The sequence below is a fragment of the Papio anubis genome, unplaced genomic scaffold (assembly GCF_008728515.1).
Source record: "Papio anubis isolate 15944 unplaced genomic scaffold, Panubis1.0 scaffold378, whole genome shotgun sequence".
NCBI classification, from domain to species: domain Eukaryota; kingdom Metazoa; phylum Chordata; class Mammalia; order Primates; family Cercopithecidae; genus Papio; species Papio anubis.
This window is the reverse complement of record NW_022163934.1, coordinates 1021-73109: the sequence shown is the minus strand read 5'-3', so window position 1 is coordinate 73109 and position 72089 is coordinate 1021. Positions and strand designations below refer to the sequence as shown.

Sequence of the window (72089 nt, the reverse complement as noted above, 5' to 3'; positions counted from 1 at the left end):
CAGGGAAATCCAGAAAACATGAGTGACTAAGTATCTGGGTACTGTAGTCCAGCCAGTGGGCACATGATATTAACCATCACAAGGTCATATGATTTTTTCTCAGCCACATGATCACAACTTTATTATTCCAATCAGTCAGATATTGCTAAGTTATTATTTGACAGTCATAGAAGGATAATTGAAAGTATAATTGAAGGTTTTTTTCTATTTCTGTACTGCTGTCTGAGAAATGAAACCTACAATAAGGTTACAGGTAGAAAAATGGAGAAGAGAAAGTTGACTTACCCAAGCGTGCACAGTGCCAGGAAGTCTCCCGCCTTCTGTTTGCTCAGCCTTAGGCTAGGTGACCAGATGTACATACAGCTGGTATCCTTCAGGATGGGATTTGAAGACTATAAAAATTGCCGCTATAAATAATGGCCCTGTTACAACCTTGGTAGCCCTACTATTAAAGCTTTATTACTTTGAACTAAATATCATCCTCTTCAAGCTACTCTTTAAAATACCTTAATAATATATTTTAAACCTGACATCTAAAATATAATCATTTCAACATATTCTTAAGATAAAATTGATCATGAGAGTTTTGCATTATTTTTGGCAACTTTTATTGTGGTAAACATATGTAAAATAAAATTTAACATTTTAAACATAAAATGTACAATTCAGTAACATTAAGCAAATTCATATTGTTGTACAACCCCCATAACCACTATCCATTTCCAGAACTTTTTTATTATCCCAAACGGAACCTCTGCACCCATAAACAATAACTCTCCATCCTCCCCTTCCCCAGTCCCTGGTAACCTGTATTCTACTTTCTTTCTTTATGAATTTGCCTATTCTAGATACTGTATGTAAGTGGAATCATATATGATTTGTCCTTTTGTCAGCTGGCTTATTTTATTTAGCATAATGTTTTCAAGTTTCATCTATGTTGTAGTGGGTGCCAGATTTTTAAGACTGAATAATATTCCACTGTATATATAAACCACATTCTGTTTATCCATTCATCTGTTGATGGACATTTGGGTTGTTTCCACCTTTCGGTGATTGTGGATAATGCTACCATGAACATTGGCACAGAAGTCTTTGGCCTATTTTGTTTTGTTTTTTTTTTTTTTTTTTTTTTTGAGAAGGAGTCTCGCTCTGTTGTCCAGGCTGGAGTGCAGTGGTGGAGATCTCGGCTCACTGCAACCTCCACCTCCCTGGTTCAAGTGATCCTCCTGCCTCAGTCTCCAGAGTATCTGGGATTACAGACACCCACCACCACACCTGGCTATTTTTTGTATTTTTAGTGGAGATGGAATTTTACCATATTGGCCACACTGGTCTCAAACTACTGGCCTCAGGTGATGCGCCTCCCTCAGCCTCCCACAGTGCTAGGAATACAGGCATGAACCACCATTCCCGGCCTGGGCTACTTTTAAAAGTTAAAAATCTTAGGACAGAGGGAAAGGGAGAGGAGGTGATAAGAGTATATAAACAACTTGGATCATAGTGGGAGACAGTAAGGGATTAGCTGTTCACAGAAGAGAGAGAAAGAAATCTACTACTCATTAAATTGTCAATATGGCTATGTTCTTAGGCATATGGAAGTAGGCTGGAGGATCTGAATTGAGGTAAAGGAGTGGACAGGAAGGTAGAAGAGGACTGAGGTTGTGGGGAGAGACATAGTAGAGTTTAACCTCGTAAAATGAGGCACATGACCTCATTATTTGAGGGTGGGGCCCAACACATGAATCTGCACTTTACAGAGAGCATGGGTACACTTTCATTTCTTTAGAGAAATCATCCATTTCTTCTATTGTGTTTCCTCCCTTTAGCCCTGGCCTATGTGCATTGATTAACTGCCTGACTTTGGAAGCCACTTTACTGCCTCTGAACAATGAAGCACCGTTGAATGCTCACAGATCTATATGCTGGCAGAGCCCGTCATCACTACACATCAAGTATCTGTGATTCCCTCCTCCTAAGAGAGAGCCTACAGTATAGAGTCTCCCTCATGGTTTATCTACCCAAGTCCTGCACCCAAGACTTGTTTAGTGAAGCTACGGAGGGAACATATAGGCCCAATGATTGTATTCAGATCTCAGCTGCTCACTGGATCTGCTCAACAGTACAGTGGGAATACCCTACATTGAAATAAGATGCATTCAGCATCCTTACTATTGTGTGAACCATTCCAGTCAGGATTCCTGCACTGGTGAGAAAGAAGACTAGGGAATCTCTCACATCTCCAACTCTGATTTATAGGATTCTATAAATGTAAAATCAATAGGCATAACACTCAGCAAAATTTAAAATAAAATTTTATTTTATCTTATACTTAAGTTCAGGCAATAGCATGTGGTGTACATTCAAAATTTTTGACAGGTACAGAGCACATTAAAAATGAAGACATGATCAAGGAGATGTAAGAGACAAATAGACAACAACATTCTCCCTGAATCTGGAAAGAAGCAAGCAATAAGACCATGAAAGGTGGCTGTAAAACAGGAAGAGTATTCTGCATGTGTTGCCCACAACTAGGGCAGGATTATCTCTCATCACATGTTCAAAGCCATTGATGTTAGCGTGTAACAGAAAGAAAACAGAGGATTTGTACAGCTGAGGAAATAAATGGCAGATGTTACCCAGGAAGCAATATAACGTGGTAGTTAAGTAACTGTATTCAACTGTCGAATTTAATTTTAAATCTTGGTGCAGTGCCCACAAGCTGTGTGACTTTAGTCCCCTTGATAATATAAACTTCATTTCTCTCACTTATAATAAAGAGACACAAATGGTACCTACTCCACCAAGTTATGAAGAACACATGAAACCTGTAAAGCACTTACAATAGTGCCAGAACATTGTGAGCACACGTGATATGTTGGTTGGCATTATTATTAACGGCTTATATAAATTCCCAGGTAATGCATAATAACAATAGAGACTGTGACAAGCCCTGGCTTACATAAATGGTCAGCTTCGTTTTCCCTATTTCATTTGACATGTTATTCCATTGTATGCTTTGAGATAGGGTCTTGCTCTGTTGCCCAGGCTGGAGTGTAGTGGTGTGATCATGGGTCACTGAACCTCAAACTCCTGGACTCGAGCGATTCTCCCACCTCAGCCTTCCGGGTAGTGGGGGCTACAGGTGCATACCACCATGCCCAGCTATCATATTCCCTATTTAAAAAGTTGTACACGGGCCGGGCGCCGTGGCTCACACCTGTAATCCCAGCACTTTGGGAGGCCGAGGCAGGTGGATCACGAGGTGATGATCAGGAGATCGAGATCATCCTGGCCAACATGGTGAAACCTCGTCTCTACTGAAACATACAAAAAATTAGCCAGGTGTGGTGGCACGTGCCTGTAGTCCCAGCTACTCAGGAGGCTGAGGCAGAAGAATTGCTTGAACCCAGGATGCGGAGGTTGCAGTGAGCCGAGATCATGCCACTTCACTCCAGCCTGGTGACAGAGCAAGACCCCATCTAAAAAATAAAAAAAAAAAAAAGTTGTACATGACAGTTAACCAATACCGCCATAATAATAATAATGATAATAATAATAATAAAAAGAAAGTAGGGACAACACTAAATCATTAGCAATTTGAGCACATTTCCTCCAAGGCATATGCTATTTTTCAACTTGGCTTCAATCATGTATCTTTATGTTTGGTTTTATTGTAGTCTTTAATTCACATAATACTTCATTAGTATGTATTATTCCACATAATAGTCCTTTAAGTAGATGGACCATACTTTAGTTTATTATTCCAGCCAGAGAAAAGCACTGATGTGCTTATGGGCAACTGGAAATAAGCTAGTGTTGGAAATAATTATGTTTATCAAGCCAATAAAGATAAGGAGAAGTGTAGTGTTAAGGGTCACTTGCCTCCCACAGCCTGAAAGTCCTTGTCACAGCTGATCTTGAACATAGCCAGCACCCTTGTTCTGATCTGTTTGGTTTTGGCACCATAGATGATGGGATTGATGACAGGAGGCAGCAGCAGGTAGATGTCACCCATGACAACACGCACAATGGGATGAAGGCTGTTTCCAAAGCGGTGTACCACTGAGAGGCCAATAAGTGGCACATAGAAGGCAAGTACCACACCAATATGTGACACACAGGTTCCAAAGGCCTTGGCCCGCTCTGACTTAGAAGGCAGTTGCAGCACCGTTCGTATTATCAGAAAATAAGACAAGGAGATGAACATTACATCCACTCCCATGACCAGCAGAATGGCAGTAAGACCATATACCACATTGGGCAAAGTGTCTGCATAGGCCAACTTCATCACATCCTGGTGGACACAATAGGAGTGTGAGAGTACATTGGAGTGGCAGAAGGCCAGTCGCTTGATCAGCAGAGGCAGTGGGAAAAAAAAGAGGGACCCGCGGACCACAGCCACGATGCCAATCTGGGCTGTTACTGTATTGTTGAGCACAGCAGCATGGCGCAGTGGGTGGCAGATGGCCACATAACGGTCAAAGGCCATGGCCAGCAGGATGGTGGATTCAATGGCCGAGAGGGCATGAATAAAGAACATCTGGGTAAGGCAGGCCTCAAAGCTAATCTCTCGGGAATCAAACCAGAAAAGTGCAAGGATCTTAGGCATGGTGGATGTGGATAAGGCCAGGTCAATGGCTGCCAGCATGCAGAGAAAGAGGTACATCGGAGAGTGCAGGTTGCGTTCCGTCCTTACGATGAAGACCACGATGCAGTTTCCAAACACTGCCACTACATACATGGAAAGGAGGGGGAAGCCAACCCAGAAATGGGCTTTCTCCAGTCCTGGGATACCAATAAGCACAAAGGTGGCATGTGTGAAGTTGCAGGAACTCATAGCTGGAACTGAGGAGGGGTGACTGGAGAGGGTGAGGTCACACTGGCAGTCTGCAGGGACATAGAGCACAATCAGAGAATGCCCTGGAAACTTGAAACTGACATCCCACCCCTTTTGTCTCCTCCCACCTCCACTTAGGGTCTTTTATAAGCTCTAAGGCCCTCTTCCAAAGGGGGAACTGTGACAGCTCAAATTCATTTATGCATCACTACTCTCAAGGTTTATTTAAATTTTTAAAAGGGAACCCTGGGAGAGCAATGCTTTTTCCAAAATGTAGCCTTTCCAAATTCCCTCAGATTCTTCCTACTGATCCATACCTTCATTGTCTGGATATTTGGTGACCCTTTTTTTCTGATATGTGTTAAGAGATACACTTTTGGGAGCTCCTTCCAGATAAGGCTGCCTTTCTTATTTTACTTTCCCTGCTTCCCTCCCCCCACTTTCTTTCTTTCGATTATTCCTTCATTCCAGAAGCATTACTAGCATAATGTATGCATTTAATTCATGCGAAAGAGAGAGGCATGATCACAGAAGAATCTTCCTGTTTAGACTTGAAACATGAGTAGAAATTAGACAGAGAGTGGAATAATGGGTGTTCCAAGGCAGTGAGGATAGGAGATAACTTTGCAAATTTTCAGGATTCCCGGTCCTCAATTCTGAAGTCAGCCAGAGGAATAAGAAGCACAGCAATGACATTTTTTTAAAGCTTAAAAGAACATAAATAAACAAAACCTAAGAAAAAAAAAAATGCCAAAAGCCAATCTCTTTCAGATTAAAGGAAACTCATCTGTGGTCATAAAATCAAAGGTAGTGGCTCCCTCTGATGACTTCTTTAGAGATGAAGGTGCTGTCAGGACACTGGTGAGTACCTCCACATCTGAAAGCTTCTTCCAAGGCCACTTTAATTGCATCCAAGGATAGTTTGAGTTGAGTCCTTACTTTGGAGAAGTATTATTAATTTTACAATGATATTTTTAGAGCTTTGTCTTTCCTGAAACTTGTGCCAACAAGTCATTCATCTCAGGGGAGACATTTCTTTTTTAGAAGCCCAGTGTTTCTTTGCCCCAACTCCCTACCCTCACCCAAACACCTGGGTTCTGACTTCACAAAACTTCTTTTCTGCTAGTTTGCCTAGGTGCCTTGGTCTTTAGAGCTAATTTTCTCTAGAACGCCAAAGCCTTGGCTGCAAGGCCTAACTTTTGGAAACAAATGATGCAGGTGTCTTCATTGATTATCTGTTTCATTGAAACAGGTTAGCCTGCTTATATTGCACTCCCCTAACCCCAGAATTTTTCACTCATCATCTGAGTTCTTCCTGCAGCTGGGAGATGCCCTTCAATTTGGTCTTAATGTAGAGGGGTTAGATACCAGTGATCTTAAATTACAATATGATAACATTAATACAAAGAGATTAGAACTGGATTCTCCCCATTTTGGATAAGCAAGGAAGGACAGATTCGGGGTTCAAAGGTTACAAACCCATACTTCTGCCTCTATTTTCTCTTCTCCACCTTCAGAACTTGTGCAGACAAAATAGCTAAGCTCCTTGACAAATATTAAATACCATATTTGGCTCCCAGTTGCTATCAGAACATGAAAAGCCCTTTTCAAAGGCAGATGATTGCATCCTTTAGTGAGATACAAGGTAGTTTACATCTTGCATCCATCCATCCATTTCTGTATCCATCATAGCTTGGGGAAGGGGATACAGAAATTTAAACAAATCATGCTGTAATGTGTGGGGCAGAACTAAGGAACCTTCCCTGAAGAGAGGCCAGATCACTAGACCACTGTGTTCCAGCGAAATGGGACCCAGGGTGAAGAAAAGAGCAGGCATGGAGGGAGACCAAGGGGAGCACAGTGACGTATATTTTCTTTCTTAATGCCTTTTGCTATGCTACCACATGCAGTGCTGATAGATATGCAGCGCTGATAGATAACAAGATTCTTTATTGGCCCCAGAGCTGGTTACTTTCTTAAACCCTCTCTCTGCAGAGCATATTTTCTGCCTTGCTGGTACCTGCACATGCTCACTAGAGTATAAGACTTTGGGCCATCATCTCATCTCCCAAAATACCTATCCTGAAAGACCTCACGTCACCCTCCCATGTTGCCTGGCATCCTGCCTAAAGTAGACTCCCTGCTAAACCCAATTTCAGCTTCTCTTTGGGTCGAATGTGGCTGTTGCATTCATTCTCACTTGCCTTTCCTGATTGTTGCTAAGACTCTGGGATATCTCTTCCCAGTCCATAAAGTTGTGGATGGGATGCAAGGACTTCTCCCTGCCCTGACTTGAACCAGTATGTGGGGTCTTCAAGGTCCCTTAGGATGGCAGGAGCTAAGGCTGCCTGACCCCAGGTGAGGGTGCACTTACCTGAGAATGGTACAGTCCTACTTAGAAAGAGCAACTGGAACTGGTTTTGCTTTCTGGTTCAGGCCTTTTTTATAATGTCCCTCAGAAAGCCCATGGGAACAGGCTGTGGAGTATGAACTGAGGCCCCAGGGACTTGGCAGACAGAGGAAAAATATCTCCATGTCCACTTGTGTGCCATTCCCACGGGCTTCCCACTATTCCTGTCCAGGGAGAACAACCTCAAAGCACCCACTGCCTCTGCAATCACTCCCACACTCACATATACAGGGCTTTCGACAATCTGCTCCCACTCCTCCAAGCTAACCTAAGCACACAGAGTCAGCCACAGGATGAGCGAGTTTCTTCATGTGCCACTCTGCTAGACACAACAGACAACATGTGTGACTAGGCATGGTCCTTAGGCTTTAGGAGTTTGCATCCTCTCTAAAACTACAAAAGTTTAGTTCCATAATTCAAAATAGGGACATGCAATTCTCCATATCTTTCCCTAGCCTTTCTTCTGGTTGACAAAACAGCCCTTAATGTATCAAAGCCACTCTTCATTGCTCCTGGATTATAGATAAAGCCTAGATGAGATGACAGCTTTTTGTCCTAGGTCGTATAGTTAATTAGTGATAATATTGGTTAGAGAACCAGGTATTCTGACTCTTTGTTTATTCACATTAAACAAATGTTTGTCAAAGGATTACAAAGTTATAAGCAAAATAGATAAAAAAAACCCACCCCAACCACCTTCTCCAGGATATTGAGGTATCCTCAGTACCTCAGGATGCTTGATGGCTCTCTTCCAGTGACGTGTCCCCTACGTCATACCCAGCAGAGTTACCTTCATACTTTATTAATATTTAACACTAACCTGTTCTATCTGCCATCCTTTCTAAGTATGCCTCACACATGAGTCTTACCTTGTCATCATCACCGTAATCTTTGAACACAGAAACAGAATTACTTTCTTATCAATCAGCCATTAAGTATTTATTGGTCACCTATATCTGGCAATGGAGTTAATTAATTCATTCATTGTGTAATAAGCACATTCTCAATGCTGGTTTGGTGCAGGTACTGTGCTGAGTTTAGGGTGGCAGAGGTGAATAAGACAAAGTCCTTGCCTTCAAAGTATTCACAGACACCTACCCAAAGAAACCTGAAATAATATGAAAGAGCAGTGAATGCCACAGATTTTTATGGGAACTTGAGAGGGGTATTTATTTAGTCATTGGGTGGGTCCAAAAAGAGCGTATTTCAGCAGACAGAAAATCATGAAAGAAACAGAATTTTCTATAGAGGAATTATGAACAATTGTAGCTTGGCTGAAGCATAGAATCAACCAAAAAGGAAAGAGAAATTGAAGAGGTCAATGGATGTGAACTGATGATAGGCTGTGAACTCAAGGACTTCATCCTGTAGGAATTGGGAGGTGAATAAATGGTTTTAAGCAGGGACATCACAAATAGACATGTGTTTCAGATTGCTATTCCAGAAGCTGTTGGGAGGGTGAATTTTAGGAGGATGAAGTGGATGTGCTTATGAATTTAGTTATGTGAGACAAAACTTAAGATACATAGCATTTCCTCATCCTTCACAATCAGTTATTCAACCGATCTTGTCTATTTTTCCTTCTAAAAATCTTTTGCATGTTTCCTCTTATTTCCATCTTCACTACCACTACCATGTTCAAGTAGCTACAACAGTGGCCATGTGACTACTAGTGCTCTGGCTTTTAGGAAAGTCCCCAACTCATTGTGAGCTTATGCATCTTGGTCAGAGCATGACATTTGTTCTGCAACCCACCCAATCTCGGTATCTACATTATCAATTTCCTATAGATAGAAGCTTATAAGCTGCCAGGATTGTTGGACAGGAGGACTATCCACAGGTTAGCATTTGTGAGGTGAGGTGGGGGAAGAGAATCTGCAGAAGTTGTGCGAACATCTCAGTTGTCCTTGAGGTTGATGTTCCTTTTTCTCCTTTCTATTTTTAGGACTCTGAGTATCTCCATCCTTTTCCTTCAGCTCTATTTGCTATCTTCTGTAATAGTAGTGTATGGAAACAAATAAACATAACCCTAGTCTGTAGGCCTGTATCATCTGAGCTTTTCCATCTTTCCACTTCAGATCTGCCTGTAGCTTCTCTGGATTTTTGTTTTTGCTTCATTGTGAGTTACAGATATGTAAAGATGATCAGTGGGGGTACATATTAGGGAATAGAAGGGGAAAGAAATATGTAGAAATAAACTGGAAGTTTATTCAAAATATAAATCACCTCTTTAAAGTGGCCTCCTAAGTTTTACTATTACCTACATTCATTCACTAGACAAAGCAAGTTTTATGTTGGAAAGTGGGAATAAGGCTTCACAAGATTAGGATCAGTGTATACTAGATCATATGAAAAAGAGCGAACTTTTTATACCAAATAGCAGTACTTGGCATGGTATTCTCTAAAATGTGAAATTTCACAAAAATATATTTGTAGATACGAAGAACTTTCTGGTATAGGAGAACTTTGTTATCTTCTTGTATGCCATCAAAATCCTTACGCATCAAAGACACTATTAATTCATTAATTCAATGAAGAGTAAAAGTTACAATGGAGCAGACACTATAGATAGAAATGTGGAAACAACAGTGAATAGACCCAGTCCCTGACCCCAAGAAGTGAGCTCAGAGTTTGTTGTGGGGAGAATGGTGACAAGAGAGTTTGGAAGGAGTTGTCTTGAGAGAGAAGAACAAGGTGCTGCAGGAGCACCTGGAAAGGGCACCAGACAGACCAGAGAGGTCAGGAAAAGTCCCTGAAGGAGAGCCCCTTCTATTCTAAGTCAGGAGAAGGAACAGAGTGAGAATGCTCTAGGTGGAGGTAGGCTTAAAAGGGACAGGACATTCTTTACTGGGACTTAGGACATGCAGGTTGTTTGTTGTCTCTGGGGCATTGTACAGAGGGGAAGCAATGAAGCTTAAGAGGTAAACAGAGCCATATCATTAAGACATTCTACTATTTTTACTATGTGGCAGGCCCTATTTTAGGGCTGGGAGATAGCATAAATGGACCAATTCTTTATTCTCAAAAACATTATGTTGTGGTAATGAAACCAGAAAATAAATAACATTTATGTAATATACTGGGGTATAAAAATGCTAAAAATTAAAAGTAAGGCAGATAAAGATGAGAGTGAATACAGGCAGGAATTGAGGGAGAGGTGTTGCTGTTGTTATTATAACATCAAGGGCCCTGTAATAGGGTGCACTTGAGCAGAGATCTATATAAAGTGAAGTGTAAGTCATGTGGGTCTCTGGAGGACGAACATTCCAGGTAGTGAGAATAGCATGTGTAAACTGATGTTGAAGCATGCTTGATGAGTTTAAGAAAATATTTGGAAGCTAGTGTGGGTGACATAGAGTGAATCACTGGCAGAGCAGTAGAAGATAATATTGGGCTGATGGAGGGAATATAGATCATATAGATCTTTACATGTTTTTACAGTGACTGTGAATTTTTCCTAGGTAAGACAGGATGCCATTGAGGTATATTGAACTTGATCTACCTTGTGTATTAAACTGATTAGTTTAATCAGTCTAACTTCACTATGGGAGAAAATAGACTGTAAAGCAAATGTGGATGAAGGAAGACCCACCAGAAGGCTGTTATAATAATTTAGGTCCAAGATGATGGCTTGCATCACAGTGGTAGCAGTAGAAGTGGTATAAAGTGACTTGATTTTAGACATCAATATCTGAGATATCTAGAAGAAAGGGTTGCCAGAACATGCAGATGTAGCATAGGAGTGATAGAAAGGCATCAGGGATAACTACAAGTGCTTTGTCTCAACAAACTGGAAGGTAGAGTTACTGAGTTAGGGAAGACTGTGGGTGAGCATGCTTTTTCCTTGATGGGAATATTAGTGTATATTAGATGTTGATTTTAAGATGATTATGAGACATTCAAGTAATGATACTGATACATAGGCAGTGGGATGAGTCTGAACTACAAATATTAATTTGGATTTTGTCAGCATAGAGATGGTACTTAAAGACATAATACTGAACGGGATGACCAAGGAAGGGATTATGACAAAGCATAAAGGTCTGAGAACAAAGTCTCAGGACATGCCAACATATAAAGATGAAGACTAACAATAATTGAAACTGAAATGTTGTGATCAAACAGGCTGAGGATTTGACATAATTCTTACAGTACTATAAGTACTATAGTCATTTAATAAATTCCCTATAGGGAATGATGAGGAAACCAGAAAAGAAACAGCCTATATGTAATACGTTGGGGAATAAAAATGCTAAAAATTAAAAATAAGGCAGGTAAGGATGAGAGTGAATATAGGAAGAAATTGAGGGAAAGGTATTACTATTATTATTATTATAACATCAAAGGCCCTGTAATAAGGTGCAGTTGGCAGAGATCTGCATAAAGTGTGGGGGGAAGCCTGTAGATATGAATGATTACTTCTACTTCATTTCTGGATCTATAAAGCCCATCTTAAATTAGTGATATTAGTGTGGCATTGAAATACATGCTTTAAAAATTTTGAGAATTAATGGACATACCCAGGGTGGAACTAATTCTCTTTCTGGATTAAGCCATTACATGACTATTATGACACAAATTTAAAAATGCATAAGTAAATGACCATAATTCATTTGTAGTCACTTTCCATTTCTGTTGGGGCAGATTGTTGATGGAGGGCTGAGAGAAATACTGAAATATGCTTGAGTCAGGAAAGATCATCAAGTAGAAATATATTTGTAAGGTTTGAAGATTTGATTTGAGCTTTTTCTCCCTAATTTGACTGAAAATTTCTAGAGGTTAGAGTGGTGGTTTTTAAAAATTAATTGTTTTACTTCTTTATGTTTCCTAGTAAAAATTACCTGAACTTCTCTCTATATTTAGATTTATAAATATAAATATAATTTATATATATAAGCATATAATTTATAAATATAAGTTTATATAGATATTCATATAATTTTTGGAAATATAAATTATATAAAAATTATATACCTATATATTATATTATAGGTAGCAATATAGCATTAAAGTTAAGAGTGTGGGGGACTCTGGAGTCAGTCTGCATGGATGTGCTCTGCCATCAGCAACACCAGTTACTAGCTGTTTAAGCAAGCTACTTAACATTTCATGCTTCAATTTTCTTATTGATAATAAAAGTGATTATCTTATAACATTGTTTTAGATATAAAATGTGTTAATACACATAAAAAACACTTAGAACCATGACTTGTCAGAGAAACTAATAAATGGCAATCGAAATTACTAGAACAGTTGGAAAATACTACCTATTTCTCACACAGGAGTGACTTTTCTATAATGTGTCATTCTAACTGCTATGAAGTAGATGAGATAATAATAGAAAGGCTGTCGGCAGGGACAGAAGGCAACAACAGTTTGGACCCAACAGTGGTGTGAGAAGGAGAATTTTTAGATGTAAGGCTAATTTTAGGCTGTTCATCTCTTCCATTCCATGTCTTCACCTCCTCATCTGGGAAATAAAGTAGTCAAACTAGCTGATGTTCTAGATGCATTCCAGCTTTAACTTTAAATGATTATATGCTTAGCTTCAATGGGCACCAGTTCTTTGGTTGTTTTTGTTTTTAATTGGTAACATGACCTGAAGTATACCATCTTGAGGGGTCCATCTAGTGCTGGAATTCTACAATTTTATGTTTCTTTGGAATGCAGAATTTTTATCACAGCTCTACATATGTTTGGTTTTCACACTGTAGATGATGGGGTTCGTTACAGGGGGAATCAGCAGGTAGGTGTTAGCAATCATAGTATGTACATAGGCTGGGGCTTGTTTCCCAAATCTGTGAACAAAGGACAGGCTGATCAATGGAATGTAATCTATAGCAACAGCCACAATGTGGGAGACACATGTGCTGAAGATTTTCTTCCTCTCTTCTGGGGAAGCAATGCTAAGGACAGTCCTAATGATCAAAACATAAGAAAGGAGGAGGAGAACTGAGTCTACACCAACAGTAGGGAACATGGCAGTCAACCCAACTGCACTGTTGATTCTGGTGTCTGTGCATGAGAGCTTCATCACGTCAGGGTGGTAGCAGTAGGAGTGGTGGAGTACGTGGCTGTAGCAGTAGGAAAGTCTTATAAGAAGTGCTACCATTGGTGTCAGCATTAGGATCCCCCTGATGACACTTGCCACTCCAATTTGAGCTATTCTGGAGTCAGTTAAAATTATGGCATACCTAAGGGGATTAGAGATGGCCATAAAACGATCAAAAGCCATGTACAACAGCACCGAGGATTCCATGACAGTGAAGAATTTAATAAAGAACATCTGGGACAGGCAGGCATTAAAGCTGATTTCCCTCACATTGAACCAGAATATACCCAGCATGGTGACCAGAGTGGATATGGATAGGCCAAGGCCAGTGGTAGACAGCATGGAGAGGAAATAGTACATGGGTTCATGGAGGCTGGGCTGAGTGATGATAGCGAAGAGGATCAGGCTGTTTCCCAAAAGAGCAGTTACATAGAGGAAGCAGAAGGGAATGGAGATCCAGGTGTGGAAGGCTTCCAGCCCAGGAACACCAGTGAGCAGGAAAATGATGGAAGTGGAGGTGATAGTCTGCAAAGCTGACATGCTGAATTAAAAGTACAGAACAAGGTGAGAGCTTAAAACAAAAAAAAAGCTACGTTCGTTTGTGTATTGATCGAATTAAAATAATTTTATTGTACAGAAAACTGACATGAGTATTTATATAATATGAAACTATGAATGACTCATTTAAATTGATTAAAAAATGTCAGATTTCAACTGCTGTAGTGGATACTTTGCTTTGTCTTTGAATTTGCCTCAGTGTACAATCTTTCTTCTCTAGGGCACTTTGCTGGCAGCTGTGTTTATATCATGTGACCAGTCCTCTGATCATTCCAGCCATAGATAACCGAACTAATAATAAACACTTTACCCCAAATTTGCCAATCATATTTCATTCTTTCTGGCATGTTGAAATTGTGCTAAAGAGGTAGTGCGTTATTTTTCCTCTATGGTTGTTGCCAGAGAAAAATTCACTGGGGCTGTGGAACAGCAATATTACATTGGTCGTAAGTGTGAAAAACAGAGAAGCTTACAGACAATTTGGGAAGCCAGAAAATATGAAGAAAGAGATCATTATAATACAAAGTCACACATAGGAAGTGACAAATAAATGGCTTCAGCATCTAACTATTAAATAAACCCTTACAATGTGATACCTGGCGTCACATTTGGAAGAGATGGTGAATTAGAATACAGACCTCCCACCAGGCTTAGGAAGACAGGAGGCGGCCCCCACCTGATAGAGTGTGCTGCCACCTTCCAACACAGTTCTCTCTTCAGTCCGCTTGAAGACTAGTTCTCCAGAACGGAATCTCTCTATTTTGTTAAGACATACTTCTTAGGAGATAACTAATGGAATGTTACTGTTTTGTTTCGGGAGGGAAAAGTATAACTTTATTGCAAACATCACATTTCTTTTTTCATTGAGTACGGAATTGCAGAAAGGTAGATGGGTATGGGTGAGTTGAAGATGGGGGTCAAGGGAAAATCAGAGATTAGGGCTTTGGCTGCAGAGGGCTCAATTAATGAGAGATAGCTAGTTGCAGGGTAACTATTCTTCGGGGGAAAAGAAAGGGTGCTGGGTGGCTGACAGTAAGTGTTGATAAAAGAGAGGATGGAGAGGAACCTCAACGTATCCAGACTCACACATTCACCCTGATGAAGTGCCACCTCAAGGATCACCGAAAGAAGTCTTAGTGAAAAAAAGGGTAGGGATTTAACTAAAATTAACAGAAAACTAGAGGAACAATAAGAAATTTTAGGTTACATGATTTGGCCAAATAATGAAACTATAGCTTTAGATTCTGGAATAACGTGTCATCGGGAGAGTGATGAAAATATCTAAAATGTATGATCAAACCTCTTAGAGAAATAAGACTTATAGTTAATGTATAGTATATTTCCAAGAAAACAAAAAGAGAGAATTTTAAATGTTCTCACCACAAAGAAATGATAAATATTTGAGGTGATGGATATGATAATTAGCCTGATTTGATCATTCCTCAATGCATACATGTATTACAACATCACATTTTACCCCACAAATATATACCATATTATTTGTCAACTAGAAATACGATAAAATAATTTTTACAAACCAAAACACACTAAAACGGAATTAACAGAAAGAGAGCATTCAGTGGTTTGTCGAATTTGGAGAAGGCTTTCTAGAAAAACCAGTGCTTGAAAGATTTCTGCGTTTTATATAAGTTGAGATGAAGAATTCCCAGGCTTTCAGAATGGCCTGTGTAGAAGTGTTGAGCAGTAATGCACTTGTAACACTTCTTCTCTTGATCTTGTTTTACTCTCTCAGGGACATTAACTGAGTATCTGGATCTTACATAGTGCTATGTTAGAAGCTAAAGGACAACACAAATAAAACCCCTCTTACAGAGTTTATAATCCAGTGAGAGAGAGAGAGAGCAGAACCATTGTTCAGTAACTTCAATATCTCATATACATTGATGAATAATACAAATGGTTATGAAAGTACAGAGGGGCTTCATTTATGTCAATTAATTCAGGCTTTCATGATTTTTAATTCCCATGCAATGTCTGAGTTGTAATTTTTGTCATTGTGTTGTAGGAAATTTTATGTAACCACTTTAAAAAATTAAATTGCTATTTGAATAATTTCTCTTTCATCCTAACTTCTTCACGGTTCCCATTACTTCATTTCAACAATTTATTCATTGCCTATTTTCATTCTTCTTGGCAGTTTTTTCCTCCTTCTTGCTGAGAGATCATAAACAAAACAAAAGAAAACCATAGTGTATATAGTTTGACCTGATCTGTGTTGGGCCCAGCAAAAAAGAAATGATTTCTCTCCTTTCCATCACTCTACAACCATATCTTCTTGCACCCTTCCTACATTCACTCTGGGCTCAGAGACAAGAGGGTACCTTATTCTTTTCCACAGCCAATAACTCCACTTTAGCTCCTGACTATCAACCATGAACACTTGGTTCAGTTCAAACTGAACTGAACTATATGTATACATATACAGGGAGCCGAGTTTGCTGTGTCAAGAGTCTAGGGACTCTTACTGAAAATAAAAAATGACTAATTTTAAATATCCACTACATGCCAGACAGTGTATATCAGCAGTGTCAGAGACAAACAGACAAACAGATAAATGCTACTAGTTGTAGAGTGTATAAGGATAGGTTGTATCTAACAGATAAGACAGAAGAGATAATAGTGTGGAGTGGCAGATTTGGAGTGTGTGCATACATGAATGTGTCTGTTTGTGTCAAGAAGAGCCAGTTCCAAGAATTTTAACAGACTGTACGACTTATAACTGTGTGAAGTTTTGATGGGTAGATGTGAGTTTATAAAGATGAAAAACAGGAGAAGTGTGCTTTTGCAGTGCCATTGATAACATGAGGAGAGACATGAATGAAAGAATAACATAAGGCAGTTTGTTGGATAACTACAAGAGAAGGGGTGTATCGAAGTCTTAAATGTGAGGCTAAATGAAGCTAGAGAAAGCACCAGAGGTCAAATCATGAAAATCTTGAATTTCGTGGAAAGTGTAATGAACTTAAATTTTTGCAGAGCATCAAGAGCCAGACATTTCTAAACATTTTATTCACCTTTTATTGACCACTGGAAGCAAGGAGCTTTGCTTTTAATAAATAAATCATTTTCCATCTCTTCTCATTTAATGCCAACAAAATTCCTTTCCCTCTTTAGTATCTTGTTTAGTACCATTGGTTGCTTTTTTGCAGTCTGCAATACTCAAGTTTTACTCTAACTCAACAATAAAAGCTTCCCACAGTTTTATATAGATATTTCCAAACCATTCATTTCAACCAGGATATATTGAATAGTTTTCATAATTAGCCTTGTGCTTTGATAGTGATAGTGAGGGATACAAGACATAAACCCTGTTTCTTTCTCAATTTCCTGCTGTATCTTTTATAAGGATAAAAATTCCTTTGGAGAACAATCCGCTTTTGTTTATTATTCCTTCACCTTCAGTAACAATCTGAATTCTTTCCCTAATGACTCTGAAAATCCTCCAAATGATGTCACCCGTGATTTTCTACATGCCAAGTCCAAAAGTTTAATCTCAGATTTGTTTTTCTCTCCCTCATCTCAACTTTCGGCAATGTTTACCTCCTCCTCCTTGAAACTTTCTCCTTCATTAGCTTCAATGATGGTTATTCTGTGAGGTGTTTTTTTTTTCTTTTTTTCTGTTTGTCAAACAATGGTTTTGTTCTCTACCTTATAAATTGTGGGATTCTAGAGGAGTCTGCTTTTCTCCCAAGAAGTATCTCTTCTTTCCTTGCTTTTCTTATGCTCTCCTTGAGATATCTTGGTTATTCTCATGGCTTTAAATAGCACTTATATCCAGAAGACTCATAAATCTGCAATCTAATTATGGCATCTCCAGAGTTCTATGTTTTAAAAGTTAGCAGAATCTTTAATGCTGTGGCAAAGTTTCTGGTTTTAAGTGTAAAGGTAGTAATGAAATGTGAAAATATAGTGAAGCAATCAAACCTGTAATTTAGAAACATAATTGATAGCACTTTGGAGAACAAAGCTCCATGCTTCACGTGGTGAATAAAAGGTAAATAAAATACTATGGCAACCCCTGAGGGACATCTTCACCCATCATCACTCAGTTACTTCAACCTCTGTATGAGACAAATAGAACTCATTCTCTCCTCCCTTCCAAACTTGGCTCTTCCTCCTGCTTCATTTATCAGCAAATGGCATCGAACTCTAGCAAATCACTGAATTAAAATTACTACCCACCATATGCACACACATGTGTGCACACACACACCCTCGTCTTTCTCTCTCTCATCCCTTACATATAAAGATTAGTTTTTAATTGATTCTACTCCTGAAATGCAAAAAATGAGAACCTCGGGAGGTCTATATAAGAAGGCCAAGCAATTGTTAGTAGTGGGTATTTGAAGCTATTATTTCATTGTGTTTTTCTTACATTGAAAAAATCTTAAGCGTTTATATCCAAGACTAGAGGGGGACTAATGAATATTCTTAGAAGGAGGCACTAAATTTCTCCCAAGCTTCTCTTTTGTGCTGCTTTCACTCTCAAATCTTTCCGACCCATCCTCTGCAATTCATACATACCTTCATTTTCTCTCTTCAGAAATAAGGTATATTCTCTCAACTAACTTTCCTGCCTACTCAGATTATGATGATACTCTTCTTTCACTGCACTATTATAAGCTATAGCTTGTGGCTCTCTTAATCTGCTGAACTAGACCGTATAGTGTCATCAGTATTCTCCATGCTATTGGCAATGGTATGGCTATCGTGTGTAACTGACCTGGGTTCAGATTCTAGCTCAAACACTAACTAGTTTTGAGACCATCTACACCATTAATAAAAATATTGCTCAAACACTAACTAGTTTTGAGACCATCTACACCATTAATAAAAATATTACTCATAGAAATAGCTACCATTTACTGGACACTTGTTTTGTGAACATTATTGTCCTCAGTGCTTTATAAGCATTATTTTAATTCTTACTATATCGTCATGCGACAAGTATTATTAGATTCACTTTAAATTAATTTTTCTGGTAAAGACACTGAGTATCAGAAGTTCTGAAACATATTTGAAATCACACACAACTAGTGAAAGTCAGAGCTGAATTTTTAACCCAGGTGTTTTTAATTCCAAAGCTCATGCTCTCAAAAACAATTGTTTTACTGAAATCTACAAATAATACAAACTTTCTGTGATCCAGTTTCTTCATCTATAAGACAGGGTATGCACTGTGTCTAATACCAGTAGCTGGCATGCAACGTGCTCGAAATTGGTAATTTTTCATTTTTAGTAATAGCTATTGGGCATAGAAATGAGATTCACTGACTGTGATAAATATATTAGCACACTAATTAAACCATTTGACGAAAAACAAGTTATCCAACCTGTATCAGGCAGAACAAAATACCCATTCTCTACCTATTTCCTGAGAATAAATAATTCTGCAAATTCTACCATCCTCCTCAGCCCACCATCCCAACATCTAATCTAATTCTGCACATTGTGAAGAAATTATTCCCTGTGGGTGAGAAAGTCCAATTCATCTAGAGTCAAGCATTTTCATTGAACAAAACAGTTTTACTTACAGAGCCCATACAGCAGTCCGGCCTGTTCCTTTCAGGCTGACTCAGAAGGCTGAGAGGCTTTAGATTCCAGGGGAGGGCCAAGCTTTCAAATATGAGGAGACTTATTCCAGCCTGATTGGAGACAGGCACAGAGCTGAGAGGCCAGTTCCTGGTGGTGGTGCTACTAACTCACTGTGTCTTCAGGGTGTGGAGATTCCCAGAAGACTTCTTTTGCCTCATATAGTCCTTTTATATCCGTTTCATTATGCAATTACTTATGGTGGCTATGTGCTTTATGGGCTGATGTAACTTTTTGTTCATGTGTCATTTACTCAAAAGCTTTTTTATTTAACAGCTTTATTGATATATAATTCACATACTATAAAATTCACCCATTTATAGTGTATGATTCAATTGTTTTTAGTAAAGTCACAGAACTGTGCAAAAAACATCATTGCAATTCAATTTTAGAACATTTTCATTACCCTTAAAAGGAACCTCATAATCACTAGCAGTCACTCTGAAGGAGATTTTAAAAGACAAAATATTGTATCAAATTGCTAAATGGCATCTCCTATTATGAGTGAGAGTCCAACTCCAGCCCTTAACTCCTCAGTATCTATTATTATTCACAGCAGCATGGTTTCATTAGTCTGCTTGTGGTTCTTTGCAGCAGCAGTCTTTCTCTTATAGATAAAAAATAATTCATTTACTCATCCATACATATATCCAGTAAATATTTCATAAGAATGTCCCATATTCTAAACATTATGCTCAGTGATAGAGTTTTTTTTAAGAATACACCATAATTCTTACTGTTTAGGATTTTAGTGTAGAAGATAGGTTAACCAATAATTACATGTTAACCAATGATAAGGTTATCCTAGAGGCATGAACCAAATGTTTGGTGAATACGGTAGGTAAAAGTCTTAGTTCACAACTTAGTTGTGCATAAAATACAGTTTCATTTATTTTTTGTAATTTTGACCTGTTTTATATTTTGAAGTCCCAACCTACCAGGTTGAAGAGAATTAGTCACAATAATTTGGGGTTCTCCCTACTTGTAGTCAAATTTTGAAAATCTTGTATTATATCAAGAAAAATTGTGGGTAGATGGGTGATTGATGTCACCTTCTGTCAGGTTACTATTGCTCTCATTAGTCTTTAATAAATAGAATGCATAGATTGCTATAAGTTGTCCATCTTGTCTACTTAATGGCCTCTTTAAATCCTTAGATATTCCCACTAATTTTGGACCACTCTTTGGGCATGTGGGGCTTGGATTCATTCTCGGTTTCTGTCTCTTACATCCTGCATTTAATCCATCAGTAAATTTTGTCAATCTCTTTGAAAAATACAACCAGAAATTGATCACTCTTTATCATCTCCAGAAATGTCACCTTTATTTAAGTCACAATTATCTCTCACTTGAGTAATTTCAGTAGTTTCCTAACCATTCTCCCTGCTTCCGATATTATATCCTCCCCACTATCAAGTCTGTTTCACTACTGAAAATGTGATAGCCTGAGTGATTTTCTTCTTCATAGTGTAATAAAAACAATAAATAACAAGAACAATAATATTTTATTATGCATTCTACATCCACGATACTATGCCAAGTGTTTGCGATAGGCAGGATAATGGCCCCCAAAGATATCTATGTCTCAATGCCTGGAATCTGTGAATATGTCACCTTACATTGTAAAGGGACTTTGCAGATGTGATTAAAGTTAAATAACTTGAGATGGCGAGATTAGATGGATTAGCTGGGTGGACCCAATATATTCACGAGTCTTTAAAAGTGGAGAATGAAAGAGATGGCAGCATGAGAAGGATTTGATCCACTGTTGCTGGCTTCGAAGATGGCAGAAGGAGGCCACAAGCCAAGGAATGTGGGAAGCCTCCAAAAGGAGAAAATAAGATAATTGTTGTTTCCCTATCCCCTCTATAAAGAAATGCAGCCTGATGATTCCTTGATTTTAGCTCAGTGAGATCCATGTCAACTTTTGACTTACACAACTCTGCAATAATAAATTCGGTAGAAGAATCCATTATTAGTTTGATTTATGTCTTAAACTATGTTTAAACCAAAAGTTAGAGTTTAAGTAACTTAGTTAGGTTTCTCAGTCATAAATGGCACAACCAGTATTCAAAGCCTGGGCTATCTGACACCCTTTCAGTTTTCAAAACTCAAGCCTTCACATGACCATCCATCCACCACTACTTTCAATTTGAGTCGTCTACACCCAAAAGCCTTCATGCATGCTGATGCGCCAAACCGAATGTTAACAGGTTGTCACTTGTGCATGCTTATACCTTGCACATAAAGGTTTTTTATTGTTGTGTTTCCTCACAGTAAATTTCTTGAGACCTTTGAAAACACTTTGCCTACCAAGTTGGGCAAATTCTAGGGCTGTGACTCTTTTCCCATTAGTCTCAGAAACTGTTTTGGAATAGTCACATATTTTTATTCTTATGGTTGAAAGAATGTTACTCTTATAAGAAAAATAAAGTTACTATAGTGGTATCATGTAAATTTTGTGCCAGAGCTTAGTACATGAAAATGAAACTAGTGTGCATACTGGTCAAAGCACCAATACACACACTGGTACACATACTTCAAAATATGACTCTTCTCACTGCCCTATTCTCATGCCAGCCTAGCAGAACAGTAGTTGGTAATTTAATTAAACTTTCTGAAAATTCCAGTTCAATGTTCCTCCATGAAATTACATAGCAACACACCTTGTTGGTACATTAATATTAACACCATTGAATCCAGGAAACATATCATAGTCTGTGATGTCATTTGACTTCATACTAATGTTTCTGAAACTTGGTAATCCAAATGGGAAGTACCAAATTGGAGACAGGAAAACTCTGCACTAGGAACTTGAAATAAGTCTCATTTATTGACTGTCAACATTTTACTACAGTAAACAGTAAAATATTCTTGCCTATCAAATCAGCAAATGTTTTTTAAAACACATAATACACAGTGTTGTGTTGCTGTGTTACAGTGGACTAGGCATTGTTTTACAATGTTTGCATGAACTTTCTGGAAGCAGATTTTCCAGTATATTTTATTGTCCTAAAATGTCCATAATATTCCATTTCTAAAACTTTATTGAAAGGAAGATATCAGAAATGCACGTATTTTATGTACAGGAAAATTTATTGCCCCATTATTTACAGTGGTAAAAATATAGATAAAAATTCTCAATGATGCAGAATATATAAAGCATTTATACCCAGTCCTGGGATGTTATGCAACCTTTAAAATTTGTGCATATAGCAGCTCAAGTGGATGGTCATGCTTGATCAGGAAATAGAAAAACAAGTTTCAGGGCTAAGACTAGTACAAGGAGCAAACAGTTTAGGATATAAAAGAAACAGAATTTGATACAGGAGCAAGAGGTCAGAGGCAAACCAGGTAATACAAGGTTAATGTATTGAAATTGTAGAAATAAACTTAAAAGAGAACAAACGATAACAACAGCAACAAAAACGGGTTGCTGCATGTTACTGTTTGAATATGTGTCCCATGTTGGAAATTTAATTCCCAAATTCATATCTTGATTAGATATGAAACCTTTGGGAGATAAGTAGGATTAGATAAGGTCATCATGATGGGACTGGTGGATTTATAACAAGAAAAAGAGATCTGGGCTGACACACATGCCCTTGCCCTTTTGCCATGTGATGCCCTCCACTATGTAATGACAGCACAAAACCTCTCTCCAGATGCTGGCACCGTGCTTTTGAATTTCCTAGCCTCCAGAACTGTGAGCTAAATATACTTCTTTCCTTCATAAATTACCTAGTATTTGGTATTGTGTTAGAGCACGAGGAAATAGATTAAGACACTATGTCAAAAACCATTTTGTTTATACTGCTGTTTAGAAAAGTTATTAAAACTCCATATCACCTACTAGCCCTCCACGGTCTGATAAAAGTCTCATTCACGTCTTTTCCTGGATCCAGCCACGTTGGATTTAGCAGTTTTCCTACCATGTTTATATGGCCAACACTCACCATTCAATTTTGGTGTGTATAGAAATGTCACTCACCCTTACCTCTCCCTGTGAACTTCTGGCTATTCCTAATATTCCTATTTATTCCATTCCTCTCTGCTCCCACTATATCTTGTTGCACATGCCTTCATTATAGTTCTTAATTCATTTATTAAAAGAAATATCGTATAATCTACATATATCTGGCATTGAACAAGATCCTGAGGGTGTAACAGTGAACACAATAGATATCACCCCAAATATTACACAGTTTGAAGTCTAGTGGGGGATACAAATAAGTAAATGGGAAATTAAAATACTGTGTTATAATTACTCTATAAGTGGTATTCACAGAGATCTTTGCTATTGAAGGACCAATAATGTTAGCATCGCCTGGAAACTTGTTGGAAATGAAAAGAAAATTAGATCTTCTGAATTAGAACCTGCACTTTTGCAAGATACCTAGAGCATTAATGTGCTGTTCATATTTGTGAAGTGCTGGTATAGATCACCTAGGTGCTGGGACAATTTAGCCCGTGTGATCAAGGGAGGCTAACCAAATGTAATCGATAATATGAGATCTGAGTGAGTGAAAAGGGTTTTGTCAGGGGAGCTAGTAATGAGGGCAGGAGAGTAGAGTAGGGTGAGGGGATGACAGAAGGTTAAGGAAATATTCCAGGCACAGTCAACAGCTGTGGTGTTTCATCTGCTTGGCGGACTGAGGACCAAATTAGGGCACTGCAAAGTAGGGAAACTAAAAAGAAAAATTAAAAAAGGATAAAAAACGCTACAGAGTTAAGCTTCCATTAGTTTATCCACGATCTGCAAATCAGAAAATCTAGGATAAAAAGCTATTTTAATTTTAATATAAATAAAAAATAAAACTGTTTTGAATTATATTTGAAACAGAGTTGAGGAATCAGTAAACATCATAATACTGCCTCAGAGAATAGAATGAAAGAAGGCTCAGACCTGAGCCAAACCATGCCATGTTTAGGAAACTGAAAATGAGTTCTGTGTGACTGAAGGAGAAAGAGTAGAAATGAATGTTTCTCCACCTCAAGGGGTCGCAAGGCCAGATTTCTGAGGACCTGGGAAGCCAAAGAATTGAAAGCAGGGTAATGTCCTGACCAGATTTGTGTTATAATGGTTGTCTATCTATCTGTCATATATATGAGTTCCTTGAGAGTAGATACTACACCTTTTCATCTCAACATTGGAACACAGTATCTGACACATACTAGGCGCTAAATGATAATTTAATAAAATTGCCATTTTAATGAAAACTAGTAATCATAAATAATAAAAATAAATAATTATAATGATTAATAACACATTTTGAGTGAGTGAGTGCAAAGTGTACTGTGCTAAGACCTTTTTATGGATCAATACTGGGTTACCTTATTTTACAAAATAGACTTATAAAGCAGTATAACTATTTTCTCCAAACTGAAAGCCAAAAACAGAGGTGATGTAGTTACACAGTTAGCCTAAGGTCACACGATTGGTGACAGAACTGAGCTTTGGTCCAAGGTTGTCTTGTTCCAAATACTTTCAGTTGAACCAATGCTATGTTGACTCTTTTTTTTTTTATTTTAATTTTTTTTTTTTTTTTTTTTGAGATGGAGTCTCGCTCTGTCGCCCAGGCTGGAGTACAGTGGTGCGATCTCGGCTCACTGCAAGCTCCACCTCCCGGATTCATGCCCTTCTTCTGCCTCAGCCTGTTTAGTAGCTGGGACTACAGGCACCCGCCACCACGCCTGGCTAATTTTTTTGTATTTTTTTTAGTAGAGATGGGGTTTCACTGTGTTAGCCAGGATGGTCATGATCTATATTGACTCTTAATGGACAGGTGGGTGTAGGCAAGTGTTTAACATACTTAAGTCCTGGGACAGTACAATTAGAATATACAACTAGTCAAAATGAATGTTGATCATTATGCCCTTCTTGTAACCACTGATTGTTAGGCCATGGCTGGTGAATGGTTTAAATGTCTGGAGTTTGCACTAAAAAAGAGCCTGAAGTTCTTCTGTGTCCCATTTTCTGCAGCTGTGTGTAGAAGATCAGCCTGCACATGTGTCTGTGAGCATGAACCAGTGCTCCTCAGACTGGAATTCCTAGCATGGATAGTAAAATTTTCACATTTATTTCCCTGTAACAGCCTGGACATCTGTTTTTGCTTCTGTATCTTGAAAGCTTCTATTTAAATTGTGCATTTTTTCCCACGGAGTCTCACACATTATGTTGCACATTTATCTGGGACTGTTAAGATTTCTCCCCAACCCGCTGAAGTATTTCTGGGGGAAGATTGTGTTTCAATTAGTCCAGAAGATACCTAAAAAGAGAGCATATTTTCTCAGGTTCTTTGTGAACTTCTGGGAAAAAATGCGTCTTTCCAGATTTTCCTAGAGATCTAGCATCTTGTAACATAAGAAGAAGAAAAAAATTAAACAGGTATCTGCTCTGTAGCAACTCTAATGGGAATAGTTACCACGTCCTCTTCTTCCATATAGCAGGCCTTTGCAAGGTAATGTCCTCTTGATACAGCCTCTTATACCAAGAAACATGTTTAAATAGTTGTCCTTGAAACTTACCAACCTTCCAAGCTCACCATTAATTGTGAAACACTATATTAATGAAAAAGCTGAAAGTCATTTATGAGCGTTCACGGCTTAAATAGAAGCTGTCTGTCAAACATGGTTAATTCTCCACCACAGTGGTAAACATACTGGTAGCAGTTTTAGGACAGTTAGAGCAGCCTAGTATCTCTGTAAGCTAGCAAGGGACACACAAGGGACTCATAAAGTTTTGTAGTCTTCCTTTAGTCACTTCCTCTTAAGTTGTCATTTTCTGTGACTATGCACAGGTTAGCAACAACTCCCAGGAAATTCAGGGGAGGGCTTGGGCCCTCAATCAGAAAACCACTGCACTACCTTCAGTGAATGTAGTAACTCAGCAACCCCTTTCCTATTTGGGTTCCATGTCTTATGATTGCTGTGAAATTGGCAAATGGCAGCTGAGCAAACTCAGCTGTTAATGATCCGTTAACACCACCACTTCTTTACTCTGGCTCTATGTACACTGGTCCCACAGCTATTTAGGGTTCAAATTGCTCTTGAATGAGACCTGAAATTGCAGTTCATCTGTAGAATTATCTTTTGGGGAAGAAAGAGTGAAGACAGACTGAAAATATGTTGCCTTTTACAATTTGTTATTTGGAGCACAAAGGGTTAGCAGAACACAGCTCTATGGGGTTCTCACCTAGGAATTTGTTTTTCTGTTGGGTAAATGACTCTCACCAGGTGACTTCTAGGCTCCTTATAAAGGCTCTTTCTCTCAAATCTGGTAGTTCTCCTATTCCTGAATTTTCTCCCTATGTTTTCTCCTGGCAGAAGAGGACCTCTTTGTCAAGGGGCAGGGCTGATCAGGGGCTGATTCTGCAGCTGTAGTAGTACAGAACCTTTCTGCAAGTTAGTGATGTTGAGACAACTCTCACTTGCTTTGTGTTAATAGATTCTCTGCTGTGTGGGATGATCCTTCAAATAGCAGGGGGCAGGATCAAATAACCTCACCTTCCAGACCCCAGAATTCTTCTGCACACAAGGTCAGTGTTGTGGTGCACTGAAGACATTTATAAGTAGATCAGGTACTGTATAACCTTCAGATAGTATATGAAGTCAACACAGAAGTGTTCAGAGTAAATTAGTGAGCATGAACTCAGTAGTATATTTTCATACATTATGTCAACTCAAAAATATTGTTGTAGCATTCAAAATAGTTATTCCAAATATAGAGTACAGTCATCAGCATGTGTTTGTTCATTCCACAGTAAAAAAAAAAAAAAAATACGAAAAAAAAAAAAAAAATTAAATAAAGAGTTTGCGAGAGCATGGCGTTTGGAGTAAGAACAGAGCTCAATTCCTGAATCTGCCATTGGCTTGTTGGATGAATTTGAGAACGTCATATGGTTCCTCTGAGACTCGATTATCTCATCTTACCCTGCTTTCTCATCCATAAAAGGGAGTTATTAATACCCAATAATGGTGTTGTGATAGTAATGAATGTGAAGCATTGTCATGAGGGCTATTTCGATGTTCCTGGTAGTCTGGTGACAGGGATGTTTAAGTTATAGGCCCTGTCATGGAAGAATTCTCAGTAGGGGAGAAAGAGACACTTAAAGAGATCTGTTTAAGAAGAGTTTAATATTTGCTTGTTAGTTTTAGTGCAGGACAACTCAAGACTGGTTTAAGAATCATAGAATTTTTTTAAAAAGCTATTCTTGGCTGGGCGCAGTGGCTCACACCTGTAATCCCAACACTTTGGGAGGCTGAGGTGGGCGGATCATGAGGTCAGGAGATCGAGACCATCCTGGCCAACATGGTGAAACCCCCGTCTCTACTAAAATACAAAAAATTAGCTGCGTGTGGTGATGGGCGCCTGTAGTCCCAGCTACTCGGGAGGCTGAGGCAGGAGAATCGCTTGAACCTGGGAGGAGGAGGTGATTGTGCCATTGCACTCCAGCCTAGAGACAGAGCAAGACTCTGTCTAAAAAAAAAAAAAAAAGAAAAAAGAAAAAAGAAAAAAAAAGCTGTTCTTGGACCCATGTTTGCTAATAGAGTTCCCTCTGTTACAAGAATCCTATTATGTTTCCCTTTGATTGTAGGAGTTGAAGAAAGATGCTATGAGCTGTGTGCAGTGGAAAGAGGGACTCAGAGATTCAGCGAAGTAAATTATTTGGCACTTAGGAGACATTAAATACATTACCACTAATTTTATTAGAAATATAGCTGAGTACTTACTCTGTTGGGTTTTTCTTTTATGTTTTATTTTTGCTGTTTACAATATAGCTATTCTATTTATTTTTATTGTGATAAAATCACACTTGTAATCCCAGCACTTTGGAGGCCAAGGCAGGTGTATTCCTTGAGTTCAATAGTTCAAGACCAGCCTGGGCAACATGGTGAAACCCCATCTCTACAAAAAATTTAAAAAAAATTATCCAGGCATGATGGTGTGTGCCTGTAGTCTCAGCTACTTTACAGGTACTTTACTTGGCAGGCTGAGGTGGAAGGATCACTGGAGCCTGAAAGTTTGAGGCTGCAGTGAGCAGTGATTGCACCACTGTACTCCACCCTGGGCAACAGAGCAAGACCCTGTAAAAAAAAAAGAAAGAAAAGAAAAAAAAGAACACTTAACATGAGATTTACTCAAACTTTTAATCACACAATACAGTATTGTTAACTATAAGTAAAATGTTGTATATCAGATCTCTGGAACTAATTCTTCTTTAGTAACTGAAACTTTACACCTGTTTAACAGCATCTCCCCCATTTTTCCCTCTCCCTGTGTCTGTTGCAATCACTATTCGACTTTCTGTTTCTATGAGTTTGGTTAAGGGATACTTCCAATATAAGTGGAATCATGAAGTATTTCATTTCAGGTTCATCCATGTTGTAGCATGTGTCAGAATATTACTACTTTTAAGGTTGAATAGTATTCTATGACATGCATGTCTTGTGCTTTCTTTATCCATTCATTTGTTGATGGATATTTAGGTTGTTTCCATGTGTTGGCTATTGTAATTAATTCTGCAATGAACATGGAAGTGCAGATATCTCTTTGACTATTTATTTCCTTTGGATATATACACAGAGTGGATGTGCTGTTTTTCACAGTGGTTGCATGATTTTACATTCTCACCAACTGTGTACAATAGGTCCAGTTTCTTCTCATTCTTGTCAACACTTGACATCTTTTTATATTTTATATTTGTTGGCCATTTGTATGTTTTCTTTGGAGAAATCTCTATTCAAGTCCTTTGTCCTTTTTTTTTTTTGAGACGGAGTCTCCCTCTCTCCCAGGCTGGAGTGCAGTGGGCTATCTTGGCTCACTGCAAGCTCCGCCTCCCGGGTTCACGCCATTCTCCTGCCTCAGCCTCCCAAGTAGCTGGGACTACAGGCGCCCGCCACCACGCCTGGCTAATTTTTTGTATTTTTAGTAGAGACGGGGTTTCACCATGTTAGCCAGATGGTCTCGATCTCCTGACCTCGTAATCCGCCCGCCTCGGCCTCCCAAAGTGTTGGGATTACAGGCATGAGCCACCGTGCCCGGCCTTTGTCCATTTTTAAATTGAGTTATTTGTGTTTTTGCTACTGAGTTGTAGGAGTTCCTTATATATTTTGAATATTAACCCCTAATCAGATATATGGTTTGCAAATTGGGCTTATTTACTATAATAAAAAGAACATTAAATTGAGAGGTTGCTTCCTCATTTTTAAAATAAAGAGTGTATGATCTTAAGGTCATTACTTGCTCTCTACTTCAACTGGGAAAATAAATGTTTTTATCACTAGGTTCAAATTTGAGCAAAGTCCTTGTCTCAAAGATAAATATCAGATTATTGAGAAAACTGTTTGTTTTCCTCCAATGTTAAAATATGTTCTTATGGTTGCATGAATTTAACTTATAATTTGAGGGGGCCACATATCAGAAATCACACATATGTGGAAATATTAAGTGCTGGGGTTTATCACTATTTTCAGAAGCAGTTCATTCATTTATTCAACAGGTACTTTTAGATGCTGTTGTGCTAGCCATTTTTTCTGGCTCTAAGATCATAGGTCTGAGGAAAAATGGTCCTTGTATTTTCCTGGGAGTTATTTTTACCTTAGTGGCCATGCCTCCTCAATATCGTTAGAGGATGCTTCTTCTGGTCTTTTCTTTAAATACTGCTGTTCCCCAGCACTCTGTCCTCAGACTTCATTTCTTTAGATTTATTACCCTACGATATTTGTCACTGATCCTGTGACTTCAACCATAGACATTAGTTTCACAACTCTCAGGCTCCATTATCAGGGCACGAGTCATTTTCCCTAGGATGTGGAAGTTGGTTCATGTCTCGATTCTTGTATGTAAAGTCGCAGGTGAAAAAGTGAAGCTTATCTTCTAACTGAGATCCAAGGGTTGACTCAAAAATCCATATATTTTGTTTTGTCTTGCATTGCCTCTCAATTCAGAATTTCCAGCATATATATATATTTTAGTGAGAACTCAAAGAGCCTTCCTGTATTGAACATTTTTCCTTCTTCTCAAATACCTAGAGAAATGCCCTCTTGAACGCACTTTCTGTAACCAATTCTTCTTACTGATGTCTAAGTTCCTGTCTATTCATTCAGGGGATTGCAATGAAGATAACCAAGTTAACTTACACTCAAATATTTTCCTTCTCAGAGTCATGTACAGACCTTCTTAAAGTAGCAAGTCTGATTCTAATGCACACACTAACACTGTAGGTATTTAATTTTTTTTGAGTAAATACATGCATGAGTGAGTGAAAGGGGAACATAGATATGTTAAAAACCAAGCATTCTTTCTGTAGATAAAAAACAGTGTCAGAAAACTTAAGACAAGAAGCAATATACAGAAACGTTTTCAATCCTACAGATTTATGGATCTAGGTGAGCAAACACTTAGATCTCCAGAGAAAACCTCTTTCCCCCAGCCAATCTATTCTCAATACCCTTTTGCAGAAATGGAAAATCAAGAAACTTGCTCAGGTAAATACTCCAGTTATTATCCATGACTTTCCAATGAGTTCCTTTGTTCTTGTTAAGGTTATTTAAGCCATCTTTTTTTTTCAGGCAGAATTTCATTTGAACATAATCAACTTCTCAATTATTACCTGTATAAACAAACCTTTTTTCTATTATCACCCACTGTGGTCCATTTAGATTTAATTGTTTCTTTCCTGGTACTTAGTTTTATGTATTTGTTTTTTCACTCAGCAGCTGTTGTGTATTTATTTGATCAGGAGTTTTTTACTAGAAAATGTTTAATATTATCTTGTCATCTTACTTTCATTGGGTCACATGGACTTATAAACTTTAATGCACCTTAGGGTTTTTGCCTCAGAAACTGAGAAGTGAAGAAAAGCAGGGTGAATTTCCTGTTGTGCTTCTTATGGTTGCCCAGAAATATCCTGTCTGCCCATGTACATACAGTCATAGAACTGAAAATATTTTCTATTATTGAATCTAATCTCCTGTTTTATATATGTATATATAAATATCCTGAAGCCTAGATGGAGTATAATGGGAATCTTGCTAAAAACCAGGTTTCTTTGCACAGTTTAGTGTCTGTGTCCTCTCCTAGTTCATTCAAGAACACATCTAAGAAAACAGTAAGTGGCTATGCATTTTCAATGAAGAATAGGATGTGGTTCTCTAGTGATCGTAAATTGTATGGTATATAGAAGAGAGTGAAAATACTTTTCTTCTCCATTATTACAGGACTTGGTTCTTTTCCTCGAAGACATCTGCTTCTTCACTCATCATGCCATCCTTCAACCAGAGCATTTTCCACTCTGCAGTCTTCTTCCTTACTGGCATCCCTGGCCTTGAAACCCCTCAGACCTGGACCTCCATCCCATTCTGTTGTCTCTATGTCATTGTTATCTCTGGAAATGGCATGATCCTGTTTGTCATCATCACTGAGTCGAGCCTCCATGAACCCATGTACTATTTTCTCTCCATGCTATCCTTCATGGACCTAGATCTGTGTCTTTCTACATTGATCACCATGCTGGGTATTTTCTGGTTCAATGCTCGAGAAATCAGTTTTGATGCCTGCATTGGCCAAATGGCTTCACATTCATGGAGTCCTCAGTACTTTTGGCAATGGCCTTTGACCGCTTCATTGCCATCTGTAACCCACTGAGATATGCCACAATCTTAACCAATTCATGGATTATTAAAGTGGGCTTTGCAATTGTTTTTAGGGGGACAACAGCTCTAGTGCCTCTACTCCTGCTCCTTAAATGCCTCTCCTTCTGCCGTAGTCATGTGCTCCACCATTCCTACTGCTTCCACCCTGATGTGATGAAGCTCTCATGCACAGACACATCGATCAACAGTGCGTTTGGCCTGGCCATTGTTATCTCTACTGCTGGCTTGGACTCCGTCTTGATCCTCCTCTCCTATGCTCTGATCATCCACTCTGTGCTCTGAATTGCCTCCCCAGAGGAGCGGAAAAAGGCTTTTGGTACCTGTGTCTCTCACATCAGTGCAGTTACCATCTTCTACATCCCCATGATCAGTTTGTCACTAGTGTACAGATTTGGAAAGCATGCCCCTCCTCTTGTGCACACGCTCATTGACAATGTTTATCTGCTTATCCCTCCTGTAATGAATCCCATAATCTACAGTATAAAGACAAAGCAAATTCGCAAGACTGTGCTCAAAGTATTTCTCTCTAAGCTAATTTAGGGAAGTTTGAGTGTACTCCTTCTTTACCAAGACTTCCCTGACCCATGTTTGATCATTCAGTACTGTGAGTTACTGTTGTTTATTGAAAAAGCTGGTTTCAACATGCTTTCTCTCTATTCTGACGATCCATTAACTTACTATTTACACAGTTCTAAATGGTGGGTTATTTGAGGGCAGAGATTATGCCGGTACATCTGATCCTGTCATGAATACTGAACCTAGCACAGTATAGGACCACAGTTAAAACATGTCTGAAAGCATGCACAAGTAAAGTCATACTTGGAGTTTAGGCAGTCTCACCACCTCTAGAGTATGTAGCTATGCAAGGTAGGTCTCACATAACATAGATCAGTAGGCAAAGTCTAGTCTAGGTTTTAGTAATTCTTACAGTTTATTTGTAATGATTCATTATTCCACCAGACAGATTGTAAATGGCTGAAGAATATGAATAAGAACAATAAGCAAGAAGTATGAATAAAAGGACTACTTTCCTAATTCTTAAAAGAGTATTTGAGGTCACTTTGGTAAATGCATTTGTATTTTAATAGTAAAAGATCTGGGGGTCCATTGTTTAAATATATGTCTAAAGAAGAAAAATGGGCAAGGATGTAAAGATATATTGTGATGTTAAACACATCATTCATTATACATTGCAATGAAAATATGGAAACTGCTTAAACAATTACTTTAGGGTATTGACTAAATAAAATATAAAATACAATGCAACAAGTTAAATACCAATACAAATATAAATTACATTTTGTTAAAAAAAGATAGGTTAGTATACAAAGTACTTACTATTGTGTATATATTTCATGTGAATATGTGTACATGTATATTAAAAAGTATAAATAAACATATCCCAAACATTGAAACAGCTTATATTTGATAGCTGGATATTGTTTTGTTGACATATTCTTTATACTTTCCTGCATTTTATAAATGTTCAATAATGAGGGTTTCTTTTTCTTTTTAGATAATGAAGTAATTTCCACTTAACACCTTTCCACAAAACAAAACTTTTTTAGTTCTTCATCTTCCATAAGATCTTCATTCCAATGGGTCTTCACAGATCTGGCCTCATACAACCCACTGAATACACTCATTAGATGACATCCACTTTCTACTTGCATCTATCTGTTTTCTCAATGTGGTCCAGCATCTGTGCATCCAAACCACTTGACACTTGTTTTTAAGGTGCAGATTCCTCAATTCTGCTCCAGAACTAATTAAACAGAAGTGCTTGAGATGGAGCCCACAAATTTGCACTTTAACAAGACATTTATGGAATATCATGTATGACAGAGTAACAGTTTTCTGGGGTCTATCCACTTTGATGAATTATGTATATTCCTGAAAAACACCAGGAATATATTGCCTCTCAGTCTTTGATTATTTTGCTCTCTCTGACTGAAATACCCACATCCTTCTTTTCCTGATTGTTCCATTTATTATTCTTTCAGGTGCTGTTAATAAATCTTTGTCTTATAGTTAGTCAGATTTCTCTTCCCCTACTGACCTGAAGCTTTTTGAAAATGGGCATTGGACTTTGGGGATTGATGTATCTTGCACAGATACAAGCACTGTGCTTTATTAATAATAGCTACTTAATGCACGCTTATTGAATTAAATTTATTTTTATATAACTTCACATATATACTTACATATTTTGAGCATCTTCATTTTGGCAAACACTGTGGAAGGGAGGTACTAGGGATAAAACAGTGAACAGGGAAGGCACAGGCTTCATTCTTAAGGTGTTTAAATCTGACTAAACATATCTAAATTAAAACAATATTTTAATGAGTTGTTACTTACAAACTGTGTACAAAACATTATACCATATACTAAGAGTAGTCATAGATGGCGGTCTCTCTTTCTCCCAGTAGGAGCCTGAACCAGTGGAAAAACAAGCAGCTTAGGAAATACTTGACTTGATAAGAAAAATATAGCTCCTAGAAATTTACTGTTTAATAGAGAAAATATAATATGCATTCATTTCTAAGCAATACAAGCACAAACATAAATTATTTAAATTTCATATGGATAGGAAAAGTTTTGAAAAGTAATTTTGAAGTTGGGGCAACCACATTTTTGGGTGCATCTTAAAATAAATGTACTAAGAATGTTACTGTGAAAGCAACGATTTTGATTCATGCTTTAATAATGTAATTTATGAGGTGTCAATTACAGATAATCTTGCATAGTATAGTTATATGTACCTTAATAAAATCCACTTTGAAGTATATTTATTTTCTCTCTTGTAATACTTTATATTTTTTCTTATTTCTAAGTTTTTTTTCTTTCAGTATTAAAGCTTATACTTCTTATTTTTCCCCGCTATCTATGTTATACTCTAAATTCAACAACATCCGATACTATGGTCTATACATTTTGCTTTTATTTATAGTCCATCTGAAAAAATGGTTGTTTAAAACTGTCAGAACTAATGCTGAAAATAGTAGTCTGGTTAATCTGAGGTAGACTTGGAAAGAGTGGGCGATGGGGTATTGAGGTTCTGTTTGAGAATGTCTTCTAAATTGACATTTCTGTAAACTGATATATCAGAGTTTACAAGGAAAATGTGATATCTGTACCATTCAGGTTGATATTGAAACCAAGCAGAGCGCTGCAATATATTAGGGATTCTCAAATTAGGTGCCCAACTTCCTCAGCTGCTTCATGTGGAGCTGTAAAAATGACGAGTTAACGGGTGCAGCTCACCAAGATGACAGTTGTATACATATGTAACAAACCTGCACGTTGTGCACAGGTACCCTAGAACTTAAAATATAATAAAAATAACAGTAAAATAAATAAATAACAAGAATAAAATGAGTTTTTCTAGGGAAGAGAAAAGATTAAGTTCCATGCTGAGTAATTTGTATTATGTTATTTAGACTCAAATGACTTAGGATGCCTAAAAGATCTTCATGCCTAACATAGATCCTGTCTCCCTATTTAGCTTCATCTCTCCACTACACTGGCACCGGGAGTTCCAAGCGAGCTGAGTCTGCTATTAGTCACCTTCTGTTCTTCCTACGCTCTGTGCTCCATGTCTCCTGACAGACCTGGTTCTGAGTTTCCTGCAGCATAAACACAACTCTTCTGTGCTGTCATCATAAATATCCCTTATTGTAATCACCGAGTTTTATGTCTGTTTCCACAAGGGGTTCCCTCCAAGGAGCTCTGGAGGGAAAAGACTCTGTTTTATTCTCTGTATTACCAGTATGAAGTCCTAGAATATGAAAGATACTTCAAATGTTCCATGAAAGAATAAATGAAGATTTTTTGGGGGGATGGAGTGAAGCACAAGCAGAGGGGTTTCTAAAAATATACAAAATTCACCTAAATAATATAGGAGGAAGATAAGTTTATCAGTTGGGTGTGGGAGTGGTGTGAAGATGAGGGGTGATCTTGTGGGGTTTTTTTGGAGGGTGTGGTTACTCACAAATTTACTTTTAAGAAAATTTTACATATACATAAGATCAAAGACCTGTAACAGCAGTCCCTTCATGGAAACTATAAAAGTACATGAAGTAGAAGGAGAAGGAAGCCATGAAGTAGAATGAACCCTTAGGAAGCTTCAGACTCGGGGGGATGCAGAAATCTTCACCAGGAGCTTATTAAGAGCTTTCAGGCATCCTGAGATATGGCTTCTTATATATGCTACCTATTTCCGGGTAGAACACATCCCCAGCTCCTCAGGCCCCTTTATGGAGAACAGTGTGGGAAAGAACATATCCTTATACTTTGTAAGTAAAACTGCTGCATTCAAGAAAAACATTAGACTTTACATGCCTGGTTTCTTTTAAGAATGAGGGAGACTTTATTAACTGCAGAAAGCTCTCGTGGGTGCCTAAGGAAAATTGTGGAAATCTATTTTCTGATATCTGTATTTTCTAGGAACATTCTATTCTGACTGAGGAGGTTTGATTGGTCTATGAGCCATTTGTTTTGCTGCTTAGAGCAGGCTGTTAATGTGTCCATGCAATTTTAAGTCTCCTGGTTAGTTGTGTCACATTTTATAACTGCCACTCAAAGTCCTAAGGTCAACGGCCACTACCACCATCACACACTGCCACTGCCATTCTTATCCTCATCCTCATGTTCATTTACCAATATCAAGTGACTTCCACGTCCTGCACACTGGTCAACATATTATATGTTTTACAATGTTATCTCATTTAATCCTTTTAATCCTTATGAAGTAGTGCCAATGGTGAACTACCAGTTTCACATTAGTGGAATCTGATGTAAAGTGCTTATTTGGAAAACTCTGGCTAGCTCTAGATGGCAGAGACGAAATTTGAACCTAGGTTTGTATGACTGTATAACAATATCACTTACTCTGTAATCAGAGAAAAGAGATAAGTCAAGGTAGCCCAGGACAGAACTTGCAACACATTCTTACAATGGGTCTGGAGTGTTATCTTGATATAGTAGGAAGAGAATTACTGTCAACAAATGAGAGGGCACATAAAAGTTAACCCTCCAATACTAGGACAGAGTCTTCCATCAGTAAAACCCCAAACCTCTTTCTCTCTCTCTCTCTCTCTCTCTCTCTCACACACACACACACACACACACACACATTACTCAGTTTGTGAGAACACTGGAGAGCTCTGTGCGATTCTTCCAGAAGCCACATATATAATTTTAGGCAACACAGCATGTTTTAAATAGACAAAATTGAATGTGTTGAAGTCCTGAGATATGTTCAGAATCTTAGTTAACAACTCTTGGATTGAATTTACATCAACATGTATATATTGTATGCCCACACTTCTCAAAATATATTTCAAGGTATTGGGAATATAATGATGAAAAAACAATGATCTACCTTCCAGTAACTTAATTTTGTTAGAGAGGCAATTTTCAAATAACCCATGATCATACAATGGAATAAACACTATTCTAGATGCATAAATAGAAAATAATATAACTCCAGAGGAAGAAGTAAGTTCTTCTGACTTAGAATAGGTGATGCCACCAAATGCTTCCTGAAATAAATTCATGTTTAATTTACACATGGTTCAGTGGATCAAATAATGGATCTAAAAATTTTTGTCTTATTCAAAAAAGAGAGAACTACATGAATTAAGCGAGCACATTAGTGTGAAAGAACTTGCTATATTTGGTAGTTTGGTGAAGTAAGGAAAAGCCCAGGTAGAGTATATAAAAAGATTTCTGAGGGTAGGAAGAAAGGTCACTGATAAAACTAGAAGATAAATATGGTCAATCAAGAGACTTTTCAGAAGTTGAACCTATAAAGATTTGGAGACTGGATAGTCTTGACAGGTGGGGTTAGTAGGATTCTAAAAGGGCCCTAAAGATTTTTGTCCATCCTGGCGTACTTGTTTTGAGCAATACCCATGTCTTGGGTGTGTGACTAGGGCCTGTGAATGTGATGGGATATCACTCCCATGATTACATTACATTATATGGCAAAAGGGTTTAACAGATGTAACTAAGGTCCCTGATTACTTGACTTTGAGTTAATTAAAAGCAAGATTATCCTGCTAGGGCTTACCTAATCATAGAAGTCTTTAAAAGAGACAAGAATCTCGAAGGAGGTTCTCCTGCTGGATTTGAAGACCTAAGATGTCATGTTGTGAGAAGAACACATGACTGGGACTGAGAGTAGCCTCTAGAAGCTAAAAGCCCAGCAAGAAATTGGAGACCTCAACCATATACCAAAAGGAACTAAATTCCTACAGCAATCTGAGTGAGGATTTTAAGGACCCTCCTCTCCAATTAAGAACATGGTACTGGATGGAACTTTAATTTCAATCTTGTGAGATCCTGAGTAGTGCATCTAGTTTTGCTGTGCTCAGACATCTGACTTACAGAACTGTGAGGTAATATATGTGTTTTGTTTAAAGCCGCTGAATTTTTACTAATTTCTTATGCAGTTATAGACAACTAATGCAACAAAGTATGCTTTGGTCAAAAACAAAACCAGATTTCAAATATAGGTATGAACCATGAGGTACAGAAATGAGGATAGGCAAATCATTTTATGAGTTGTTGGTGTAGAAAAAGAGATACACATAGCAGGGATGCAGGCTAAGAAGAACGAAGAATGTTGTTCATCTGCATGTTTATATAGATTGTATGAATAGCACAAATCTCTTACCCTTTTGAAGTGAAGATGATAATTCCATACTTGAACTCTCTTAAGAGCTTTCTTTTTTTTTTTTTTTTTGAGATGGAGTTTCGTTCTTGTTGCCCAGGCTGGAGTGTAATGGTGCGATCTCAGCTCACTGCAATCTCCGCCTCCCAGGTTCAAGCGATTCTCCTGCCTCAGCCTCCTGAGTAGCTGGGGTTGCAGGTATGCGCCACCACGCCTGGCTAATGTTTTGTATTTTTAGTAGAGATGGGGTTTCACCATGTTGGCCAGGCTGCTCTCGAACTCTTGACCTCAGGTGATCCATCTGCCTTGGCCTCCCAAAGTGCTGGGATTACAGGCATGAGCCACCATACCTGGCCTTCTCTTACCTCTTACACACTACCTTTTGGTACACTGTATTTCACACTTTAGTGGCATTTCTAAAATATCTGAAACTCCATCGCCTTTGAATATGCTTAGAATTTCTTTCATGATGATTTTCACTTATCAGCCTCTGCTCAACAATTCTTTGCTTACTCAGAGAAGCTGTTTGACTCCATCCCCTCCAACTATCTAATATATATACCTCTGTATTTTAAATACAGTCTTATCATTTGTTTACACATTTGTTTTCTGAACTATCCTATTATTTCCTAATGATCCTCAGGGCAAGTGCAATACTTCACTTGGCTCTGTATGTCGACAGTCTGGATTGCAGCTTGCACTCAGTAATGTTTGATGTTAAACTAAACTAACATCCAAGATAGATTGAGACTAGGTAATGGGGCTTGTCTGGAAAGCAGTAAGTGCACTTCTTTTTAACCTGGAAAGATGAAGAAAGGATGAGAAAAACATAGTTGTAGAGGAATTAACCAGCGGATATTATCTAAATTAGACTTAGAATATTTCCATTTTTTTTTTTTTTTTTGTTCTCAGCTACCAGATAAAGAGAAAAGTAGATAAGTGAGGGTAGGGATTGGGGATAGATGTTGGAAAACAATGTGTGTATACATTTTTAACTTTAATTTTTCTATTTAATGATAATAACTAACATTTGGTAAGTTTTTACCATAGTGAGATGCTCTGCTCAGATTTTCACATACATTAATTTAATCTTTACAACAGTCCTGTGGATATGCACACCATAGTTACTTTAGAGATGGAGAAAATGAGGCACATACAGTTTAGTAACTCATCATGTGGTAACCCAGCTGATAAATGTCAGAGTAATTTAACCCAGTTAAAATTTATAACACGGAGCTGTAAGAAACGTCGACTTGGGATGCAGGATAAAAATTCATAACATCAAACTATCCATAATACTTTCATATTGGATGCCCCATATACTCTAATTATGGTTTATACATAAGTATATGTTTTTATATCTAACTCACACTCGTTATGTGGTATGAAAATTTCTTAGGTACAGTTTAAGTTTTGATATCTCAAATAGACTGTATGCTTATCCAGGGTATTATCAACTGCAGATAGCAGGGGATCAACAAATGTTGGCTATTTGTTGGATGTATTGGATTTGATTCTGATTGAAAGAAAATAGCAGGAGATAAAGAGAGGATTTTTTGGATGGGCCTCTAAAAGCTAGTGTAATTCAGTTATGTATCAGACTCACTGCATATATTGTTTACTATTTGTCTAAAATATCACACAACCCTTTGAACACACTTCAACAAATATTTGCTGACTACTTACCACTTGAAGTCACTCATCAGACATGTGAACTTAAATAAGAAGGAATGCTGCTCTCTTTGTTTTTGTGCAAATTCTGTATCCTCAGGGAACCATTCATTTCCTGTTTTCTGCTCCTTTGTTTGATGTGGACTTCATTTGTTGTTGTCATTAATCAATCTTTATGAGTTTTCTATATAATGTAGACATCATCTTTTATAAATGTTTACTTGGTGAAATAATTTCCGATTAAATGCATAATAAATAAATACAGTTTATCATTTCCAGACACAGCTGAAGATTCTGCCGTTTGAATTCAATATGTCAACTTTGCAGAATATCACTTCCACTTCCATCATTTTCCTGCTCACTGGTGTTCCTGGGCTGGAAGCCTTCCACACCTGGATCTCCATTTCCTTCTGCTTCCTCTATGTAACTGCCCTCTCAGGAAACAACCTGATCCTCTTTGCCATCATCACTCAGCCCAGCCTCCACAAACCCATATACTATTTCCTCCTCATGCTGCACTGACCTCGGCCTGTCCATATCCACTCTGGTCACTATGCTGGGTATATTCTGGTTCAATGTGAGGGAAATCAGCTTTAATGCCTGCTTGTCCCAGATGTTCTTTATTCAACTCTTCACTGTCATGGAATCCTCAGTGCTGTTGGCCATGGCTTTTGATCATTTTGTGGCCATTACTAATCCTCTTAGATATACTTCTGTCTTAACTGATCTTAAAATAGCACAGATTGGAGTAGCAATTATCACCAGGTTAACAATAACACTGATCCCTATGGTGTTGCTTCTTAACAGACTGTCCTACTGACGCAGCCACGTGCTCCACCACTCCTATTGCTTTCACCCTGATGTGATGAAGCTCTCATGCACAGACACCAGAATCAACAGTGCAGTTGGGATGACTGCCCTGATTACCACTGCTGGGGTGGATTCTGTCTTTATTGTCCTTTCTTATATTTTGATCATTAAGACTGTTCTTAGCATTGCTTCCCCGGAAGAAAGGAAGAAAGCCTTCAGCACATGTATCTCCCATATTGGGGCTGTTGCTGTATTTTACATTCCATTGATCAGTCTGTCCTTTGTTCACAGGTTTGGGAAGCAGACCCCACCCTATGTGCATACTTTGATTGCCAGTGCCTACCTACTAATCTCTCCTGTAATGAACCCCATCATCTATAGTGTGAAGACCAAACAGATATGCCAGACTGTGCTAAAAGTTCTCCATTCTAGCATGGCAAAGAACTAGATGAACGTTTCAATTTTTTCTATTCTTTGTCACTTTATAGATGAGTAAAATGCCATTTAAAGAGGTTAATATGTTTAGACTCATGCTTGTATTTAAAGTTTCCCAAAATACAACTTAGTTTGAAGTAAGAAGACTGTGAACTCAGAGAGCTTAATATGAGCTGAAGATTCTCAAGGATACCATTCTTTTCCTTTGATAGTCATGATGATAATAAGAACATTTCTATATTTGAGATGAATCATTTTCAAAGGCTTTGTTAACCAACGGCCCACCTTAGTTTGCAAATGTGGTATTATTTTGTTTTAAAAAAATGGAAAAAGAGAAAGTGTCTACTTATTATTTAAACTTCTCCTTTAAAGAGATAAATAACATCACCCTGCTCTCAAATGGGAATAAAAAGTGTGTTAACAATTTCAAATTACTGAATCTTATAAATGAAATTTACCATAGACAACTTGCCGTGTCCATGGTTACTTAATTGTTCCAAATATTTTTACTTTCCTTTGCCTCTGGCCTCATTGACCTCCACATTTAACAGCTAGTATAATAAATAAATATTTTATTGCATTGTCAGTAACCTAACTGTATTTGGTCAAATATTCATACTTTCTCCCAGCTCTTCAGGGAAGATGTCGAGTATAAGCATTCTGTGAAATACAACTATGCTTAATTCAGCTCCAATCTGTATAGTTTCTTCAGAAGTCATAATGTCATGCTTATTGCTAAACAGGCATGTTCCTGCTTTTGGGAAATACCATCTTCAAATAAATTAATTTTCTTTAAGGCTTCAAGATTAACAAGAAGCAAATACAGAAATATTTTAATCTGGTGGGATTTATAATGCTATGCTTGGACCTTATCCTCAAGGAAAGTTGAAATGGATATGCTATTAAGGGTCTAGACTGAAAAATAGAAGTCACACCAGTGACTAACACAGGAAGCATTTAGTACAAAGAACTGGATAAACAGATATTAGAGGACTGAAAGGGAAAAAAAGGGAACACGGGAATAATTCAGGGATAATAACTACAGGAAGTTTACTCATATGGCTTTGGGAACAAAGAGAAGAGTCTGGGCTTATTAAAAACTATAATTTTGATGGAGAGTTTCCCCAAGAGCTTATATTCTGACCTATAATGAGAGGGTGCTGCTCTTTTGGTTCTGGTACCTGAGGAGCTCAAAGGATGGAGAACATGAGGCCAAGAGCCAACTTTGCAGGAAAGAGGACTTCCCCGCTACAGCTCATACCTCAGGAACACCAGAGAAAGACCTCTTGTGAAGTTGGGACTCAGGTCCCTGAACACAGCCCACTGATAGTTGGTTCTATTTCTTTTGAGGGACATGATTAGAATATTGCTGGAAGTGTGGGAAAAAAATAAACTAGAAACTGGAACCAATGCATCTGGGCAAAGAACTATTGCTGTGATAGCACTGATAGGTATAATAAGCAAACATGATAGAGATATTTGTCCCTACAGCAGCTTCCAGTGTCCTAGCCTCCTCCAATTAATGGAACATAGCAGGGAACCAAACGATGATTCTGATTGATGAGTTGCAGCCTTCTTATCAAAAGCAGAGTCTATAGAGTAGTGGATTTGGAGTTGAGAAAGCCAACAGCCACCACAATGGAGTAAGGTGCTTGTAACAGAAGCTCAATATGGTCATGATAGAGGACTGCTGTTAATAACATCAGTAACTAACAACTACAACCAACCAAATGCTTTAGCAGTTCACCAAGTACCATTACATACAATCTTCCGAAAGGATGCTAGTTGACAATTTTGGGGTATTTCTTGGGGATGTTTTCTCTCCTTTCTACCAAATATCTACTTCTCCTAGGACATGCCCCTCTCTCCTCTGCTACTTCAGGTCTCCTGTGCAACGGCCAGCAATAGAGTTTCAGATTGTGTCTGCGTCAACATCTGTTTTGGAGCTTACTGGCTGTTCAGGAACTCTTTGTCTTATGTCTCATCTTTCCAATTGCTCTCATGTCTGTTCAAGAACGGATTTTTTTTCCAAAGACAGAGAATATAGCATATCTATTTTTAGCTGATATATTTTGACTGGAAACTTGTGCTCATTATTTTCACTGTCCTCTTAATCTCCAGTTCTATTGTCCATTATTTTGTGCTCTTCTTCATGCTTCAGACCAAAATGGACTGCATTATCAGGTTCTCTTGTGAGCTGACTTGGGGTTGGGTTCACAAAATGAAAGGCACCAGAATGAGAATGTAGAGTTGGAGGAGACATTCTGCTTTGACAATGTTTCGTTCTCCCGCTTTGGCCCCTGGAATTGTAATTGTTTCTCACTATCACCAGTCTCCAGGCATCTCAGCATCTCTTGTGATACGGTTTGGATCTCTGTCCCCAACCAAACCTCGTGTTGAAATGTAATTCCCAATGGGTTACATCTTCCTCTTGCTTCAACCATGTGAAGTGCCTTGTTCTCACTTTGCCTTCTGCCATGACTGAAAGCTTCCTGAGGCCTCCCCAGAAGCAGAAATTGCTATGCTTCTTGCATTGTCTGCAAAACTGTAGCCAGTTAAACCTCTTTTCTTTATAAGTTACCCAGTCTCAGGTATTTATTTATAGCAGTGTGAGAATGGACTAACACACTTTGTTTTTTTCCTAAGCCATGTCCATTATTCTATAATTAGTTTTTTCACTGACATCTCTCACTTTAAATTATTCTGAATGAATTTTATTTCCTGCTGATTTTGTGACTGATACATATCTCTTTAAAGAGCAAAGGAATGACTCCTTGATCTTAATAGGTCTACTTTTACTTAACCTTAAGTACTTTTTAGTTTGAAATGCATTTAATAGACGCTAATTGTTTTTTCACCACCTAAGGCATTAAGTAATTACTTTTTTTTTTTTTTGTCAGAGCTAGCTGAGGTTTTATTTAGGACAGGAAAAAAAAAAGCAATTGAATTGTTTTGTAGCTGGAGGCATGGACAAGGGGGGTCCTTAGGCATTAAACTCCCTGCTGTGGGCTGAGGGCTAGGGCTGAGCCTCAGGGGTGCTCCTGTTCCCTGTGCTACCCTGCACAGCGGCCTCTCTCCCGGGCTCTCGGGCAGCCGCAGGAGGGGCAGGCTGGGAGGGGCTGCCACAGCTGTTCGCTTCGGCAGGACGTCAGAGGACTCGGACACCAGCTTCCCTTCGCGGGTCTCGATCTTCTTCACGACCAGGGCTCTGGTGGAGCTGGTGTGGCTGAAGGAGCTGGAGCCTGAGGCAGAGCCAAAGCTGGAGGCCAGGTCGTAGCTGAGGCCAGGGCTTGTGAAGCCCCCATAGGCTGAGCTCAGACCACCTGCACAGGGGCTCGTGGTCTTCCTATGGATAGTCATGTTCTGCATCGCAGACTCCAGCCGGCTCTCCTCGCCTTCCAGCAGCTTCCTGTAGGTGGCGATCTCGATATCCAGGGCCAGTTTGACGTTCATCAGCTCCTGGTACCCACGCAACTGTCAAGCCATGTTCTGCTTGGCCCGATGCTGGGCGGCCTCCAGTTCCGACAGCTCGGCGTTGGCATCCTTAATGGCCAGCTCCCCACTCTGCTCCGCATCTGTGATGGCGGCCTCCAGGGAAGCCCTCTGGCCTTTGAGGCCGTCAATTTCAGCCTGGAGTAGGCTGATGTTCCGGTTCATCTTGGAGATCTCAGTCTTTGTGCGCTGCAGGTCATCCGGTGCTTCCTAGCCAGTGTTTGCAGCTCCTTATACTTGATCTGGTGCATGCTCTCAGCCTCAGCCCGGCTGTGGTTGGCGATCTCCTTGTACTGTGCCTTGGCCTCAGCGATGATGCTGTCCATGTCCAGGGAGTGGCTATTGTCCATGGACAGCACCACAGAGGTGTCTGAGATCTGGGACTGCAGCTCCCGGATCTCCTTTTCATACAGCTGCCTGAGGAAGCCGATCTCGTCAGTCAGCCCTTCCAGGTGAGTCTCCAGCTCTATCTTGTTCATGTTAGCTTCATCCACATCCTTCTTGAGAAGGACAAATTCATTCTCCATCTCTGTACACTTATTGATCTCATCCTCATACTTGTTCTTGAAGTCCTCCACTAGCCCCTGCATGTTGCCAAGCTCTGCCTCCAGCTTCAGCTTCTCCTGGCCCAGAGTCTCCAGCTGCCGCCTAAGGTTGTTGATGTAGCTCTGGAACATGTTGTCCATGTTGCTCTGAGCTGTCTTCTGCTGCTGCAGGAGGCTCCACTTGGTCTCCAGCATCTTGTTCTGCTGCTTCAGGAACTGTACCTTGTCGATGAAGGAGGCAAATTGACTATTGAGGGTCTTGATCTGCTCCTACTCCTGGGTGGGCACGGCCTGGATGTTGGGGTCTACCTCCAGGTTAAGGAGGCTCAGCAGGCTCTGGTTGACCGTGTCAGTTGTGATGCCTCCCATGCCACTGGTCCCACCATAGCCTCTGCCCAGGCTACCCTGGAAGTTGCTGGTGCCACTGGGGAGAAGCTCGAGGAGCTGATGCAGGCAACGGGCCCACTTGTGTAGGAGTGGCTGCTGAAGGCCCCGGGGGCCAGAGGTGGACACCTCGTAGGACTTCTGGGTCACCCTGATGGACATGGTGGAGGCAGGAGTGGAGGCAGGCAGGCTGAACCAGGAGGATAGGCCTTTGATCTGGGTCTTATTACCATAAGCCTTGCTTTTGCCAGCATTTAAAACCCCAGGAAAAGCAGGATTTTCTCTATACTCTTCAGGACCTGAAACCAGAAATGGAAGGTGGGGTGGACTTGTGGCCTCCTGGTTAGATGACTTGTAGGGATCTGAACACAAAGCCTTGTACGTTTTCTCTGGCCTAAATAGCATAGACAGCTAAAGTTTCGGACTAACAGGACTTAGAGGCTTCAGTTCTGCAGTAGTATTGTTCTTTTGACTTTAGTTTACATTAAAAACATAAGGTTAAAGGAACCGATTTACTGTTTACCTTGTGAAATGCAAGGATTAGAAATTTGCCGTTCTAATGGTTTGGAAGCAAAAATTATACCCCAATATTTTGGAGAATATAAAATCTAAAGATAAGTTCTCCATGATTCCTACACAAAAATCCCAGAAAGGGATATGAGGTGGTAGGAGAAACTTTCTGTATAAATGAATCCAATAGAACAACTTCATTGATTGCTATAATACAATGTTAAAATGGAATTTTTCCTCCCTAGTTATGGCTGAGGCAGAAAAATCACAGCTACTAAATTCCAAAGTGAGCTGTCAGACTATCAAGGAAGACAGGTTAGATGACAAAGAGAATATGCAATTCACTGAAGAATTAAAGAAATTATTATAGACTGATGTAGTTTGGATCTGTGTTCCCGCCTAAATCTCATGTTGAATTGTAATCCCTATTGTTGGAGGTGGGGCCTGGTGGAAGGTGATTGGATCACAGGGACAGTTTCTCATGGCTTAACACCATCCCTCTTGGTGCTGTTTTTGCATGGTGATTTCTCATGAGATCTCGTTGTTCAGAAGTATGTGGTACCTCCCCCTTGCTCCTTCTTCAGTCATGTGAATTATTGCTCCCTTTTGCCTTCTGCCATGATTGTAAGTTTCCTGAGGCCTCCCCAGCACCATGCTTCCTGTAGAACCTGCAGAGCCGTGACATAATTAAACCTCTTTTCTTTATAAATTACCCAGTCTCAGGTATTTATAGCAGTGCGAGAACTGGCTAATATACAGACACAAAGATAACAGCCTAAAAAGTGAAATTTAAGACTGTTTTGTTTCCTGCTAATCTGCATGCCCAAAGAGGAAATAGAGAAACATGTATATAACAGAATTCTTGGCATCTTAAAATTGCAAATGTCTTTTTACACACCCTAATGGTGGGCTAGCTTAGTATCTTAAGCAAGAGGCAAATGGTGTCTTTGCAAGAACTGCCAGCTTTTGTTGTCAGAGCCTTGTTTGCTGAGAACTTCTTTTCTTTTTCTTTCTCTGATGCCAGAAAATTGTGATATAGAGGTAGTATGGACATAGTATCTTATGACACAGGAGGTGCTGTTAAATGGGGGTTCTCATCATAAGACTTGTGAAGAGGACCACTTTAGAGAAAACTGTGTTAAGATCTTATTCACTGTCTCATCAGGTGGTTGGGCAGAGATATAATGACTCCCTTCAGAGAGATCTGAGGTAGTGAGTGCACTGATGACCGACTCCCTCTGAGACAGCTGAAAATCAGAAAAAGGGAGAGTTTCTGTGGTGGTAGAGTAGAAAGAATTGCTGTTTCATATATAGGGTCCATACTACTCTCACAAATCTGCTTGTGCAAGACTGCCTGAGTGTGTCCTGTGGACCAGAAGTACACTGTGTGCATTTGAGAGAGCCTGTAAAAAGGTCCTCTTAGATGATGTCCAGTAGGGCTGTCTGGAGGCACAGTAAAGCCGCAACAGAAGAGAACTGGGGGTAACCTCTGGGCTGCGGAAAGAAATAGAGCACATTCACCAGATCAAAGCAACCTCTGGTGAGAAACCAGTAGTGTTTGTTGGGAGACTTGGATGAACTCATATAAGAAGTCCAAGAGAAAGTCCCCAAAACCACTAAGTCTAGCAAATATGAAAACATCTTATGACAATATCGAATAAATAAGAATTTTACTAGGTCAGGCATGGTGTCTCACGCCTGTAATCCCAGCACTTTGGGAGACTGAGGCGAGTGGATCACTTGAGGTCCAGCCTGGACAACATGGTGAAACTCAGGCTCTACTAAAAATATTTCAAAATTAGCCAGGTGTGGTGGCACGTGCCTGTAGTACCAGCTAATTGAAGGCTGAGGCACGATAATCACTTGAATCCAGGAGGCAGAGGTTGAAATGAGCCGAGATCGCGTGACCGCACTCCAGCCTGGGAGACAAGAGCGCAACTTTGTTAAAAAGAAAAAAAAAATTTACCATTGGTTTTATTTTCTTTTAGCTTTGACCTTGACAGTGTTAAAATGATAGCTAGAAATATATGAGTGTGTGAAAGAGAAGAGAAGCCAATGAAGCCTCTCTCTAGATGTCCTGAGGACTACCTATAGCCAGCTTTAGCTCAGATAGCAGAGAGGAGTATTATTTTTGAATGAAGATGCAAGTGTCGATTAATTTATTTCTAAATGGAAAGTGTGTTTTATAACTTTAAGTAGGACTTTTTGGCCTAGGGTGGTGCTTCACGCTTGTAATCCCAGCACTTTGGGAGGCTGAGGTGGGAGGATCGCTTCAGGCCAGGAGTTTGAGACCAGCCTAAGCAGAATACTGAGATCCTATCTCTACAAAAAAGTTAAAAAATTAGCCAGGCACAGTAGGGCCTACACCTATAGCCCTAGCTACTCAGGAGGCTGAGGCAGGAGGTTCAGGATTGCTTGAGGCCAGGAATTTGAGGTTGCAGTGAACTATGATCATGCCATTGCACTCTATCCTGGGTGAAGACAGAGACTCTGTCTCTAAAACAAAACAAAACCAAAAACAAAAATCCATAAAAATCAAGTAAGACTTTCTATTTTTTATGATAAGCAAAAAACTTTTATTGCTTGTCAACATTTTTATACAGGGGTAAGAAAAAATGTTTTCCACTGAGTAGCTATAAAGGGAGTGAGGGATAAAAAACAAATAAGAAAATAAAAACCAAAACAAAAACTCCATTTGCTTTAAAGATAACATCCCATGCATATTGTTTGTTCATCAACTTTAGTTACATTATAAAAGACAATCAGTATCACTTCTTACTTTCAATCAGATCATTTAGAAGGAGATATTGCTCACTAGGCATCACATGGTCTGTTTAATAGCATTTGCTAAAATGTTTGCTTAGAGTCATCAAACATTTATAAATAGCAAATATAAAGATTTTATTATTTAAAAAGAAATTTTTATGGCCATATTTGAAAAAAAATCTGTATTTTTTAAAATGTTTGGTTTAGTACAAGGTACATGACAATCCTAATAAAAAAAATACTTGGCTGGGCATGGTGGCTCACGCCTGTAATCCCAGCACTTTGGAAGGCCGAGGTGGGTGGATCACCTGAGGTCAGTAGTTCAAGACTAGCCTGGTCAACATGGTGAAAATCCGTCTCTAATAAAAATACAAAACTCAGTCAGGCGTGGTGGTGGATGCCTGTAATCCCAGCTACTTGGAGGCTGAGGCAAGAGAATTGCTTGAACCCTGGAGGTGGAGATTGCAGTGAGCCAAGATTATGCCACTGCACTCCATCCTGGGCAACAGAGCAAGACTCTGTCTCAAAACAAAAAACAACAAACAAACAAACAAACAAAAAACCTGTCTATTCAGGGTTAGTAGTAATTAAGAAGTCATAGAACAAAATAATGAGCTGTCATTATCCAACTATTAAATTAGAAAATATTGAAGTAAAAATGTCACAATACTGCTGAGCGTAGGTGAGCAGAATACACTCATGATCAGCTGTTGGGAGTATAAACTGGTACAGTTCTCCTGAAAAGTAAAAGTTTAAAAACGAGGTATGTATTAGGAAAAAATTATTATCTTTTAAAATTCAGTAATTGTAATTAAAATGATATATTCAAGGAAAAATAAGATATGAAAAAATTGTTAATAAAGATGCTAGTCACAATTGGATTTTCACATGACATTAACAGTTGGAAAGGACCTGGGTAATTTAACATAGGGAAATCGTTCCTTGTTAAACATATTATAATCCAAGAATAAATTAAAACTTACACATATTAATCCTCTCTTCAGAATGAAGGCATGATTTCCATAGCTTTCCAGAGTATTGGGTACTGACTGCTTACAGCTGAGTCCCTCTCTAGAAATTGCCCTTGGACCAGTGGAGTTGCCACACCCAAGTTTATTAAGGGTTTATCCAGTGACCGGTCAATACTGGTCAATACAGAGTACAGAGGCCTTGTCCCCCTTGCCTAGACAACTCTGAAGGGCCATTTCAGCTCTAGAGTGCCCATGGGACTTGTGGCCTCTGTTATAAGTGTGACACAGTTCAGATCCCCTTTTGCCCAATCGGGCCTCCCTTACTTCTATTATGGATGCTATTTCAGAAAGGACACTTTAATAAGTTTTCTGTGTACAAATCTCTATCTCACAATTTTGTTTCTGATAAATATGATCAAGGCAAAATATTGCCTTTTGTCCCCTCTTAATAGTCTTCCCCTTTTTTTCTTAGGAGGTGCTTGCTAGAGGTAAACACTATCTCAAAGTGGTGAGCAACATTCCTTTTAAAGTCTTTTAATTTTTCTTGAATATATACACATGCACATACACATACACACACACAGAGCACATGGAATTGTTTAGAAATTTTAAAATCAAGTAAATGCATTCTATTTACATATTCAATATTCAATGTGCATTTTGCTTTATTAACTAAATCTATTTTGAGATCATGCATGTTGATGTATGTAATATTTATATAATTATATATGGTTTAAAAAACTTGTGTGTAGCATTTTATGTTAAAAACATACTACATGCTTTGCATAAAAAATCATCTCCCTAGTCACAGCCATTTAAATTGTTCCCATTTTTTTACCATGACTAAAAAAACTAAATATTTTTCATTAAATATTAAATTTTTTATCCAAAGCTTTAAAAATTGTACGATAAGCATCTTCCTAGTTCATATGTAAGTTAAATTCTCTGGAAGTTAAATTGTTGGGCAATACAATGTAAAAGTCAGAGTTTAAGCAGAAAATTAGAAGCCACTACAAATATTTTCAAAGGATGTTATTGAAACCTGACAGCTGGGCAGATGATGGTGAGGTAACCTGATTGCAGCAAGCTACTACAGCCTCGTGGCTGGAATCTCCTTGGTGTGATTGGAGCTCAGGAGCTATGGCACCCTAATAGAAGGTGGACATGTGGAGAAAATGCAACACTGCTAGAGAAGCTGCCCCAAACAGAGAGGGGCAGTAAGAAACTCCCTAACTCCTTGCCTCACCTTCAGACTTAACTAGTTTCTCCCGTGGGCCAAACCCAACTAGAATACGGCTAACATGGAAGGCTGAGATAGCTAGCCTGCAAGGGTCAGCTCCTTGGAGGTATTGAGCAGGGTAGAGTAAGGGAAATAAACGGATTTGAGGGCAAACATGTTCAAGATAAACACAGTCCACTCTTTTTGCTATTCATCAAATATATTTAATGACTTCATGATTTAACCTAATAGGCATCAGCATATATATATGTGTGTGCATGTGTGTGTGTGTGTGTGTATATATATATACACATATATAAACATAACTTTCCTTTTCTCTGTCAAAAGTGGAAATGAGAAAGCCTCTCATTGAGTTCATTGCAAATCCAGGAAGCCCAACTGGTAAACAATTCTCCCAATCTGATCAGGCATGGATTTTTGTGGTCTGATGACCTACGTGATGCATCGTAAAGTTAAGTAATATCCGCACTCCTCATACAAAGTAGTGAGGGAAGGGAAAATAACTGGGTAATATATTTGCGTTAAAAATGCATAGATAATACAGTCCTCATTTTTGTAGCTAGTCATGAGACAATGGCTTATATTTATCTTTTTCTTTAAGCCCACTAAACTAATACACATCACCTTTTCCTTAGCTTTCACTTTGACTGGTGGTTTACCCAAATTTTTATTCCAAAAGGACTGTGTTCTCATTGATCTTTCCCTATTGGGTTTCTTTAGTATTTCATTTGCCTTTACTGTCAGATATGAGACATACGAGGTGCCCCAGTGAAACCTCTGAGTTCCAGATACAGTCTTCACTTCCCTCGTGGGATAGCTGCAACCTGATTTCTCCTTAAGTTTTGGAATCAGTATTGGAAGAGGATGACAGACATTAATAGCACCATTAGAGAGCCAGGGTGCAGAGATAGAATTTCTCATCAGATCTCCTTTTATTTTAACACTTAGGTTTCTGGGAGAGAGAGAGAGTGAGAGAGGGAGGGAGAGAGAGAGAGAGAGAAAGCGAGCATTGAGAATGACAGATGACTAACTGCAAACTTAACCAAACAGGAGCCTTATTTGCTGCTGCTTTGCTAGATCATATTAACACAGCTTCCAATGCATGCTATGTGGCTATTGATATTTTTCCATCCACGAGATAAACTGAGGAATAGGAACAGTTTGAATTTAGTCATAATGTACGATAGTATGCACTCAAGACTATGTTGTCTCTCTGGATCTCTATCACAATGCAGTCTGAGAGACCTGGAGCAGTAAGACGTCCCTTAGAGAATCACACTGGTCCACCATATTGATGAGATGATAAAACCATGCTAATCATGTGAGACAACAGGAACTCCCAAGGATAGCTGGTAGACCCTACAAAGATGCTGCACCCTTCCACATCAGTAAAACTTTTAGTGGTCTGGTAGTCTGAGGTATGCTGGGGCATCTCTTCCACAACAAATGAAAAATATTGCATCTTGCATTTCCAACCACAACAAAGATGCACCATTCTTTTTGTTTTGTTTTGTTTTAAACGGAGTTTTGCTCTCTTTGCCCAGGCTAAAGTGCAATGGCGCGATCTTGGCTTACTGCAACCTCCACCTCCCAGGTGCAAGTGATTCTCCTGCCTCAGCATTCCTAGTAGCTGGGATTACAGGTGTGCACCACCAGTCCTGGCTAATTTTGTGTGTTTAGTAGAGATGGGGTTGATCTCTACTAAATTTTGTATGTTTAGTAGAGTCACAATGTTGGCTAGGCTGGTCTCCAATTCCTGACCTCAGGTGATCTGCCCACCTTGGCCTCCCAAAGTGCTGAGATTACAGGCATGAGCCACTGCACCTGGCCAGATGCACCATTCACAGTAGGCCACTTTGCGTTTTAGAGATGTACACAGACAGAGTCTGCTTCCCCACCACTCCCAACACACACACAATTAGATGTGGCCTAGCTGACACTGAATTTTTCTTGAATGCCAAGAGGGTCCACAAACATTTCTTTCTTTTCCCATTAAATGTGTAGCTCATTTGTATAAGCTCTTTCAGTAGGAAGATGAAAGCTGTAAGTATCCACTGGCCTAAGGACTATGGCTAGTTAGGAAATCGGGCACTGATCTGTCAGTACCCTGACAGGTAAAGACAGTTGTCAGTGGCTTTGCTGTCCCTTGCCCTCTCCTTCCACACTGATGTTTCTGGAGAATAAGAAAAGACACTATAAGATATGCTACATATATACCTCTGGTATGGGGACATTTTCTATAATATTCTGAATTTAATGTTCTATTACTTAATCTAATGTTAAAGAGTTTTTGTGCATGTGTGTGTGCACATGTGTGGGTTCATACATATGGCTATTTCCTGTCAATTTGTAGCCCACCAGAAATGATGTATTTAGGGATTCTTCACTGTTTTTAATATTTTCTGTTCATGTTTTTGTGGATATTGTTTCTATTCACTATGGATGGCTTTCCTTCTGTATTGTGGGGAAAGGAAGATATTCTGTCATTGGGAGGGATGGTAGACTATTAGCTCTTCATCTGGGTATAAGGGCTCTCGGTTCCTCCTGGATGTTGCCAGTGAGTTGAAGTGTAGACCTACCTTGGAGAAACTACCCACATTCATTCTTCCCACCTTGAGGGAAATATCTCTTCATGTGCTAAAGGATGGCACAAATAGGCCAGGGTAGGGTTAGTGGGACAGTAAAATGACTGGTCATTACAATGGAGTTTACCAATCCACACTTCAGAGACTGAACCATCCCACTGAATTGCTTCCACTTCTCCTTTGATATTCTCCTGTACATATTTTGGGCTGCAGTTTGTCTGTCAATGTTATTTCATCTTTTGTTGTATCTTTTTATGAATTCTCTATCTTTATGGATCACTAATTATAAGCTTACTCATATTCCAGGGAAACTGTGAATTTAATCTTTTTCTTCTTATTTTTATAGGCTAGGAATTAAAGATCAACTTTCTTACATAATCTTTAATTCTTTTTTAATATAATAGTTTTATTGTGATACAATTCACATACATACAATTCATTCATTTAAAAGGTAAAAATTAATGGTGTTTAGTATATTCATGAAGTTATGTGGCTGTACTTAATATGTTACTTGTTGTTCCAAGAAACTATAGAAAATTTTCGTGAACTCCAAGAGAAGCACCCTATCCAGAAGCAGTTGTACCTCATTGCTCTCCATCCCTCTCAGCCCTGAGCAATCACTAATCTACTTTCTGTCTCTATAGATTTGCCTATTCTGAAGATTTTATATAAATTGAATCATACACTTTTGGGCATTTGTGATGGGCTTTTTTCATTTAGTGCACTGTTTTCAAGGTTTATACATTGTGTGGTAAGTATCAGTACTTCCGTCCTTTTCATAGCTGAATGAATATTCCATTGCATGGCTCCATCACATTTTGTATATTCACTTTTTAGTTGGTGGAAATTTGGGTGGCAACGCCATTTGTCGAAAACACCATTCTTTCTTCATTGAGCTGTCTTGACACCCTGGTTAAAAATTAGTTGACAGGACATGTGAGTGTACATTTCCTGACTCTCAATTCCAGTTCATTGATGGATATGTCTGTCCTATGCCAGTACTATGTACTGGCTGAATAATGGCAGCTGTGTAATAAATTTTGATATTAGTAAGCGTGAAGCACCCAACTTCGCTCTTCTTTTTCAAGATTATTTTGGCTCTTCTGGAACCCTTAAAATTCTGTATGTATTTTAGGACCAGCTTGACAATTTATGCAAGGAAGCAAGATTGAATTTTGATGGTGATTACATTTGTAAACCAACTTGGGAATTACAGCCGTCTTAGCAAGATTAAGTCTTCAAATCTATGAATATGACATGTTGTTCCATTTACATTTACAACATGTTGTTCCATCTTTAATTTATTTCAGCAATATTTTGGTTTCAGTGTGCAAGTCTTATGCCTCTTTAATTAAATATATTTCTAACTATTCTTTTTGATGCTATTGTAAATGGAATTTTTCTCTTAATTTTAGTTTTAGATTGTTTTTAGTGTATGGAAATACAATTTTTTATTGATCTTATATTCTGCAACTTTTCTGAACCCATTTATTAGTTTTAATATTTAGTAGATTAAAAAATTTAGTAGAAAATTCTAAGAATTTTAAAATTCTTAGATCATGATGATGATCATCATTAATTAAAAGATGATGTCAAAGCAAATAGAAATAGTTTTACCTTCTCCTTTCCCTGGTTGTTATTTCCTTGCCTTGTCTAGCTGTTGTGGCTCGAACCTCCAGGGCAATGTTGAGTAAAATAGATGAGAGTGGACATCCTTGCCTTTTTCATTATATTAGAGGGGACTATTCAGACTTTCCCCATTAAGGATCATGTTACCTGTGGGTTTTTCATAAATGTCTATTATCAGTTTACAAAGTTCCTTTTTGTTCTACATTGTTGAGTGTTGTTATAAAAAATGATAGTTGAATCTTGTCAGATGCTTCTTCTACATCTTTGAGATGATCATGTAGTTTTTGTTCTTTATCCTATTCATTGTTCTACAGGTTTTTTTCTAATGTTAAATCAACCTTGCATTCTTGGAATAAATTTCACTTAGTCATGGTACATAATCCTTTTTATATGTTGCTGGATTTAGTTTGCTATATTTAATTGATGATGTTTTCATCTATATTCACAACAAATCTTAACGATTTTCTTTTTCTATGATGTCTCTGCATAGTTTTAACATCATGATAAAATGACTTCATAAAATGAGTTGGGATGTATTTACTCTTCCATTTTTGAAATAGCTTATGAAGAATTGATATTAATTTTTCTTTAAGTGTTTAGTGAAATTTGCCAGTGAATCATCTAGGTCTATGTTTTTCTTCTTGAGAAGTTTTAAAATTACTAATTCACTTGTATCAAATAATTAACTTTGTTTTATTGATTGTTGTTTTTTCTATTTTCTGTTTCATTAATTTCTAATCTAAACTTTCTTTTATTCTTTCTACTTGATTGAACCAGAATATGCCCAGCATAGCCACTAGTGTCAAAACACACAAGCCCAGGTCAGTGGTTGAGAGCATAGAGAGGAAATAGTACATTGGTTTGTGGAGATTGGACTCAGTGATGATGACGAATAGAATGATGCCATTCTGAGAGAGAGCAGTTATGTAGAGACAGCAGAAGGGGATGGAGATCCAGGCATGAGCAACTTCTAGTCCTGGAACTCCAGTCAGGAAAAAGATCAGAGAAGAGGAAGTGATGTTAAGAAAAGACGATATGGGCTGGGCGCGGTGGCTCAAGCCTGTAATCCCAGCACTTTGGGAGGCCGAGACGGGGGGGATCACAAGGTCAGGAGATCGAGACCATCCTGGCTAACACGGTGAAACCCGTCTCTACTAAAAAAAAAAAAAAAAAAAAACAAAAAACTAGCCGGGCGAGGTGGCGGGCGCCTGTAGTCCCAGCTACTCAGGAGGCTGAGGCAGGAGAATCGCGTAAATCCGGGAGGCGGAGCTTGCAGTGAGTTGAGATCTGGCCACTGCACTCCAGCCTGGGCGACAGGCGACAGAGCGAGACTCCGTCTCCAAAAAAAAAAAAAAAAAAAAAAAAAAAAGACAACATGATTACTGTGGAAGAATAATTCTGTTGCAATAAATGTCCTAGAATGAGAAATGATGAAACCATTCATCAGTTTTGTTATGATTTCTACTAACTGTAGTCAGATAAATCAAATTGGAGATTATTTTTAGGATTTTAACGTCTCCTTTCTACTTCCCAGTTTTAACATTTTTTTCCCTGCTGAGTTGAATTTCCTCTTCATGATTCTTGTTTCCCGATTCACAACAGAGAATAGCACATCTTGTTTTTTTAAAACCCAGGGGTGGCCGGGTGCTGTGGCTCACGCCTGTAATCCCAGCACTTTGGGAGGCCAAGGCGGGTGGATCACGTGAGGTCGGGAGTTTGACACCAGCCTGACCAACATGGAGAAACCCCGTCTCTACTAAAAATACAAAATTAGCCAGGCGTGGTGGCGCATGCCTATAATCCCAGCTACTTGGAGGTTGAGGCAGGAGAATGGCGTGAACCCGGGAGGCGGAGCTTGCAGTGAGCCCAGATCGCACCATTGCACTCCAGCCTGGGCAACAAGAGTACAACTGTCTCAACAAACAAACAAACAAACAAACACACACACACACACACACACACAAAAACCCAGGGGTACTTTTGGTCCCCTTTCACTTTGACCCTAGTCAGTTTCTTTCTCCCTTCCTTTGTAAGGTCCACACAAAGAGATCAAAAGTAATTTGAAAATACCATAAATTAATTGGGTAATTTGAAGTGGTATTCATTTTTAAAAGTAAGATTTATTATTTAATAAAAATATACATGTATGCGAATATTTGTTTAAAAACTCTGCTGCAGGGTGCAATCATGACTCACTGCTTGCTCAAACTCCTCTTGTCTCAGCTTCCTGAGTGGCTAGGACTACAGGCTCGAGCCACCACGCCCCATTATTTTTCGTTTGCTTTTCGTGGAGACTCAAACTCCTGTCCTCAAGTGATGCTCCTGCCTCAGCCTCTCAAGCATTAGGACTACAGGTGTAAGCCACTAAGCCTGGCTGGGTTTTTTTAAAACAAGAATTCCACTGATGCCCCACAAGAAACAAATTCAGCCCCTGCTTTGGTATCTGTCCAAGGAGCACTCATGTTTGCCACCTTTCCTTCTTACTTCTCTCCTGCTGCCTCCCTTCCTGTGTCTGCTTTTGCAATTTGGTTTCTTTGCAAGGAAAGAAAATCAAGACAAATGAACACAAGAAAGCCGGGCAGTTCGGTGGAGGTGTGGGCATTAGAGGCTAGCCTGAGGAGGCAGGTGGACATGAAGCACCTTATTTTGCTTCTCATTCATAATGTGGTTTTGCAGATTCTTACTGGTTAAGACTACCACCGTGAGAAAATACGTCATCAACCAGAAAAGTGCAGTTCTATCAGCTTAAGGGGTGTTTTCATCTGATGTTTAAATTTGTCCATCTACAGGGCCTTGTGATAAAGAAAAAACCTTCCAGATTTTATGAGCAGTTCTGGTCTCAACAGTCAGAATTCTGCCACTAGGATTGTTTTGAAACAGTAATACATGTAAACAGGAACTTGGCTGTTACCTCATCTAATCATGGAATTGTCAGGCTTCGGTCAATAATTACAGAAATAAATAGTCTTTTGTCTTGGGAGTAAGTTATAGTCAGTATTCATCTCTTCGTTTTTTTGTCACTTTTTTCTCTAATTATGCTATTTGAAGTTTTGAAAGTGTTCCTTCTATAAAATTAAATTAACCTGCCTTAAGAAAAAAACCTCTATTATCATGGAACTTTATCATACATTATATGTATGTAATCTTTTAAGAAAATAATTTTATATAAAGAAATAATTCTATACAAGTCAAAATAGCCCATTTGCTATTTCTTGGTCAATGGATTTTGCCCCTACCTTACTAGAGTTGTTTCTAGTCTAGGTTTACACTTCTGATCTTGATTCTTGATTTTCGTATCTGTTGTCACTATAGCTGAGTTGATATATAACTGTTGAAGAAAATTATCTGTAACACCACCTTTAGCAATTAGTCTTTTAAAAGCCAACTGTATTAAGCTTCAGGGATAGGAGTGAACTAGATATGCAGAGGCCTGATACCAGACACTTCTCTTTCTAGCCTAATATTGTTGCAATTATTGCCACCCTTGGTTTACATACAAGACTCAGGACAGTATGCTTTCAAAGTCTATCTTCATCAATGTAAATAACACGTGAGCTTTTAACTCCACCAGGAAGTAGCATCTGAAATGAGTCTTATTGCTATGCAGGTGTGGTCCTAGGTGAGTTTTCTTCTCTTTCCTTTGTTCTTTTCCATGTTGACTTTACTTTTGTCATCTGGGACCCTTAGTGCTGGAAAATCTTGCTAAGAACCTCGCTAAGCCAGTCTGGTAGTGCTTTGAATATTAATGTTTTGTTCTTCTTGACTGCAAGAAGTTTGGGCAATTTTCTCATAGACCCAGGCATTGGCTAGAATCCCACTGGTCATTTATGGACATTCAGAACTATGATGACTCCAACCATTGATATGGAGAATATACTCACGCAGCTGTATTATAGCCACACAATTTTACCTCCTTCACTAGTGAAACATTCTATCTCCAAATCTTACTTTATGATACCTCTTGGGACTACATGTTGTATTGTTGACTACTTTTTTTTTTTTGTCTCTAGCTACTACTGCTGTCCAGTCTCAGCTGTTACTCCTGCTCTTATAGGCTGCTGAGAACCCAGCATATTTTTCATCAAAGCCTGCTCAGTTTTGAATCAGCCACAAAATAGCCATATGTCTTTGGTCTTGACGTTTAATGTTAATAGTAAGAAAGGTTGAATTTGATAATCTCCATTTTTTTATTCAATGTAATTGCAGTTAAAAATGTCACAACGATAAGCTTATGGGCATTACTTAATATCCTAAATATATGAAATATTATGGAAAAAGTCTCATATAGAAAATTTCAGGTATGGATTGTAATGGGTATGGAATTATAATTGCTGATTATGAAGTGATTCTTGTTCCATTAACTGCATAGTTGACAGAAGAGTATATTAACTAAAATAAAATCAGTTTATCATTCAGTTTCCTGACATCATTTCAAAATTAATATAAAAAATAAAAATAAGGTCCTTATTCATCAGATAATTTTAGAAGAACATTTTAACAGTTATACATATTAGAAGAATAACATTATGATAAAAAATAATGCACTTATGGCTAGAATCATCAATAGAAATTTAAATAAAATAAATGACCAAGAAAGTTAATATTAAAAACCAGTGGTCATAGGCAGGAAAGTCACAGCAGGAGAACATACAAAGAAATAATATTTTGGGGCTGGGGGCAGTGGCTCATGTCTGTAATCCCAGCACTTTGGGAGGCCGAGGCAGGCGGATCATGAGGTCAGGAGTTCGAGACCAGCCTGGCCAACATAGTGAAACCTTGTCTCTACTAAAAATACAAAAGATCAGCTGAGCGTGATGGCAGGCGCCTGTAATCCCAGCTATTCAGGAGGCTGAGGCAGGAGAATCGCTTGATCCCTGGAAGCAGAGGTTTCAGTGAGCCGAGATTGCGCCATTGCACTCTAGCTTGGGCAACAAGAGTGAGACTCTGTGCCTTGTCCACAGTAGATGTACAGTACCTATTTGCTGAATTACTGAATATATCTGTCTGATTTTCAGTACTGTGCTTGGATTAAAGTGACTGTTTTGTCATGTAGCATTGGAAACTCACCACTGCTCCATTTCTGGCTCATGCTGTGCATTACAGCAGGGTTTCTTACAAGTGCTAGCTCACAGGCTCCCTCTTGCTGGTCCTAGGTTTGTCCTCTGTATGGCACACAGATCAAATATAATTATTTTCCAGTAAAGCAACATTCAGCCATTTGAACATAGCCATATGTTTGTTCTTAGTCTTCTAAAAAAAAAAAAAGAAATTATATTTTGGCTTTGGACATCTCCTCTAAGTCAACCTGGAACATTGAATTTAAATATCTTAATTCATACTGTTTTAGAGTCATGTAGAGTCCTAGAATTTTATAACTGGAAAGTACCTTAGAGACATTTTAGTCCCTTCCACAGAATGACATTAATTTTATTACATGGTATTCCAGTGGCCTAAAAGCATTGATTTTATTAGTCTTGTTCTTGCCAAAGTGTATTGAAAGGACAATATTAGCTTTTGTTGCAATTGCTTTTGGCATTTTCATCATGAAGGTTTTCCTTATGCCTGTCCTGAATGGTATTGCCTAGGTTTTCTTCTAGGGATTTTATCGTTTTGGGTTTTATATCTAAGTCTTTAATCCATCTCGAGTTAATTTTTGTATAAGGTGTAAGGAAAGGGTCCAGTTTCAGTTTTCTGCATGTGGTCAGCCAGTTTTCCCAGCACCATTTATTGAATAGGGGATCCTTTTCCAATTGCTTGTTTTTGTCAGGGTTGTGAAAGAGCAAATAGTTGTAGATGTGTGATGTTATTTCTGAGATCTCAAGGATCTAGAACCAGCAATACCATTTGACCCAGCAATCCCATTACTGGGTATTTACCTAAAGGAATATAAATGATTCTACTATAGAGACACATGTGCATGTATGTTTATTGCAGCACTGTTTACAATAGCAAAGTCACGGAACCACACTAAATGCCCATCAATGATATACTGAATAAAGAAAATATGGTACACGTATACCATGCATACTATGCAGTCATAAAAAGGAATGAGATCATGTCCTTGAAGGACATGGATGAAGCTGGAAGCCATCATCTTCAGCAAACTAATACAGAATACAGAAAACAGAAAACAGAAAAGAGAAAACGAATACTAATACAGAACACCAAACACCACATGTTCTCACTCATAAGTGGGAGGTGAACAATGAGAACACATGGACACAGGGAGGGGAACAACACACACGAGGGCCTGTTGGGGGCAGTGGGGGAGGGGAGGGAACTTAGAGGATGGGTCAATAGGTGCAGCAAACCACCTGTGTGACAAACCTGCAGTTCTGCACATGTATCCTGGAACTTAAAGTAAAATAAAAATTAAAACAACAACAAACCAAAAACAACAAGAAAAAGAAAGTATAATAATGATGCATAAAGCAAAAAGGGACACTTGGAAGTTACAAAATGTATAATTAGCCAGAAAAAGAGAAGACTAAGAACAAATATATGGCTATGTTCAAATGGCTGAAAGTTGCTTTACTGGAAAATACATTTGATCTGTGTGCCATACAGAGGACAAACCTAGAACCAGCAAGAGGGAGCCTGTGAGCTAGCACTTGTAAGAAACCCTGCTGTAATGCACAGCATGAGCCAGAAATGGAGCAGTGGTGAGTTTCCAATGCTACGTGACAAAACAATCACTTTAATCCAAGCACAGTACTGAAAATCAGACAGATATATTCAGTAATTCAGCAAATAGGTACTGTACATCTACTGTGGACAAGGCATAGGAAATTAAGTGTTAATAACAACAAAGTCCCTGACCTCATCATGAGTAGTTGACTAGAGGACAAAGGCAAGTATAGTGGAATTATAGCATGGATAGTAAATTTGGAATGCTACCACAGCACATAAAGAGGGCAACAATCTCATTTTGGGGAATAAGGAATGGTTTCCAGCAAATAATGGTGTCTAGACTAAGACCTAAATTCCAAGTATAGTTGGAAAAACATGGGCACGAGGGGCTAATTTTAATGCCAAATAATATTCCCTGGTAGAGATGTATCAGGAATCTAAATTTTTAACAAGATCCTCAAGCAATAGTTATGTGTTTGGCCTTGTACTATAGTTGTTATGTATTCAGACTATGGATTAACCTTTGGAAAACACTTCATAGACAAGCGATGCCATTATCAAAATTTGAGTGTCAATTTAAATTTTCATAGTCAATCTTATGTTACCATTGACTTGCATTATTATTTCAAGTATTTTCTCACATTATTAATTCTCACTTTCAGTGGTTTCTATCCTTTTAGTGTTCTTTCTTCCTATTTCTGTGTCAAGTAGTTTTTGATTTTATACCATGGTCGCAGTAAAGTAGAATTACTGGTTAAAGTTCTTGTAATAGGAATCATCCAATATTTGTGTTCTTTATTGAGGTTTCTTGAAAGAAGGTAAATCTATATAGTAAATATTTTTAAAATTATATCTTTGCAAATTATATTCCTCACTAGGCATTAAGTACTCTTAAGGCAAGAAGCTAGTCTTGTTCATGTTTATATTCTCAATACCCATCTGACTACTTGATTTACAGTAGATGCTAAATACATGTTGTTGTTAAAAGATGAATAAGAATATAAATTGGGGCCAGGCGTGGTGGCTCACACCTGTAATCCCAGTACTTCGGGAGGCTGGTGGGGGATCACAAGGTCAGGAGTTTGAGACGAACCTGGCCAACATGGCGAAACTACATCTCTGCTAAAAGTAGAAAAATTAGCTGGGCATGGTGGTGTGCACCTGTAATCCCAGTTACTCGGGAGGCAGAGGCAGGAGAATTGCTTGAACCCGGGAGGTAGAAGTTGCAGTGAGCTGAGACTGTGCCATTGCACTCCAGCCTGGGTGACAAGAGTAAGACTTTGTCACAAAACAAAAACAAAAACAAAACAAAGCAAAACAAAAAAACTATATATTGGAATAATCATGTTCTTGGTCTCAGTTCTTAAGGCCACAGAACTTTGAGCTGGATGTTTGGTGTTGTAAAATGTGCCACATTTTATCCTCATTTGTAAAAACAGGAATGTTTGAAGTAGGGCAGGGTGAATCAGACTGCCAAATCCCAGGTCATTGATTCTGGCAATAAGCTAGAGTAATTGTGGTAGGGTTCTTAGTGACTGTGGTTGATGCAAGTGGACCCTGAGGAAGTAATGCTTAAATATAGCATTCCTCAGCATTTCTATGTCTAAACGAAGTAGCAGTCAGAATGAGCTTACCAAATAGATACGATAGAGGTGTAGAGAATTAGCCAGTGGGGTTTGAAACCACAGAGGGCTAATACCTTGGAAAGCGTTGAAAAGAAAATATGAAGGGACAGTGAGATCCATAGGAATTCTGGGTAATGAGCAAGTTTCTTTAGTTGGTTTTATGCAGTATTTAAAAAACAGGAAAAGTGTCCTTAAGAAACTGTGTTACTATCTGAAATACAAAGGATAAAATTTGTTTTAAATTTTATTTTTCCATATTTATGTATATAAATATAAAAAGAAACGATAAAAATCAAAACTGTACAATGGTTACCTCTGTGGAGAAGTCAGAAAGAGGCTGGGTTTGGGGAAATATAGCAAGGAAGATTTTGGCCTTTTCTAAAATATATTTTATTAATGAGAACTTTTTTTGTACATTAATATTTCATTAAAAACCTTTTAAAGAGGTCTTTATGTTTTATGGAAAACAGAAGGAGGGAAAAGGTAAGATTGGAGACCTAGAGAACTCTAAGGAAACTATGATTTAGGTAAAGGATTTTGATGCCTAAACTGAGTCTAAAAGTGAAGATAAGATATTTTGGTGTTAAAATAGGCAACATAAGAAAACCTCCGGCATACAGCAAAAACAGTACCGAGAGAGAGTTTTATAGCATTCAATGCCTGCATCAAAAGAATAGAAAGATCACAAGTTAACCTAACATCATACATCAAGAAACTAGAAAAACAAGAACAAATGGAACCAAAGCTAGCAGGAGAAAATAAATTACAAAGATCTGAACAGAACTAAATAGAATTGATACCAAAAGAACAATACAAAGAATCAACAAAATGAAAAGTTGGTTCTTTGCAAAAATAAAAAAAAAAGTCATAGACAACTAGCTAGATTAACCAACAAAAGAAGAGAGGAAATTCAGATAAGTACAATCAGAAATGAAAAAGGAGACATTACAATTGATACCTTAGAAATACAAAAGATCATCACAAACTACTATGAGCAACTCTACACTCACAAACTAGAAAACGTAAAGGAAATGAATACATTCCTAGAAATATAACCTCCAAAGATTGAACCAGAAAGAAACAGAAAACCTGAACAGACTAATATTGATTAGTAATATTGAATCAGTAATAAAAGTCTCCCAAATAAGAAAAATACAGAACCAGATGGATTAATAGCCAAATTCTACCAGACATAGAAGGAAGAGTTGGTACCAATCCAACTAAAACTGTTCCAAAACATCAATGAGGGGGGAATTATCCCTAACTCATTTTATGCAGACTGTATCACCAATACCAAAGCCAGGCATGGACACACATGAAAATAAAACTACAGATAAATATCCCAGATGAATATAGATGCAAAAATTCTTAATAAAATACTAGCAAACTGAATCAAACAGCACATCAAAAAAAAAAAAAAAAAAATACCCAACAATGAAGTGGGTTTTATTCCACAGATTCAAGGATGTCACAACATAGGCAAATCAATGAGTATGATTCACCACATAAGCAGATTTTTTTTAAAAAAACCTCATATGATCATGGCAATAGTTGCAGAATAAGCAATTGATAAAATTCAGCATGAGTTCATGATAAAAACCCTCAAGAAGTTAGGAATAGAAGGAAATATCTGAAAATGATAAAAGCCTTGTATGACAAACCGGCAGCCAACATCATACTGAATGGGAAAAAGTTGAAAACATTTTCTCTAAGAACTGAAACAAGACAAGGATGCCTACTTTCACCACTTTCATTCAAAATAGTCCCAGTCAGAGCAATCAGGCAAGAGCAAAAAGGAAACGTATCAAAATTGGAAAAGAGGAAGTCAAATTATCTCTATTTGCTGATGATATGATCGTACCTAGAAAATTCTGAAGACTCCACCGAAAGACTCCTAGATTTGATAAATACATTCAGTAAAGTTTCAGGATACAAAATCAACATACAAAAATCAGTAGCATTTCTAAATGACAATAGCTATCTAGCTGAGAACCAAATAAGAACTCAACTTCATTTATAATAGCTATAAAGAATACGTAGAAATTCGTTTAATCAAGGAGGTGAAGGATCTCTACAAGGAAAACTACAAAATGCTGAGAAACAAATGTAGATGATACAAACAAATGGAAAAATATCCCATGATCATGGATCAGAAAATCGGTATTGTTAAAATGACCATACTGCCAAAGCAATCTGCAAATTCAATGTAATACCTAACAAATTACCAAAGTCATTTTTCCACGGAATTAAAAAAAATATAAAATTCTTATTAAAAAGGAGCCTGAATAGCCAAAAGAATCCTAAGCAAAAAGAACAAAGCTGTAGGCATCACATTACTTGACTTGAAATTGCACTACAAGGCTATAGTAAGCAAAAGAGCACAGTACTGGTATAAAAATAGACACATTGACCAATGAAACAGAGTAGAGAACCCAGAAATAAAGCCACATATCTATAGCTGGCTGATCTGTGACAGTGTTGACAAAAACACACTGGGGAAAGGGCAGAAACCCTATTAAATAAATGGTGCTGGGAAAATTGGATTGCCATATGCAGAATGAACCTGGACCCCCATCTCTCACCATATACAAAATTTAACTCAAGATGGAATAAAGACTCAAATGTAAGACCTGAAGTTTCAAAAATACTAGAGGAAAAGCTAGGAAAAACTTTTATAGACATTTGCCTTGGCAAGGAGTTCATGACTAAGACCTCAAAAGCAAATGCAACAGAAACAAAAATAGATAAAGTGGACTTAATTAAACTATGAAGCTTCTGTCCAGCAAAAGAAATTAATCAACAGAGTGAACAGATAACTTGCAGAAGGGGATAAAATATTTACCAGTTGTGCATCTAACAAATGACTAATATTCAGAATCTACAAGGAATTCAAACATCTCAACAACAACAAATAACAAATAACTATCAAAAAGTGGGCAAAGGACATTAACAGACAGTTTTCTACAGAAGACATACAAATGGCCAACAAGCTTATGAAAATTGCTCAACACCACTAATCATCAGAGAAGTGCAGATTAAAACCACAATGAGATACCTATCAGAAGGGCTATTACTAAAATGTCAAAAAAATAACAGATGTTTGTGAGGATGTGGAGAAAAGAGAACATTTACACACTGTTGGTGGGAATGTAATTACCAGTACTCTATGGAAAACATGGAGATTTCTCAAGGAATTAAAAGTTGAACTACTATTTGAGATGCCAATTCCACTATTGAGTAGTTTCCCAAAGGAAAATAAATTGTTATATATTTTTAAAACCTGTATTCATGTGTTTATCACAGTACTCTTCACAATAGCAAAAATATGGAATCAATCTAAGTGTCCACTACTGGATAACTGGATAAAGAAAATGTGGTCAGTATACACCATGGAATCATACTCAATCCCAAGAATGAAATGATGTCTTTTGCAGTAACATGGATGGAACTAGAGGACATTATCTTAAATGAAATAACTCAGAAACAGAAAGTAAAATACTGCGTGTTCTCACTTATAAGTAGGGGCTAAATAATATGCACATATGGCCATTTAGAGTGGAATAATAGACATTGATAACTGGGAAGGGTAGGAGGGTGGAAGTGGGATATGGGAGGAGAAATGATTTAATGGGTATAATGCACTCTATTCGGATGATGCCTATACTAAAAGCCCAGACTTCACCACTATGCAATATATCCATGTAACAAATCTCTGCCCCCTAAATCTATTTTTTTAAAAGAATAGACAAGAAATACAGATTTATTGGATGTGGGACCAAACGGGGACAACTTTCTGAGACCTAAAGTTCCAAAATAGCCATTCAACTATGCAGTTTGGAAAGTTAGAACTATGATCAATTACCAGATAATATAGGCAGAAAAATTTTACTCAGCTGAAAGAGAAATTTCTTGTGTTACATATGTCAAATATTGAATCAAAGGAGTTATCACTGGAATTGTTTAGATAGATTATTTGATAGGTTTTTATGTGTAGTTAAATTCAACAACTATCAATAAGTATCTACTATGTGAAAGGTATTCTGCTGAGTATTACAAAGTCTTCAAATAAAATCAAGACTTTTTATTTAGGAAATGTACAGTCTTGTGAAAGCTATAATAACATACACACAGGTGTGCACACATATAAAAGTAAAACTGATATCAGCAAATAAATATGAAAGAAAATTATGAGGAGAGAACAAATATCACAGGAGCGATCATGAAATATTTAATGAGGAAGATATTTAAAGATGAGCCTTGAAACATAAGTAGAACTTCAAGGTGAAGTGGGTGTTAAAGTTGAAGTGGAGTCAACAGTAAAGCCCACCATGAAAAAACTGCATACATCTGAAGAGGTCGTAAGCAGACTGGCATTTTTAGACTGCAGAGTATGGGAAAAGAGAAAAAAGTGAATGAAACTTTAAAGAAAAGTTAAGCCTGAATTGTGGAGGAAATTGCCGTAGACAGGATTTGCTGCTTCATTTAGTTGGTGCATGTGAAATAAAAATAAAATATATATTTATTTGTTTCTTTTTAAAATGTTCCTAGGGCTGGATATTTGGAATCTTAATTCAAAGTGAATCATGTGATCATTTAGCAGAAACAGCATAGAAACATTAATTCAGTTAGTGATCTACTGGAACAAGGTAACTAAGATAGTGAGAATCTGAATTAGTATTTTGATGGTAGAAAAGAGATTGCTTAGCAATGATGATCACATTCTGGAGACATTTGAATTGGATGGCATTTAGTTTTGCTCAACTCTAAAATTGCATGCATGGGTTTGTAACTCCAATTTGTGGTAAATTTTCTAGACTTTGAAATAAGTCTTTATAGGAGTAGTACATGTTAAATATGAATTCCCTTCAAACATACAAATTTGAGCACAGCTTTCTGAATCTGCTTTGTTTTCACATTGTAGATGATGAGATTCATCACAGGGAGGATAAGCAAGTATATGTTAGCAATGAGGGTGGGCACATAGGGTGGGGCATGTTTTCCAAATCTGTGAACAAAGGACAGGCTGATGAAAGGGATGTAGAATATACCAACAGCAGTGATATGAGAAACGCAGGTACTGAAGGCCTTCTTCCTCTCCTCTGAGGGTGCAATGCTGAGAACTGAGCGAATGATCAGAAGATAGGTGAGCAAGATAAAGATGGAGTCCACTCAGGCAGTAGAGATGATTGCAGTTAATCCTAATGCACTGTTGATCTTTGTGTCTGAACATGAGAGTTTCTTCACATCAGGGTGGAAACAGTAGGAGTGGCAGAGCATGTGGCTGCGGCAGAACGACAGTCACTTAAAAAGTAGGATTAGTGGTGTCAAAATGACAGTCTCGCTGGTAATGACTGCCAAACCAATCTGTGGAATTCTTGCATGACTTAGAATGATAGCATATATTAAGGGGTTAGAAATGGCCACAAAATGATCAAAGGCCATAGCCTGGAGCACTGAAGATTCCATGAAAGTGCAGTGGTGAATGAAGAACATCTGTGATAAACAAGTGTTACAGCTAATCTACCGAGCATTGAGCCAGAATATTCCCAGCACTGTCACCAGTGTAGAGATGCATAAGCCAATGTCAGTGGTGGACAACATGGAGAGGAAATAGTACATGGGCTCATGGAGGATTGGCTCAGTGAAGATGACGAAAAGGATCAGGGTATTCCCAGAAAGGGCAGTTAAATAGAGGCAGCAGATGGGGAATGGAGATGCAGATGTGGGCCCATTCAAGTCCAGGGACTGCCGTCAAGAGGAAAGTAGGGGAAGTAGAATTATGGAAGATTGGCATTACGGCCTTTTGGAGCAGAATTCTCTTGTAGGATCTTGACTTCCTAAATTTAGAATTTTTAAATTATTTTAGTTGAAGTTTAATATACATTCAGTAAAATGCATAAAGCTTTAGAGTACAGCTCAAGGAAGTTTTACATCCACCTCTACCTGTGTAACAACGTCCAAGATCAACTTATTGAACATTATCGGCAACCCAGAAGACCTCTTAATGCCACATCCTCATCAGTGTCCTCTCAAATAGTAACCATTATTCTGAATTGTATTACCATAATTATCTCTCCCTATACTTGATTTTTATATAAATGAATCATGTATTACATACTGTTTGTGTTTAGCTTCTTTCATTCAATATTTTGTCTGTGAGATTAATCCCTGAACTAAGATATTTAATTAATTTCAATTTAACTTCAATTTATTTAAATACATTTATTCGATGTTTACACTTACTATCTTGTACTCTCATGATTTTGATTAAATTTTTCATCCTTCAGCTGGATTATGAGAATAAGGGGTATTTGGGGCTAATCCTTGTTTAGTGGAGTTGCTTGCTCATAATAGATATTCAGTATGCATTTGTCAGTTGATTTACCTTTATTTGCTCTTCCTGAAATATTCTATTTAACTGTGATTAGGCCTTGATATAAAAAAATAATTGACTAATTGTGATTGGAATTTTAGAATTATTAACTTAGAAACCAAATTTCATTTACTCCATTTAGTAAGCAGGAAAACATCTCTTTTCAGTAACTACATTTACTTAAGAATTCACCCCAGGTAATGCCCATTCATCTTGCCTCATTATATATGTTTAATAGGAGAGAGATGTTTCAGTTCCTATGAACCTGAAGCTTGATATTCTTCTTAGTTTGTAACATTAAAATACTGCCCTGTTTATGATTATAAAACCTGTTTCTGTTTTGATAAAAATCAGTGAGACAAATAATAAGCTTCTTTTGTAACATGTATGTCCTGGTCTTTAATCTGATCTTTGTTCTCTTATAGGATTACTCAGGTATATAATATTGTGTTAATGATAAGACCATTTCCATACTTTGCTCTAATTATTTTATATAGACTATTTCATTTGAGTCTTATGACAGACCTAAAAGAGAGGTTTTTTTTTTTGTTTTTTGTTTTTCTTGACAGATGCATAAACAAGTTTGAAAGTTTGGATACATTGCCAAAGTTCACAAAAAGTGAAATATATGATATTGGAAATCAATCGAGAAACAAAAAGATACTAGAGCCTGTGCTATTAACAACCATACTACACTGTCTAATAATGATGATAATTATGATATAATCCTGCTTCAGTTAATATTTACTTCTTAATAAATAAAATGTGGGACAGATATCTGTATTTGAATATTTCTGATTATTTAAAATTTGTATTGTTCGGACTTAAAACAATTTTATTTCAGGATTCTCCATGTGTTATATGATATGTAATTAGATTACTGAAACTCATTTTTTTGCAAATAGTAAATACTTAAGATAATATTGGATACTATAAATCAAATTAATCCATTGTGGAAATGACGTATTTATCATAAAATCAAAGTATTACTCAAAATATACTTTTAAGTTTTTATGATTTCTACTAGTTTTACAAACCATTCAAGTTTATTTTCATTAAGTATGCCAATTTTTACTCAAGTTTTATCATCTAATCGACAAGTACTTACTTAGAGTTGTAGATGAAAATTAGTTTGGCTATTTCTCCAAACACGTTGTCTATTTCTGTGTACTTTCAACTACATAGGCATTCCGTGGACAATGGATTTTGTATATTCACTTTTCTACTTTAAAGCTTTTATCTTCTTCCCAGACTAATCTCCTGAATATTAGAGCCACATGTCTAACTAGTTGATTCTTTCACCTTAAATATCTCAAAGCAAGTTCAAACACAATATGATTGCATCTAAATTTAGTCTTCTTCACAGAACCACAACTTGTATATCCTATTTCCCCCACTTTGATTAATAGCTCTATGGTAGCTCTGTAGCTCTGCAGATTTGTAAATCTATGGTAGCTTCATATATGAAATTGCCTAATTCAGAAATCTGCATATACTCTCACCTTTCATCGGTTGATCACCAATTTCTGTCTTTATTGGACTCTTTCTAGTTCACACACCACGTTGCTGTCAGTTTTTTCTGAGATGTAAAGTAGACGTGCATTTTAAAGTGATTTTAAT

The 72089-nt window shown here is 38.1% G+C and overlaps 2 protein-coding genes and 3 pseudogenes across 2 annotated transcripts; 2 read left to right on the top strand and 3 right to left on the bottom strand.

Annotated features, from left to right (window-relative positions):
• Positions 1–3462: 3462 nt before the first annotated feature.
• On the bottom strand, positions 3463–4929 carry LOC116273126 (olfactory receptor 51E2). Its single transcript, XM_031662080.1, has one exon. The coding sequence runs from the start codon at positions 4835–4837 to the stop codon at positions 3875–3877; it is 963 nt and encodes a 320-aa protein (XP_031517940.1). The 5' UTR covers positions 4838–4929; the 3' UTR covers positions 3463–3874.
• Positions 4930–12410: 7481 nt separating this feature from the next.
• On the bottom strand, positions 12411–15194 carry LOC103877712 (olfactory receptor 51F2-like). The gene is given in 2 exon segments (XM_021926203.2): positions 12411–12942; positions 12944–15194. Coding segments are annotated over 2 exon segments (942 nt in total). The 5' UTR covers positions 13840–15194; the 3' UTR covers positions 12411–12896.
• Positions 15195–29610: 14416 nt separating this feature from the next.
• Positions 29611–33399, top strand: LOC116273128 (annotated as a pseudogene).
• A 5681-nt stretch (positions 33400–39080) lies between these two features.
• LOC116273127 lies at positions 39081–44619 on the top strand (annotated as a pseudogene).
• LOC110741237 lies at positions 44597–46566 on the bottom strand (annotated as a pseudogene).
• Between the last annotated feature and the right edge of the window lie 25523 nt (positions 46567–72089).

Coding starts and splice junctions, on each gene's coding strand:
- LOC116273126 (XM_031662080.1), bottom strand. CDS start 4,837: ATGAGTTCCTGCAACTTCACACATGCCACCTTTGTGCTTATTGGTATC.